This window comes from Equus asinus, chromosome 29 (genome assembly GCF_041296235.1).
Source record: "Equus asinus isolate D_3611 breed Donkey chromosome 29, EquAss-T2T_v2, whole genome shotgun sequence".
NCBI classification, from domain to species: Eukaryota; Metazoa; Chordata; class Mammalia; order Perissodactyla; family Equidae; genus Equus; species Equus asinus.
In genome coordinates this window covers 37120057-37192145 of record NC_091818.1, presented here as the reverse complement: position 1 = coordinate 37192145, position 72089 = coordinate 37120057, and positions in this window count along the sequence as shown.

Sequence of the window (72089 nt, the reverse complement as noted above, 5' to 3'; positions counted from 1 at the left end):
TCAATGATCCCTCCTTAATTTCTTTTCAATATCAAATAGCATTTTCAGATTGCTTTAACATAATTTTTTTTGGTCTACATTTTTTCAAGACTTTTCTTGTAATTAAAAAGAAATTAACTATGGTCTCTGATGATTGTAATTTAACAATGTTTTCCAAATAAATTATTTTTGTCCTTTATCTATTTAATTAAATCCATAGTTTCTCTTTCATATTTTATTTTTTATTCATTTCCTTTTTGAAATATTTTCATTGAAATAAGTTTTAGTAAGATGCCACAATATGGCATAAAGAAAAAAGTAGAGAGAATTTTTTTTCTGTTCATTGGGTTACGTTTTTTTTCTAGGCAGAGTCCTTTGTCTGTTACATATTTCCTCCCTTTCTTACTCTCTCTCCTTTTCCTCCTTCTTTCTTTACCCTCTTTCTTCCTTTCTCCTTTCCTTCTTTCCTTTCTGAATTCCTTCCTATACATTATTTACATAGGAACCATGCCATTTCTTTTCATCTTCCAATGCTTGGGGATTTCTTTCTAAAACTTCTATTTGCTCTGATACAATATTGTAGTGTTTTAAATGTTTAATATTTACAACTGTATCTGAGGCTTGTTTGTTTTCTCTCCTGAGCTACAGCTTAAAGGTAATTGTTTCTGTGCTGTCTACTCAACTGTTCTGTATTCCTGAAGGTCCGTATAAGAACTGAAGTGATATGATTGTTTTGTAGTTGTGAATATCTGGCTTCTGCTGTTACTTGTGAGAAAGTTAAATACATTCTGTAACAAGATTCACTTTACATTGTTGGAGAGCATGTATCATTCTATGGAGGGATATCTTCAAGTTTCAGATTCACTTAACAGTTAACTGGACAGCCCTAAAATCATTATTTGCATGACACAATGACTACTTTAGTTTTCTTTCTTTCATTTCTCCTCACCTCATTCCCATTATCCATATCCTTACTCCCCACTGAGAGAAGGGTAAGAGGAGGCCCAGACAGTTTAAGTCTTTCCACATTTGGGGATTTGTTAATTCATGAGCATGACTCTCAGGAAACATGAAAATTGTTAAGGATCACTTCTTTCCAGAATATCCCCTTTCTTTTCCTTGTTTCCTTTGTTCCTTAATTTGATTAGTTGGCTCGGTTTGACTTATGTTTTCTTGATGCCGTTGGGATCTGCCCTGTTTTTTATTGGCTACTAAGGAAGAGAGATTCTATGATATGGCTTCAATCAGCCATCTTTACCTGGATGTCTCCATTTATCTGCCTTTAAAATGAAACTTAAAAAAGAAAACCTTATGTTAAATAAAGCAAATGAAGCATCTCAGCTTACTCTTCAAGGTAACTTGATCTTTTCAATAAAATGTTTTAACTAGGATCATAGCCTAGATTTATATTCTTTATAAGAATAAATAATAAAAATAATATTTTCCATTATTTTTCTCTTGTGGTAATATTGATGTCTTATTTCACTGCATTGTAGTTGCCCTAGCAAGGGAGTTTTTATTTGCATTTTATTTAAAGAAAAATTATTATTTAATTCTGTAATCTCTACATGAGATTGTGTTCCAGGATTTTTTACAGCCTAATTTTTTGTTTTATATTATTTTCATTCAAATATAAGAAATGGGAATTAAAACTCACGCTGAGATATGAAGACTTCTAGATTTCTTGTGTACAAATCAATCAGAGAAAGTAAAACATAATTTTCCTTATTTTTCAGGAGGATTTTAAAAAGTGGCACCAGTGCACATTATTCTCCCTTTGTTTTACTGCTTGAATTTATTAAAACTGTTTTGAATAGAGCCCTTGCAATCTTACTGCAGGACACATTCGCACCTTAATCCTAGGGGAACAGACAGGAGGCTCTCACAGCCCTCTCCTACCTCACCCCAGTCGCAGCCCAGTAGGATATCCTGTTATTTTTCTTTCTGTGGTTGCAAATGTTAAAGAGATCGGTGGCAATTTTAGAAAAGCTAACAGCATCTGGAGGTGTCAGTGTTCTTGGTAGCAATTTGGATTGAAAGGGAGTTTGAACCTATTCAAACTTCAGGAAATGCAAGGTTAGAATTAAGCACAGTTCTGTTCTGTGGGAAGGTCTGGGTAATGAGAGAACAGCAATTTACTTTTCCAATTCAATAAGTCTTCAAAAAACTTTAAAGGCAGGGTCAGGTAAGCTTTTAAACCTCAAAGAGTTAATCCAAAGTAACTCTTGAACTCTTTAGTTTAGCTAGACTGGAAAAACTGGGCCAGGTTGTTAAATATAGAAATACTAGACCATGAAAGATAAAGAAAAAAGTGTGTTGGTCCCAAGGAATAGACAACTGATTGCAAAGTAAAAAAAAAAGTTCACTGAATGAGATGTGAAAGTGCTGCCTATATGAGACATACTTATAGCTTTGTAGAATTAACAGGTTTTCAAAACAATATTTGAAGTAATTTGAATAGTACATATCAACTTTATTTCTGATTCCAAGGAAAGGTTCTGAAAAAAATATTGAAAACTCACAAACTGAAAATTCCCTGCCACAGAGTCTGTGTATCAGTGAATAGGTCAGTTAACTGGCCACGTGATTCTGAATTCCCGGATAGACCTATAGCAGAGTGGCGGTGTTTTGCTGTCCTTATGCATTATGGACCAAATGCTTGTATTCCCCCAAAATTCATATGTTAAAACCCTAACCCCAAAGTGGTGGTATTAAGGGGTGAGACCTTTGGAGGATAATAAAGTTTAGATGATGTCACGAGGATGGAGCACCGTCTTGGGAGTAGTGTCTCTTCTATAAAAAGAGACCAGAGAGCTTGCTATCTCTCTCTGTCTCCACCATGTGAGGACACAAGAAGACGGTGCCCATGTACAAACCAGGAAGAGAGTTCTCACAGGAACTAAATCAGTGGAAACGTTGGTCTTGAACTTCTGAACCTCCAAACTGTGAGAAACAGATTGTTGTGGTTTAAGCCACCCAGTCTGTGATAATCTTTTATAGTAGCCTGAACTGATTTATACATAGCATAAATGCTTTTCTAGGTTAAATGTCAAGCAGCTATGCATTTTTGATGGCTTAAGACATTCCCGAAGTAAGATAAGCAATGCCCCAAACATAAGCTAGTTATTTCACTATTCACAATTAGCAAATAATGAACGCTCTGAGGGAAAGTTTAGAGCAAGTAGTAGTATTGATTTTGAATAGCAATTCCAAACAGTGCGGATGACATGAAAATGTGCAAAGGATATTTCATAGGGCAAATGAGGAGAGAAAGGATAAAAGTGAAAATGAGAACAGGGTGCGCTGATCCAAAAATTGCATTTGAAGTCTCTGTGATGTAAATAGCCTAGCTGCTGTCTTACATGCCCTGCAATAGAGAGCTGTAATATCTAATTCACTGTTCAACGTGTCTTCAGTTCACCCAGCAACATTATCGGTAATTACAAGGAGAAAGCATCGCTCACATTATGAAAATCCAGGCTCTGGCAAAAAGGCTTCCATCATGATCCAACCTGGTTCATCCTGATGAAGGATTCGTGCCAGAGCAGGAAGGGCTTTTGTATTGAATCAGTGCTTTCTTCTCTTGCCTGCTATGTGATAGAGAGTGTTTTGCCTAATTGCACATTTACCACTGTAGCTCAAGAACAAGAATATCAAATTTCTGTTGGATAACCTCATCCCAAGTCCATGGAAAATTAAAAAAAAAAAATCACTGCTCATAACAGATTCTTGTTGCAACTAATTTATTCATTTCTTTGCTTCAGATAATATGAGTCAAAAATCTCCCAACTCAAGCTGTTACTGAAATATAGAAAATTTGCCACTTCTAAAGAGGTCTTCTTTTTAGGGCTTGGTTATAGGCTAAAAGTAATTCATAGGAAGTATAAGTCAACAGATCTGCAGATCCCAGTGGCTTTCCTATTCTCTTTGCTTTTCCTGTGTGACACAAACCTCAGGGATTGACTGGAGGTTCTTTTTAGCGAGCTTCAGAACTGCGTAAATGCTACTTCTAGTAACATTTCCTGAACTCATTTTTGCTGCCTCTTGTCTTCCTTAGCTGGCCCTCCAACACCACACATACATCATAGCCCACGGTTCTCTTCTGTCTGCATAGTCAGCCATTGCCAGGTGTTCTAGACTGAGAAATCCCCAAGACAAGGATCTACATTATTCACTTCTGTATCCCTAACGTCTACATTAGTATCTGTGTTGTATGGCAAGAAATAAATAAGTAAAGTGATAATGTATTGAATGAATTAATGAAAACATGGAGGAGGAGGGAATGGGACCAACTCAGGAAGTCAGGAAAGGCTTTCTTGAGAAAGCGAAGCTTGAACTGAGATCTGGAAGAAAGTGGAAATTAACTAGGTGAAACAAAGAGAGAAGGGAATATACATATTTCCTGTCCATTAAGTTGAAACCAAAATACCCTATTGACAATCTCACAGGGTTTAAGAGAGTGTCATTCTTTCTAACAGGAGAACTGGGCATGATGCATTAGTGACAACCTGAGGATTTACCTGCTGATCTCCAACTCTCAACTCACTTTTATTGGGTTTTTCTTTTAATAACAGTGCTTTTTCATTCAAATTCCAACCTCAGATATGCTTCTTTCTTCTCTTCTCTTTAAGAAGCCCAGTTGTAGCACTAGACTTCTATTTGTATTCCAATTCTCAATTCCTGTCCCAGTAAAATGTCTCCAGTAATCTGAACTTGAACTCTCTTTTGGCTTGCCATTCTCCACAGCTCTGAGGTAGATTCCTGTGGATGGATTCCGTTCTCTGCATACAGAACTACAGATACAGTTGGGTACCTAATTACTCATATTTATTAGTTGTAAAACCCTAGATTCGCCATTACCTTTCTCTGTTGACTAGTTTCTTGATTAAATGCCTTCTTGTATTTCCTGTGATGATGTTTGCTTCGACAAAGGCCAGATGTTGCTTCTTTGGAGATTCTGCTTACCCATCTGATGGAACTGAAGCTGTTGGATAGGCAATGGCTCCTCCTAAACACATATTCTCTGCCCATGAGTGAGCCTAGAGGACGTAGGAGCCCATTATTGCACCTGCACTTCTGCAATGAATAAAATGCCATTGTTTTTAAACAGCTACCCTATGTGATAATTACCACTGCAAGACTATGAGATACCAGCCATCCATATCTACTTTAGAGTTCTGGGTGGCCAGGACTCCTAAAGATGGGAGTTCTGCTAAAATGGCACACTCACGTGGACATACGATCCTACAGATAAAGAATAAAGGAGATGAAAGGAAGAAGAGATTCGTATATAGCCCTGACCAAAGAAACTTAAATTCCTAACTTCAGATGGCAGTTCTAGATGTATTTCTGGTCGTCTTTACAAAGAGAGTCCTTATTCACGAAAAAAATAAAAATGGAACATTTTCTGTTCAAAAGTATCCCACATTTATATTGAAGTGTTTACTTCAATATACACATACGTATTGTGTCAACTTTGTTTTGGGTGCTGGGGATAACAAAGATGAATAAAAATAGATACATTACCTGCCTGCAGAGAATTCACAGTCCAAGTAGAGAAACAGCTATAAATGGAATAATTTTATACACATGTATGGAATTTTAAAATGTACGCATGGCTACAGATAGAGAGAGAAGTAAACGGTAATATGGAAGAGAACAGAAAATGGATCAAATGATGAAGTGAGGAAAAACTTTCTTGAGAAAGTGAAGCTTGGACTGAGATCTGAAGGAAATTAACTAGGGGAAGGAAAGAGGGAAGAATATTCAAGAGAGAGACAAGAGCATATGGAAAGGTCCTTTGACGGCATTGAAAATTATGATGGAAGGTTGAAATTCCTGGATAACAAAGTGCAAAGTAAAGCTACAGTGTATATAGAAATAGGCATGCAGGGCCTGGTCGGCCCTGTTTAGAAGCTTTATCTTATTCCAAGGATCAATGGAAAGGCATTAAAAGGATTTTAAGCATGTGATTTTCCTTTTGAAAAGATTACTTTGCTGTTCTCAGAGGAACAAATTAAGACTTCCATATATGGCAACATGGTGAACTAGATATGGTAAATATCCTCCAAAGTATGAAAGTAAAACATAGCTGAAATTACAGAGAGAAATAGAAGATTTCGATTTTAAAAAGAATGACAAGGGAATTGAAAATCAGTGTGGCAAACCTACACTGATGATGTAGTACCCTGGAGAGATCTGTTGTTCTCTGTAACTTATAGGCTGGATTTTAATGATCTGTTGGGAGAGAGAGAGAAAAGATAAAGCCTCATGTTTAGGCAAGGGGTAGATTTGACAATGATGCTTCACATAAAGAAGGGACATTGGTGAGACGACATCATGTTGAAAGAGTGGCCTACTTAAAAAAAAAATCAGCCAATTATCAAAGGAGAAGATTAGATCATTTTTCTATCCATAGTAGGCCCTAGCAGGATATAAATATTAGTGCTGTCAGAATTTATCACTGCAGGCCAGTTTCATAGTATCTGAATGGACCAGGACAATTTAACCATGGAGGTGAACTTAAACTGATCACTTATTTGTAGAACTTTATATAATTGAAAGAAACTATTCCAAATTATTTCTGTAGATCCCTACCTCATAGCAGCTTCCACAATATTTTTACAGAAAAACTCTGCCCTGCTAAGAATTAAGTACAGAATCCAGGATTAAAAAACATAAGAAAACTAACCATCTCAATTTCAAGTAAGCAGAAAAAATGGAAAGCAGAACTGGACTTCCAAAGTGTCTTGAGTGATACATACACAGAATGTAAATAATCATATTTAATTTTTCAAGAAACAAAAGAGTACTTTTAATATATGAGCAAGACACAAAGCCTGCTATCATTTAAGACATAAATTTCTTTAAAAAGTTGAAATGTAGCTATTATTACAAGAAATACTCATGAAATATTAAAATGCTAAATATTCAAAATTAAAAAGACAGGAAAAAAGCATCAGGGAAATCTTATCCAAAAGACAGCCGGTATACAAATAGAATAATTTGGATTTTTTTAAAAGAAAAGAATTATGAGAGATAACTTATATTCATCCTCATACTAAAGCTTCATAATGTATAATCACAATACAACAGAATTCAAAAAAGAAATTGATAAATCTTGATGATACATGGAGATTTTAACATAACTCTCAGAGTTATTGACACATGATGCATACAAATAATTATCCTCTTGCCAAATTATTTAAAGAACACAAATAAAAAGGATAACCTAAGGATATATTTAACCCTTGAATTCAACAATTACAGATAATACATTTTCCTAAGTGCATCTAGAATATTTGATTAAATGAACATTTTAGTAAGAAGTAAATCAACTCTCAAAAATATTCAAAGAATTAGTAGTAGTTAGGAGTTTTTTGCTGACAAAATTACTAATAACTAAACATATCCTAAAAATTGATAAGCTTGAAAATGAAAATTGATTTTCAATAACTTATGGTTCAATGAAGAAATAGCAAACAATAAAATGCTCTATATGAAATTGTTCTGAACTTAGATTTTCACCTTTCAGCTATAACAAACCTCCCACTAAAATCAAACAGTTAAGCAGTATGAAAGTATATATATATATACACACACACACACACATTTGAAAACCTTAGAAATTTACCCAGGCAACATGACTTGAGTGTTCAAGATTCTGAAGAGCTAGGAGACTCATAAAATGGGCCCAACATTCCAAGCTGCTTTTCTCCTCTAGGCGATTGCTGATTCTTAAGCAGCACATTCGGAGAAGCTAGGCAGCTGTTATGAGGTGGAATTTCTCACTCCCCGACATCAACTCCAGCTCTAAACTGCAAGAATGGATGAGAGATCATAGCCTCCCTTCTTTCACCCAGCCTCCACTCAAAATGAGCAAGCTTTACCCCAAACATGGAAGGTGGAGAATACTGGGCTCCAATTACCCTTACCTGAGCCTACTCAAAGGATGGGGGCCATAATATACAACATATGACAACCAGAGACTACTACTCTGCCCAGTACCCTGCTTGCAAAGCGGGATTGTCATTCTGAGAGACCTGAGCATGTTTCCATCCCAGCTCTGAACAAGTGGCGCAGAGACCTTACCCAGAGGGAGAGGCAGTTTGCAAGAATAGAGAGTTCTGAAGCTTTCTCCAAGGGAATTAACTTTATTTGGAACAGTCAGCATGTGAAAAAGTTTAAGCCTAAGGGCGTTGTCAAAAACAGTGGAGACTCTGATGTTAAGAAATGAAGAGCAGACTGGTAGCTCCATGAGACAAACAGGATCCAACACAGATCAGATATAAGTTTAACAGAGAGAACCAGGGAAAGAGACAGCTAAGAAGAGCTCTCTGGGGGTTAAAACAAGCCTCAAAAACTGGTCTCAAAGACTATCCCTGCAAAGCCATCTGAATTTAACTGTAGTGTGCAGCAATTTATGTTCATAACATTTTTGAAACCAATAGAACAGCAAGCTAGCAATTACTGTAGGCAAACAGCTAGGTGTGATACCAAGAAGAGCAGACAGCTTAACAGAGAGATCAGAAAAAGAGAGAGACAAAGAGAACCCTGCTAAAACCTCTGTCATGCCAGGGCGACTGTGAGAATGCCTCAGGAATCCTTTAAGGAATGATATCAGAGGCTGTAAACTGCAGGAGAGACAGACTTCACTGAAACATGCCAGCCACGTCACTAACAAAATAAACCAAAAAAATCCCAACAATAACAACAAGCCCCAGGGAAACCCTATCCAGAATTATTACAATATATGATCTTAAATATACAATTTTCAGCAAAAACTATAAGACACACAAAGAAACTGAAAAGTGTGATGCACACAGGAACCTGAAAAATGTGACCCATATGCAGGAAACAAGAACAAACACAAGGCAACAGAAACTACCTTTGATAGGGCCGAGATGTTGCTTTTAGCAGACAAAAATTTCAAAGAAGCTATTATACATTTCTTACAAGAACTAAAGGAATCATGCTTAAAGAAGTAAAAAACATATGATGACAATATCTCACAAAATAGAGAATATCAATAAAGAGAGATTATGAAAAATGAAAATCTAGAGTTGAAAAAGGGATCAGCATTGACTTGAGCTAGCAGAAGAAAGAAGCAAGCTTCAGATAGGTTGATAGAGATCATGTTATCTGAAGAACAGAGAGGTAAAATAAAGAAAAAAGATAAATTAAGCTTCAGAGAAATGTAGGGCACATTTAAGTGCATCAAAATACATGTAATGAGAGTGCCAGAAGAAGAGTGAGAGAAAAAAAGGAAAAAATATTCAAAGATATAATGGTGGAGAAATATTAATATACAAATGCAAGAAATTTAGTGAGCTCTAAGCAGGATAAATGCAAAGGGATTCATATACACACATACCGTGGTAAAAATTCTGAAAGCCAAGGACAAAAAGAAAATCTTGAAAGGAGCAAGAGAAAAACGATCCATCATGAAAAAGGGAACTCCAATAAGATTAACAGCTGACACAATATCAGAAACAACGAAGGCCAGAACACAGTGGGATAATATTTTCAAAGGGTTGGGGGGCTGTGGGAGGGAAGGGGCCTGTCAACCAAGAATCTTATATCTGACAAAATTATCTTTAAAAAGTGAAGGCAAAATAAATACATTCCCAGATTAATAAGAAAAAAAATGCCCCACAGATCTCATTGCTAACAGATTCATCTTACAAGAAATACTAAAGTAAGTTTCACCAAGCTGAAAGCAAGTGATTCTAGAAAGCAATTTGATTATATGCACATACAGAAAGAACGCTGGTAAAGTATTAATCTAAGTAATTTAAAACACAGTATAATTTCATGTTTCTTTCCCTTTCTCTTCTTTTCTGATTTAAAAAGCAATTGTGTAACATGACATATATACAATCGTATTTTTGAGACCATAACATATAGATATGTATTATATTTGCTAATAACAGCACAAAGGAGGTAGGTGGTAACAATGCTGTATTTGAGTAAGGAAACAATGAGGCATCATAACTAGAATACACAGAAACAGATGAAAAGGACAAGAAATGATAAAGAAAAACATCAACATGACAAAATGTAAATATATACTCTCCTTTCTTCCTTCAACCTTTTAAAAAGACCTATAATTATATGAAGTAAAATTATAACAAAGTATTTTGTTTGTAACATATATAGATGTAATATGTATGACAAGATAGCACAAAAAAGGGAGAAAGGAAATAAAGCTATCAAGGAATAAAACTTATTTACCTCACTGGAACTGAGTTAGCATAAATCAGAAATAGATTTTGATAAGAATCTAGAATAAGTACCTTACTAATAGGAGAAAGAGCTGTAGGGCAAGAATCAAGAAAATAACTTAAAAAATAAATCATTAAAGGGATTAATTATTATTAATATAATTAGCATGAATTATTAATTATACAAATCATCATAATAAATTATTAATTTAATTAACTAGAAAATACCCACGTAATCCAAAAGAAAGCCGTAAAGGAGGAACAGAGAAACAAAAAAGACATGAGACACTTAAAAAACAAAGAATAAAATGACAGATGTAAATCTAATTTTATCAGGAATAATATTAAATGAAATTATTTTAAGCAATTCAACCAAAGGCAGAGATTTTAAAGGCTGCATAAAAACAAGATCCAACAATATGCTGTCTGTAGGAGACACAATTTAGGTTTAAAAATACAAAAGGAGGAAAGTAAAAGGATGGAAAAAGATATATCAGTGCAAACATCAAACATAAAAGAAGCTAGAGTGGCTATGCTAACATGAGACCAAATGACTTTAAAACAAAATGAACGTTACTAGAGAGAAAGAGGAACATTTTATAATGATAAAAGGGTCAATACATCAGGAAAATATAACGATTATTAACATATATGCAACTAACAACAGATTCTCAAAATTCATGAAGGAAAAAGTCATAGACAGAATTGAAGGGAGAAATCACAATTCAACCATGATAGCTAGGGACTTCAATACTCCCTTTCAATAATGGACGGAATAAAGTGTCAGAAAATCAATAAAGAAAATAGAAGACTTTAACAATACTATAAACCAATTAGACCTGACAGATATCTATAGAACAGTCTACAAAACAAAAGCAGAATTCACATTTTTCTCAAGTGCATGTGTAAATTACCCAGGGTAGTCCATATGTTAGGTCATAGAACAAATCTAAATAAATGTTAAATGAGTGAAATCATATAAACTTTGTTTTCTTATCACAATAAAATGAAATGACCAACAGAAAGAAATTTGGGAAATTGAACAATTTGTGGAAATTAAACAACACACTACTAAATAACCAATGAGTAAAACGAAAATTAGAGAATAGTTTGATATTAAAATGAAATAAATTATAAGTAAAATAGAATGAATTAAAGTGAAAATACAACATACCAAAATTTATGGGATATAGCTAACTCAGATCTTAGAGGGGAATTTATAACTGTAAATTACTATATTAAGAAAAGAGAAAGATTTCAAATCTCTCAGTATCTTCCACTTTAAGACATTGGGGGGCAAAATAAGCAAATTAAACCTAATGCAATCAGAATGAAGAAAATAATAAAGGTTAGAGTGGAAATTAATGAAATAAAGAATAGAAAAACTAGCAAAAATCAACTAAACCAGAAGTTGATTCTTTGAAATTATGAACAAAATTCACAAAACTTTAGCTAAATTGATGAATAAAAAAGAATAGAAGACCAAAATACTAAAATCAGAAATGAAAGACGGAATATAACTACTGACCACAAAGAAATAAAAATAATCATGAGAGAATACAGTGGACATAAATGAAAGATGAAATTTATAGAAAGAAGGAAACTAGTAAAACTGACTCAGGAAGAAATAGAAAATCTGAGTAGACCTATAACACCTTACAAGATGGAACAGTAATTTTAAAAAGTTTGCACAATGGTGAGCCAAGGCCCAGATGAACAGTGAATTCTACTGAACATTTAAAGAAGAATTAATATCAATTCCTTACAAACTCTCCCAAACAGTAGAAGAAGGAACACTTCTCAATTCATTCAATGAGGCCAGTATATCCTGATAGCAAAACCAGAGGAAACATCATAAGAAAAGGAATCTACAGAAAAATATCTCATTTGAATATAGACTGAAAAACCCTCAACAAAATTCCAGCAAATTGGAACCAGAAGTACAGCAAAAAGGATTATATATATCATGACCAACTAAGATTTATTTTATAAGCACAAGGTTAGCTAAACAACCAAAATCAAAGTACTATACCACATCAATAGAATAAAAGACAAAAACCACGTGGTCATCTTAATAGATTCAGAAAAAGCAATTAATAAAACCCAATGTCCCTTATGATAAAAAATTTATAAAACCTCAACAAATTAAATATAGAAGGGAACTTCCTCAAACTAATAAATTCAATCTAGAAAAATACCCACAGGTAACATCATCCCTAGTGGTGAAAGACTGAATGCTTTCTCCCCAAGATTAGGAGCAAGACAAGAAAACCTGCTCTTGTCATTTCTTTTCAACATTTTACTGAAGGTTTTAGCCAGAACCATTAGGCAAGAGGACACTGTCCTTTATACAGAATATCCTAAGGAATCCACTCCTATATACTAATATTATGCTATTTACTATACTAATACTAGATACTACGATAATTAATAAGCAAGTTCTGCAATGTTTCAGGGAAAAAGATCAATATACAAAATAAACAATTGTGTTTCTATATACAAGTAGTGAACAGTATGAAAATGAAATTAAAAAAATAATTTAATTTAAAATAATACCAAAAAGAGTAAATAAAATATTTGGGGAAAAATGTAAAAAGATAAGTGCAAACTTGTTCTCCGAAAACTACAAAACATTGTTGAAAGAAATTAATGACATCTAGATAAATGTGAATAGAAATTCAAAGGAAAATTTGAATGTATAATATAGTGAATTGATTCAAAAAAAGAGATCTGTACTTAAAATATTTAAATCTAAATTTTTTAAGTATTTAAATTAAATCTAATTGAAAATATTTCAATAAAAAGTGGTTTAGAAGTTTTCAACAATGAGTTCAGTTAAACATTCAAACATTAAATGAAAAGGACAATTTCAAAAATATAAAAATGAGATCCCTTTGCAATTCACGTATGACAATAATATGGAGTTGGTATCAGAGTCAAATAACTATGATATAAGAAAGAAAAATTGCAGGTCAGTCTCAACTATGAGGTTTAGATATAAATATTAATATTTTAATAATACCAAAACAAAAAAATTAGCCAACCTGAAACAATCAATATATAGAAAGTTATGATTAAATATGGTCTACTCAAGTGACTCATGCATTGATTCATGTTAGAATATATACACATTGTATTCACCACACTACAAACATATAAAATGATGCTCAATCTCAAGAGTTCTTAGGGAACTTTAAGCCAAAGGTGACATTATTTCATAATCAAGTGATTCAAATACCAATTTTTATTGAGAAATTGGGGTATGGAATATTAAGAACTTATATATTGCAAGCAGAAGTATATATTAGTATAACTTCAACGTGTGTTTGGCAATATTTGGTAAAATGAAAGATATACATATTGGGGGGCCAAAGCAATTCCATTCCTAATTATATGCCACCAGAGAAAGTCTTGCATATGCACACTAGAAATATGTTTAAGAATGTTATTAGCAGCCTTATATATAATAGCAAAAAAGTGAAACAAACTGTCCACCAACAGAAGAATAAATTAATACACTGTGATCTATTCAAATAATTTAATAATGTACAGTAATCATAATAAATGCACTAGAAAGATACATGTTGTTCCAGTTACTCTCATTTCATAATACAGTACTCCAATACTTAGTGGTATGAAACAACAATTTCTTACGTTCTTGGTTTTCATAGGTCAGAATTCAGACAAAGCATAGGAAAATGGTTTATCTCTTCTCTACCTTATCTGAGGCCTCAGTTGGTAGACTGGAAGACTGGGGATTATCATCATCTAAAGGCATACTCACTCCCAAGGCCACTGAGGCTGGCTGTCAGCCAATCATCTCATTACTCTCCAGGATGCCTCTCCATGAGTCTCTCCCACTTGCACTAGTTTTGGTTTCCTCATATCATAGTAGCTCATTTCCCTTGAGCAAGCATTTTAAAATTGAGAGTGGAATGGAAGCTGTGTCCTTCTTATGATTTACTTCAGAAGCCACATAACCTCACTTCTGCTTTATTCCACTGGTCAGAGTCATCAAAAGCTCCCACTCAGATTCAAGGGGAGACACCTCTCAGGAGGACCATCAAAGTCCCATCGTAAGAAGGGCATAGAGGATGTGAAAGCTTGTCACGGTCATTTAGGAAAATAAAATCTGCCGAACATCTCAATGAGCACAAATACATTTTTGAGTGGAAAAAGCAGGCTGCAATACAGTATAATTTAATTTATTTGAATCTTTAACTGTAATATATATAGTACATATACATATGCATGCACATATTTTAAAATGTATGCATATATTTAAAGAAAAAAGAAAGGCAGTGGAAATGAACAAGAAATTCAAAAAAGATGTTATCTGCAGGAACGTTGGAGGGAGAAGTATGCAAACGTGAAGGAATATACAAGAAAAACTGCCCAATAATATGCCATGGTAATATGTTTCATTTCTTAATATGGATTGCATGGGTGTTCATTATAGCATATTATTATATGTGGAAGATAAATTCTGAAGGACTTTGAACTTAGTTAGATGTGAGATATCATGGAAAAGGAGATGCCAATGATGCATTGTAGAAACAGAGCTTATAGAGGTGATTGGGTGGTAATACCCTGACCTATAAGGTATACAGATATAATAATGGAGGGAATACACAAACATCAAGAACAGATACATGGTTACACTCAAAATATTTGAGTTAGTCTTCTCTACCTCAGTATGGTCCCACAAAGAAATCACAAACTCCTGGAAATCATTCTGAGACTTAAAAAGCTGTAGTTCAGTAATATCACATGATCCTCAAGGTGACCCAGCAAAATTTCTGCTCTACTGAACACTCAAAGAAATATAAAAGGTTGGGCGTTCCTTTAAAAGTGTTTTATTTACAACACAGCCAGTATTTATGCACATATGTCTGAATTTTAAGGTCCCTGAATAGTTTTCCCCTTCACAAAAATACCTTTCCCAGCACTAAACATGATGTTGCAAACTGCCCCTCTAGAGATCGTTTCCTTTTGGCAGAGCTCTTGAAATTTTCTTTTAAAAGAAGGTTTTCTTTTAAAATGCAGAGACCCAGGGGTGGAACAAACCTAAATGTGGTGATTATTTATCCATGCAAAGACCACCATGGAAGACACCCAAGAGTAAGATCACAGAGGAATGATCCTCAGTGGGCAAGGGCTGAGAATGCAGAGGCCAGAGAAAAAGAAAGGGCACAGATTTAGAACAGAAGGACAGATAAAGAACACCGTCTTTTTTTTTTTTTTTTTAAACAACTTTTCTAAAGGGAGAACACGCTTGGCAACTTCACTATGGAATCAACATATGTGGCTAGAGATATTTAACATTGCCAGCTCAGATATACAAATTGACCCCAGCAGTAGGGGAGATGCTATTTCTTAAAAGTATTTAGCAGTGTAAAAATATTGGTTAAGAGTTTTTTGGAATTCTGTTTCAAGTGATATATACACATTGAGACAATTACCCATGGAATTGATAAAAAGATTTATGAACAACCGTGTTGCTTTAAAAACAAAAGGAAGAAGAAAAATAAAATAAGGAGTTCAGAATCTATTATGTAGGTCAGATACCTAGTATTAATTGGTTTCAGAGGGGTTTATGCTTAAAAATAGAATCCATCCTACACAGAGAAGACAGATATTTGTTCTGTTTACATGCAAACTGGGACAGTTTCCTTTATCATAGATATGAAAACTGGGATAAGTAAGTAAGGCTACTCAAGAGAAGAGATTCCCAAGCTTCTTTTTCTTTTTCTTTATTTTTTATTTCTTTTCACCTGACAAAGAGAAAAAGAGAAGAAAACTTTCATAGCCGCAGGTGAGCAATAGAACAGCCATAAAGGCAGACGTCTGGATAGAGATAGTCCCTCAATAACAATTTTTGTCTTTTGAAATGTATCTCGGTAAAAATCTTTAGTCACTGAAGTTTATTTCTCTTGAGAATAAACTTGAGGAAGTTCAGGTTTTTTCACTCCCACATAAAGACAACTCCATGTTGGTTGGTCAAACAAGCCTTAAGTACGTATACATAATCGTAACACTTTCATTGCAAGACACTGAATCTTTCTGTCAAAAGTTGTGGCGTGTTGCTGACTATGATTTAATTAGACCTTAGTTTTGCAGTGTTTCCAATTTCAAAAAAGGTTAGATGCAAAAAAGTTTATATAAATACATACATACATCATACTTATGTATGATGTATGTATAACTCTTCCCATTTACCCAGGATTTTCTACGGAAAATATTGGCTGGAAATCCTTTCGACAATGATTCTATGGCAGATTAAACTCTCCTTTTAAGTCCCAATAATAATATTAATGCATGATCCTTGAGAACAGGTCATTTGGATGGAGAATGGGTATGCATCAATGGAAGGAAACTGGACTTAAATTAAAAATTCTTACTTGAGGCCAAGAGGCAAACTCATAAAGCAGGCAGCCCCTTGCACAAGCAGACCTAAGTACAGACGTACACATGGGGACAAACAAACATAAAAGCCATTAGTCTTGACCCTACTCCAGTCTTATTCTGGTGGTCTGTTGTCAATGCAATATCACCACCACTTCTTTATAAGGACCCCTCTGCATGGCAGAGGAAAAGCCAGGAGCTACATTTTCCAGAATCCTTTTTCTGGGATAGAGTTTACCAATGAGAAAAAATTGCGTGACATGTGGAAGATGGAAAAGAAGTGGAAGCCATAATTCTCAGGAGGCTGTTACAGCCAGATCTGGGCAAAGTCAGATTCCTGACAGCTTGACCATAAGTGCTCGGAAACCCCCTCAGTCTTGCAGACTGAGACAGCTATTGAGAGCTTCTCAGTAGTTTTTTGGGGTTTTTTTTTGAGAACTGTAACAACTTCATGGCATGTTTTTGAGAGCTATCTGCTTAGCACTTTCCATTGAAATCTTGCTTGCTGGATTTCCTGCCCATCAGCACAAGCTTCCATAACCTTTGGAGTCACCTTCCTGGACTTCTCCTTCAACTGTTCCAAAATCATTTAACCCTAATCCTGCGTTAAACCCTTTACACTAAGAATGTGTTGACTGCTTTCTCTCTTCCTGATACAATTTCTTCTACAAGCCCTAAAAAGGATGTATAAAATCTGTCAAGGGTCTTACTCAATTCATGTTAAGATGCAACAAATTGTCACATTGAGTCACCTCAGCTATCAGTCAGGACCTTCTATGAGAGAGTGTCAAATGTCTCTCAGCTCCAAATACACCCATCCATATTCCCCTGGGTACCACTAGGATTAAATCCTGTAAACTACTTGTCTCTGATTTTCAATGGGATGCAATAATGTGAGATTGGGAGATAAAAGGGAGGGGAAGGCCATTTTCCTCCTGATGGTACTTTCCATAAGCGCCAGCAGTGACCATTAACTGAGAGTGCGTCTAAGTGGCTAAGTGTCCCAGCAGAGTTGTAGGAGTTACAGCAGAACCAGTGGGAACACAAGGTCTCGTTTCTGAGTACGAGGTCTGCATCCAGCATGGTTCAAACAGCAGGACTTTAACTTGGGTAGTGGCAGTGCTATAGCAGGTTCATGGGCTCCAGGGACACTGGAGTACTGTTACTGGGGTATTGCTCCTATCTGAGATGTTAAAACACTGAACAAGAGACAGGGAATTGACCTATAAAATTCAGGTGTTATAGTTTTGTATTCATGTTATATGGGGGGGAATTTTAACCATTTAGTTAGATAAATAACTCTCATTGTTCTGGTTCATTTCCAACAACTATATGTTTTTTCTTCATTTTTCCATGCATGTCAGTCTATACCAAGGGAATAGCTGGTCATGAAAACAAGCATGCTATTGTTCATATTTCCTACTATAAACTGATAAAATATCACCTTAATATTATTCATTAATGCAGTGATTCTGGCTAATATGAGCCAGTTCTAAGACATGGATGTCCTCTCCATGGCCTATCAACATCAGAATTATGATGCTCAAGTACTCAAGTCCAGATCCTAGGCCTAGATGACTTCATGTTTGGAGGGGTGACTTGGGGGTGAGCCAGCAATCTCTCTCTCGGTAACACTGACCTCATCATAATTCCTTCAAAAGTTAATACAGAGCAATTGAAATAGCAGATTAAATGTTCCTCTTAATATAAATACATTGTAAAAAAAGTTAGTGGATGAAGAAATGCATGGAGTAATAAATACAGCTATTTACTGTAGAGCTGCTACTGGTCCATGCTGGCATTTTTCCACACAGTACTAATTATACTTGCTATGCCAATTAGTCTTCTGCCCAGCCATTGCTATTATTCTTCTTGTTATTTTTAACAGTTGGTGCCAAGGTAATGCATTATGGAAATTTATTTTAACACAAAACATAGAAGGACACTTCTGATAGCATTTTTTCTAAATCTTGGGGCATAGTCTATTATATTGATAATGTGTCAAATCTGGATTCGCCTAAGCCATGGAGTTTGAAGTTGAACATCAGCACAACTTTAAAACATTTTCCCCATCTACATCGTTTAAAACCTGTTAGTGGTTTATTTAGCAGGCATCCTGGGCTCCTTCCCCCTGCCTACACTAGAGAAAAATTACTTTGCTCACAGAGGTCAGGGTGACCTGGCAAATGTTACCTGCCAATTGCTGGGTATTTTAGAAAGAAGAACAAGAAAGTCGTAGGAAATGACCCAGGCATAGACCCTGTGCCTGTCGAACAAGGAGAGACAAGGATTAAAAATAAAACATACATCATGTAAGGTTAGGAACTCCTGTTGTGCTAAGAGCTTTTGAAGTCTAGAAATATCAGAGGCTTAAGTATATCCAGGATGAAAATGAAAGTTCTGACCCAAGATCATTAGTGCAACACTCAACCTGCGACCGGAGCTCCCAGAGGTTATTGCATTCAGTTTAACTGAGGTTAGAAGGACAAGGCAAGGCCAGAGAAAATGACACGTTCAACTTAAACATAATTTAATTCTCTGAACACTGTTTTAATAGGTTCTTGGAACCAACATCTTAGAGCACTCTGACTGAATGCTGCTATTTTGGGAAAATGAAATTGCTGCTGTTGCTATTTACTGCATGCATTCAAGGATCTAAGAAACCAAGTGAGGTGCCTTTTGGCCTTTCCACCTTGCAGTCTAAAATCAAAGCATGGATGCATTGGGTGAAATGGATCGAATATATTTTGTGTTAATGAATTTTAAGATATGCTACCAACATCCACTTTATATTATAACAATCTAGCAATGGTATGTCTATTTCTGATCTAAATTTGGACTAATTTTAGTCTGACCTCTAACAACCATCTCCATTATCACTACTTCAGGCTCTTCATCTTATTCAGAGCATGGTGGAAAGCTACACAAAGAACATGGGCACCTAAGATCTCATAGTGAGTGTAAAGTATATCCTGAATGAGCAACATATTCTGGTGAATCCAAATCCATCCTTAATTCTTCACAAAATGTCAACATCATGGTCTGTCTTTGTAAAGTAGTATGAGCTGAGATAAATTAATCACAGGCACAAAGCAGGGAGTGTTCAGCCAGCTGTCACTTAGAACAGAGAAATGCTGAGAATCTTGAACTTTGTGAAGGTTTATTTTACTTGGAATGGGGAGAGAATGTCTAATAAAGAAAAGTTTGATAAACTATAATTGAATAAATAAAGAGGAAGCCCTATAATACCGCAAGTCAAAGGATAAAACAAGAACCATCCCCAAACTCGGGCTTAGCAGTGGCAAAATATGAGATATGCTCTTCACCTCACTTTTAATAGAGACCCCAGACATTTTCGTACTTATTTACATTGAGATAAAAGTCATAAGTCTTAAATGTACAATTCAATGAGTTTTAGAAAATGTGTACATCCATTAACTAACACCCCAATCAAGATACAAAATCTGTCCATCATCACAAAAAGTTTTCCTCATGCAGTGTTCCAGTCAAAGCCCACGGCCACCATCCTGGGTGACAAAAGTTCTGATTTCTATCACCATAGATAGTTTTACCAGTTGTATAATTTATACAAATTTATGTACTGTATACTTACTTTTGTGCCTGGCTTTTTTTGCACAATACAGTTTTTCGAGAGCCATCCCTGCTGTTTAATGTACAGGCATACCTCAGAGATATTATGGGTTGGGTTCCAGAACACTGCAATAAAGCAAATATTGCAATAAAGTGAGTCACACAATTTGTTTGGTTTCCCAGTGCATATAAAAGTTATGTTTACACCATACTGTAGTCAATTAAGTGTGCAATAGCATTGTGTCTAAAAAGATTTACATGCTTTAATTAAAAAATACTTTATTGCTAAAATCTGCTAACCATCGTCTAAGCCTTCAGCGAGTCATAATCTCTTTTGCTGGTGGAGGGTCTTGCCTTGATGTTGATGGCTGCTGACTGATCAAGGTGGTGGTTGCTGAAGGCTGGGGTGGCTGTGGCAATTTCTTAAAATGAGACAACAATGAAGTTTGCCCCACTGATTGATTCTTCCTTTCACAAACGATTTCTCTGTAGCATGTGATGCTGTATGATGGCATTTTACCCACAGTAGAATTTTAAAAATTATATTCAATCCCCTCAAACTCTGTTCCTGCTTTATCAACTAAGTTTATGTAATATTCTAAATCTTTTGTTGTCATTTCAACTATCTTCACAGTATCTTCACCAGGAGTAGATTCCATCTCAAGAAAACACTTTCTTTGCTCATCCATAATAAACAACTCTTCATCCATTAAAGTTTGATCATGAGATTGTAGCAATTCAGTCAAATCTTCAGTTTCCACTTTTAATTCTAATTCTATTGCAAATTCTCCCATGTCTGCAGTTACTTCCTCCACTGAAGTCTTAAACTCCTCAAAGTAATCCATGGAGGCTGGAATCATCTTCTTCCAAATTCCTTTTCTTGTTGATATTTTGACCTCTTGCCATGGATAACGAATATCCTTTATGGCATCTAGAACGGTGAATCCTTTGCAGAGATTTTTTTAATTGAGTTTCCCAGATCCATCAGAGGAATCACTATCCGTGACAGCTACAGCCTTATAAAATGTACTTCCTAAATAATCAGACTTGAAAGTTGAAATTACTCCTTAATCCATTGGCTGAAGCATGGATGTTGTGTTAGCAGACATGAAAACAACATTAATCTCATTGTACATCTCCAGAGCTCTTGGGTTTCCAGGTGCTTGTCAATGAGCAGTAACATTTTGAAAGGAATATTTTTTTTCTGAGCAGTCAATCTCAACAGTGGGCATAATTCTTAAAGGCTCTAGGCTTTCCTGAATGGTAAGTGAACATTGGCTTCAACTTAAAATCACCAGCTGCATTAGCCCCTAACAAGAAAGTCAGCCTGTTCTTTGAAGCTGTGAAGCCAGGCATTGACTTCTCCTCTCTAGCTATGAAAGTCCTAGATGGCATCTTCTTCCAATAGAAGGCTGTCTCATCTACACTGAAAATCTGTTGGTTTGTGTAGTCATCTTCATGAATTTTCTTAGCTAGATCTTCTGGATAACTTGCTGTAGCTTCTACATGAGCACTTGCAGCTTAATCTTGTACTTTCATGTTTTGGGGATGGCTGCTTTCCTTAAACCTCATGAAGCAAGCTCTGCTAGCTTCAAACTTAAGTTCCCCATCTTATATGAGCACAGTTCATTATGCCCTCAAACAATTACAACAGTAACATCAAAGATCACCACAACAAACACAATAATAATGAAAAAGATTGGAAATATTGCGAGAATTACCAAAATGTAACACAGAAACAGAAAGTGAAGAAATGCTGTTGGAAAAATGGTACCGATAGACTTGCTTGACACAGAGTTGCCACAAACCTTCAATTTGCAAAAAATGCAGTATCTGTGAACTGCAACAAAGCAAAACACAATAAAATGAGCTATGTCTGTATATCCCTCACAACATAGCATGAAACTTTGTGACACAAAACTGATAGAAACTGCAAGGGGAAACAGATGAATCCACTATCACAGTTGAAGACTTCAACACCCTCTATCAGGAAGACCAGATACAGCAGGCAGAAAATCAGTATAGGCATAGTTGAATTCAACAACACCATCAATCAACTGGATATAATTGACATCTATAGACTACTTCATCCAACGGCAGCAGAATACACATTCTTCTCAAGCTCACATGGAACATTCACCAAGATGGACCACATTTTGGGTAATGAAACACAACTTAACAAATCTAAAAGAATAGAAATCATACAATGTCTGGTCTCAGACCACAGTGAAATTCAAACTAGAAATCAATAACAGAAAGATAACTGAAAAATACCCAAATACATGGAGATTAAACATCACACTTTTAAATAACACATAGATCAAAGAAGAACTCTCAAGAGAGATTTAAAAATATTTTGAACTAAGTGAAAATGAAAATACAACTTCTAAAATGTGTGAGAGTCAGTGAAAGCAGGTTAGAGGGAAATTTATAGCATTGAACGCATATATTTTGTTGTTAGTGCCATCAAGCTGATTCTGACTCCTAGCGACCCTGTGTACAGCAGAGCAGAACCCTGCCCTGTCTTTTTGCACCATCCTCTCACCTTCTGGTGCTATATCAGACAATGCTCTGCTGGTATTCACAGAGTTTTCATTGCCGTCTTTTTCAGAACTGGAAGGCCAGTTTCTCCTTCCTAGTGTGTCTTAATCTGGAAACCACTTAAACCTGTCCACCACGGGTGACACTGCTGGTATTGAAATACAAGGGGCACATCTTTCAGCATCACAGCAACACACAGCTACCACAGTATGACAACCAGTAGATGAGTGGTGTGGTTCTCTGACTGGAAATGAACACAGGCCATGCCAGTGAGAGTGTCAAATCAAACTAGACCATCAGGGCTGGCTAATTCATATATTAGAAAAAAAAGCAAGATGTAAAACCAATAATCTAAGTTTCCACCTTAGGTAACTAGAAAAAAAAGAGCAAATTAAATCAAAAGTAAGCAGAAGAAAAGAAATAATAAGAATTAGAACAGAAATCAATGAAATTGAAAACAGGTATCAATAGAGATATTTATCAAAAGCTAAGTCTGTTTCTTCAAAAAAACAACAATAAACTTGATAAACCTCTATCCAGGCTAACCAAAAAAAAGAGAGAGAGATGACACAAATTACTATATTTGAAATGAAAGAAGGGGGTCGGCCAGCTGGCATAGTGGCTAAGTTCACATGCTCAGTTTTGGTGGTTTGGGGTTCCCCAGTTCGGATCCCAGGTGCAGACATGGCATTGCTTGGCACGCCATGCTGTGGCAGGTGTCCCACATATAAAGTAGAGGAAGATGGGCACTGATGTTAGCTCAGGGCCATTCTTCCTTAGCAAAAAAAAAAAAAAAAAAAGGAGAAGGATTGGTAGCAGAGGATGTTAGCTCAGGGCTAATCTTCCTTCAAAAAAAAATGAAATGAAAGAAGGGACATCACTACACATTTTCTGGACTTTAAAAGGACAACAAAGGAATACTAAAAACAATCTTTACCCACAAATTTTATATCCTAAATAAAATACATCAATTCCTTGAAAGACACAATCCACCAAAGTCAGACAAAAATAAACTGACAATCTGAATAAGCCTATATCTATTAAAGACATTGAATCAATAATTAATAACCTCCCAGAGATCACTTGGCCCAGATGGGTACACTGATGAATTCTAGCAAATATGTAAGGAAGAAATTATACCAATTCTCTACAGTCTCTTTCAGAAGAGAGAAGCAGAGGAAATATGTACCAACTCATTCTATGAGGCCAACATTAGTCTAATACAAAAATCAGGCAAAAACACTACAAGAAAACTACAGACCAATATCTCTCATGAACGTAGATGTAAAAATCCTCAACAAAATATTAACAAATTGAATCGAATAAAGTACAAAAATAATTATACATCATGACTAGATGATATTTGTCCCAGGTATGCAAGGCTGGGTCAACATTTGAAAATCAGTTAGTGTAATTCATCATATCAACAGGTAAAAGAAGAAACATCACATCATTATACTAATTGACACAGAAAAAGCATTGGACAAAATCCAACACCCATTCATGATAAAACTTCTTGGTATACTAGGAATCAGGGGTAGTTTTGCAACTTGATAAAGAAACCAACAGCTAACATCATCCTTAATGGTTAGAAAATCTAATCGTCCCCAGTAATGGTTAGAAAATTTAATCTTGCCCCAAGGCAAGAATGCTCACCGTCACCACTCCTTTTCAACATTGTACTGGAAATCCTTGCTAATGCAATAAGACAAGAAAAAGATACAAAATGTATGCAGATTGGGAAGGAAAAAATAAAAATATCTTTGTTAATGACATGATTGTCTATTTAGAAAATCTGAAAAGGTCAACAAAAAACTCCTGAAACTATTATGCTATTATAACAAGATAGCAGGATATGCTATTAATATACATGTCAACATTTTCCATTATACTAGCAATAAACAAGTGGAATTTGAAACTAAAACACAACACTATTTACATTAGCACTAAAAAAAATGAAATAGGTATAAATCTAACAAAATAATTACAAGATATGAGGAAACTATAAAATTGTGATGAACAAAATAGAAGGAGATCTCAATAAATGAAGAGATACTACATGTTCCTGTATAGGAAGACTCAATATTGTCAAGATATCAGTTCTTCCAAACTAGACCTATACATTCAATGGAATCCCAATAAAAATGCAAGCAAACTATTTTGTGGGTATCAATAAAATCATTCTAAAATTTATACGAAAAGGCCAAGGGCCTAAAATAGCCAAAGGAATGTTAAAGGAAAGGAAAAATGGGGAGGACTGACATTATCAAGCTTCAAGGCTTACTACACAGCTACAGTAATCAAGACAGTGTGGTACTGGTGAGAGAATAGACAAATAGATCAATGGAACACAGTAGAGTCCAGAAATAGACCCACATGAATACAGTCAACTGATCTTTGACAAGGAGCAAAGGCAATACAATGGTGCAAGGAGAGTCTTTTCAACAAATAGGGCTTGAACAACTGGACATCCACATGCAAAAAAAGGAATCCAGATACAGACCTTACATCCTTCACAAAAATTAAGTCAAATGGATCATATACCTAAACGTAAAATATAAAATCATAAAACTCTTGGAAGACAACATGAGAGACAACCTAGATGACTTTAGGGATGGCAATGACTTCTTAGACACAACATCAAACCCACAATCCATGAAAAAAGAACTGGCAAACGCACTGACTTTCTTAAAATTAAAAGCTTCTGCTTTGTGAAGGACAATGTCAAGAGAATGAGAAGGTAAGCTATGGACTGGGAGAAAATATTTTCAAAAGATATATTTGATAAAGGACTGCTATCCTATCTTTAAAGAACTCTTGAAACTCAACAATAAGAGTATGAACATCCTGACTAAAAAATGGGCTCAAGATCTTAAAAGACACCTCATCAAAGACTTACAGATGGCAAGTAAGCACAAGAAAAGATGTTCCACATTATAAGTCATTAGGGAAATACAAATTAAACAATGGAATACCACTCCACACCTATTAGAATAGAAGAAATCCAAAACACTGACAACAACAAACCTGGCTGAGGATGTGGAGCAACGGGAATGCTCCATTCATTGCTGGTGGGAATGCAAAATAATACAGCCACTTTGGAAAACAGTTTGGCAGTTTCTCAAAATTAAACATACTTTTACCATATGATCCAGCAATTGTGCCCCTTTGTATTTCCCCAAAAGAGTTGAAAGGTTATATCCACATAAAAATCTGCACGTGAATGTTTATAGCAGCTTTATTCATAATAGTCAAAACTTAGAAGCAACCAAGATGTCCTTCCGTAGGTGAATGGATAAATAAATTGTGTTACATCCAGACAAGGGGACATTATTCAGTGCTAAAAATAATGAGCTACCAAGTCATGAAAAGATGCAGAGGAAACTCAAATGCATTTTACTAAGAGAAAGACCATGTGGAAAGGCTATATACTGTAAAATTCCACTATATGACATTGTGGAAGAGACAAAACTGGAAAAAGTAAAAATATCAATGGTTGCTAGTGGTTGGGGGGTGCATGTGGGAGGGATGAAGAGGTGGAACACACAGGATTTTCAGGGCAATGAAAATACTCTGTGTGATACTATAATGATTGATCATGTCACTATATATTTGTTCAAAACCATAGAACGTACAACACCAAAAGGAGCCCTAAAGTGAACTATGGACTCTGGGTGATAATGAAGTGTCAGTGTAAGTTCATGGGTGTAATAAATGTACCACTGTGGTGGGGGATGTGGATAATGGGGCCGGCTATGCATGTGTAGGGATAGAGAGAATATGGGAAATCTTTGTACCTTCCTCTTTATTTTGCTAAGACACCTAAAACTGCTCTAAAAAATAGTCTTTTTAAAAAGTCACAAAAATAATTTCTCCATTTACATAAAGTTCCAAAAGTGGCCCTGTTTAATTATATTACTTAACAATATACAGAAAGGTTTAAAACCCTCCAAAAAATCAAGGAAAGGATCATAAAAACCAATGCAGTATTTATCTCTAGCAGAGAAACAAGAAATATAAAAGAGGAGGCGCACAGGAGAGGCTATCGGGGGGCTGGTATTGTTCTATTTCTTGCTCTGACTGTTGGTTACATGGCTGTTTGCTTTATAAATCTTATTTAAACTGTCCATATTTTCTTTATATATGATATATATTATAATAATAAAAGAAAACCTCAGCACAGGGTGCTGATAGCACACTGATATATCATTATATTTTATAACTGAGGTGTCGTTACATCATGCTTTACAAAGTGCCATTCTGAAAACACCCTATCAAATTTAAATTCAGAAGCGATAATGATTAAATTGAGCAATAGCTGACCTAGCTCTCGTTTTATCACTTTTTCCATAGCTTAGATATAAAGCCTGTGATTAAATGTAACAGAGCAAAATGGGGTGTGTGACACTTAAAAGGAAGAAACATCTCTACGGGCCCCAATTCATCTCCTCTTTTAGCAAAAGCCTCATCCCTTATGAACATTAAACAAATGCTGGCATGTGATAAACCATAAAGTTCCTGGTCTACCAAACCCGCATTTGCTCAGTCTCAGATTGCTTTATCAGATACATGTTTAATTCTCCCACCAGAAGAATGCGTTGCTAGAAGGCTGCGTTGCAACCCCAGAAAAACCCATCAATATTATGTAGTGACAAGTGGACCCACTAGTAAGATGGAAGACAGTTAACTATAACTAAAATCACCACAATACTCTCACATAAATCCTTAAGTTTTCATATTTTACTCTTATAAACACTCACAGTTCAAGAGTGATATTCTTAATTGATTAAAGGTATACCTCTTATTTCATCTATCACTTCCTATTTCATCCCTCGTCACTGAATTTGATGACAAGTTGATCCATCTGCTTTCTATTTATATTCTTAATCCCTAGAACCTACATAAAACTTACATTGGGGCCAGCCCGGTGGTACAGCAGTTAAGTTCGCATGTTCCGCTTCTCAGTGACCCAGGGTTCGCCGGTTCGGATCCCCGGTGCGGACATGGCACCACATGGCAAGCCATGCTGTGGTAGGCATGCCACACATAAAGTGGAGGAAGATGGGCATGGATGTTAGCTCAGGGCCAGCCTTCCTCAGCAAAAAGAGGAGGATTGGCAGTAGTTAGCTCAGGGCTAATCTTCCTAAAAAAAAAAAAACCTTACATTATGTTTTCTAATTAGCACCTCTTTTCTTCTTACGGTGGTGTATTTTGTGCATTATGTATTTCATACTTATGCATAATACAATACATATTATGATACATAGTACATTACATACCCATCTGTTTAAAGACAACAGTTTAGGTACTAAGGATAAATGATGAATATACATGGGTTTATTTTTCCTAGGATGATGCAAAAAATAGGCAGTGAATTTTTAAAAATATAACAAATAATAATGATTGAATCAAGAACATGAAACACAGAAATATGATGAAGAGGTCTGTGGCGTTACTTCAGTTTTGAGGTTTTAATATTTAAACTAATAATTATAGTTAATATTTAAAGCTGCAATTATGCATAAATCTGAGGGGATAGCTACTATGAAAGCTCTAAAGCGAGGAATGATTTTGGCATGTTCTAGATACCAAAGACCAGAGTGGCTGGAGTTAGTTGATAATGGAGAGAACAATAGGAATTGAGAACACAGGAAGAGGCAAGACTTGCAGTTGGAACCACATGAGGGAGTTGTTAAGCCTGGCTAATTGGGACCGACCTTTGAATTGAATGGAATCTTAAAGAAACTCCAAACGCTGTTCTCCTGCTGATGATTTGCTTTAGTCCCTAGTCTGTGAGGATGATCCGTGCTGCTTCCCTTACTTCTCTGGCTCAGACCACCTCACCTGGTTTGGTATATTTACAGTGGAAGTGCATGTTACCTGCAGTAGGTTCTAGAGACTCATGTATAGTAATGATTACCCTTGAAAACCTCTTAAATCTCTCATCAAGGACAGTATATTTGGTTGTTCTATTCATAAACCTGTACATTAATCCCTATGTATCAAAAGCTTGAGAACCACTCTGATAGTTAATCTAAAGGAAGGACCAGTGGAAAGTCAGTATGCAGATGTCTGGACATTCAAATTGTTCAGTCTTTGATAGAACTGCCAAATTCCTGAACTGAAGGGTAGATATTTCTCATCGTGCCTTCAGGATTTATAATATTCAGATGTGTTTGCTCTATGAATGAAAGAAAATAGAGTCACAGCTCATACTAACTTTACGTTCTACAGTCAGAGTGAAATGCAAATACATAGAAGAGACTTCATTGTTCTTGCTCCTGGTGCTGAGGCTCCTTGGTTCCAACTACAGTATGGGAAACCGGCTCCAACGCCGGACTTTCTTGATAGTTTTATTTCCAACACTACACCAATCTTTGTGGCTTCAACCAGATCTGTTACTTCATCATTGACTTTCTCTTTCACTATATCTTTAATCTTTTATCTTTTCATGATTACTTTGCCTTGGCTTTCAAATAAATCTTTAAATGCAGTCTCTCTGAAGTTACTGCAAGTTATCTTGCCTTCTCTTTGACATCAAATTCAGTAGAAGAGTGATCGCTGTTCGCTCTTCTCTACGCTCACTTTTTCAGCTTCACCTAATACAAACTGACTTCCGCTACACTGCTATACTGAAACTTGAATTTCCGTCTTATAAGTGATTTCCTAAATTTCCATTCCGAAGATCTAGTTTGAAGCCCTGTCCAGTATGACCTCTCAGAAAAGTCCTATGCTCTTTTCCTGTGCTTCCATCTTAAAACTTTCCTGATTCACTTTCAGGACACTATTTGGCTTCACTTCCCATCAGACTGATCATTTTTTCACTGCTTGTCCCTTTCACATGCCCCGTCCCTGCAATGCGGGATTCTCCAGGGCTCCAGAGTCAGCCCATGTATCCCATAATTCTTCATATTCTTACTTTATGATCCCATCCACTGAGATCTCCAACAAAATTTTATTCAAATGACACCCAAATCTGTATCTTCAATTTATAGAACTTCTAGAATCAAATAAAATGCACATTGGCTAGCTCTTTCTAAATATTAAACATCCTATAATTCTATAATATTTAATACAAATAACAGCCAATACTGTAAATGACTTAGAGGAATAAGTCTAAAAGTAAATTTGATATCTTTCTCTCAAAACCCATCCTCCTTCCATATTCTATATATAGTGTAATGTCACCATTCAGCCAAGCAAAAATCTCAAGATCAACTTTTATCACCCCTTCTCTTTCACCCCTCATTCAACAGAATAGCAATCTCTAATGTGTCCATCTCCATAATGGCTTTCAAATCCTAATAGTCTATTTCTCTTTCTCCCACTCCTACTTGTGATAATTTATATGTAATTCCTGGATTATTGGTATATGTTCTTGAATAGTTTTTTCTTCTTTCCTTTTTTATGCTCAGTTTCTGTTCAAAGTCGTCTTTCTAAAACTAATATATATTTGGAAATTCTACTACCTGCTTAAAAATAATGATATTCTCCATTATTCTCAGAATAAAGTGCCCCATATTTCAGTCGTTTTGCAGTTGGAGCTCAGTTTTTATTCCAACCTCTTTTCCTGTAATTTCTGTGTCAAATCCTAGTCTTTAGCCACTCAAGCACGCGTACTGTTCCCCTAGCATGCCAAGAACATTCAAGTATGAAATGTATATAGATTATCTCTTACTTTTAGAATTCTGATGATCTGTGGGGTTCATGATTTAGAATTTATTTTTCAATTGTTTTGAAGTCTTATTCTCTTGGATTTCAGACTATATTTCAGTGATTTTTCCCTTAGACGTTGCTTAAATAGTTGTTCTTGAAAATAATGAAAGGGGTTAGGGAAACTTTATCTCCTACTCTCTAATGGGGGGAGGATAGTGGAGCATTTAAAAGAGCAAATGGAACAATTGCTATAAAGTCAACCTATGTAAAAGAAGAATTCTTTTATCAAATGAGAAATCTCTTCAGGAAACATAATCACATTTATTTCTAACACTGTGATTCTACCCTTCAGCATTTCTTTAATATTCACATTTCTTCTCAGTCATCATCACTACAAGATCATGTTTTCCAACACTTCTGAAATTTTCAAATATTCTCATGCAAAGTTATCAGATCTTCCAAAGAAAGCAATACATCTATACTGTTGAGTTCTCAATTTAAACTTCAATGATGATGACAACGGTACTTTTATAAAACTCTGAGGTATTGAGCTCTGCTTCTGATATTGCTGCTCTTAAATTTTATGAAGCCAGTTACTTCTGGAGTCTAAGGAGAGAGCTAGGTACTTTTAGATGCTGCATTAACACTTTGAGGCCATCTTACTTGATAGCACCATAATGAACTATAAGCATTTATTGAGCTGGTAGACTACTTAGCCCATTCCCTCAGTACGGTTTCCTTCCTATGAAAGCCTGCTGCGGCTGGTTTTGTAGCCAACAATGCCATCTAACTCATTCCAATTCGTGTAAGTAAACTGCAAAATAGACTACGATATACATAATACATTTCCCTTACCACCAATAAGCATTAAAAATAATAGACTCACAACTCTTGTTCATTTAGATACATGCTACATATACTTTTATTCCATTATTCCAGCCCATTTTGATCATTTCAAAACTTCTCTCTTTGAGATGAGTTGGAAACATCTGCAGTTGTTAGAGTAGGTGAAAAGGAATGGCTGCCGTTACCTTTTATTTCGCCAAGCCTAGATTTCTTCACAATTAAATATAGCTTTATGGTGCAGAATAATCGTCTCATTTGATGTTCAACATTAACTGTGACAATCTAAACTATGTCTTAGGTGATCCCATAGTGTTACCGAATTTATGAAATTTTATCGGGGGGCTGTTTAGTTCTTCACTTACCATAACCTGAGGTGTTCTTCCCACTGCTTTCCCCAGCTTGCCTCAGAGGGAAAAGCAGATGCTGTAACTAGAAATTTGGGATAGAAATTGAAAACCAGTCTGCTTTTTACCTGTGTGCCTAGGAAAAATAAGAGCAAATGGAGTTTTTTTCCATTCTAATATGTTGATAAATCACCCCCAAAATGGCTAGGGTAGGTCAAGATAAGCATGTGCCAGGCAAATGGCACTATGAACTGAATTCCTTCTATATACTGCACTGTATGCAACTGCGTAATATCATCTTTTTTCTTTTTTTTCTGCTTTTTCTTCCCAAATCCCCCCAATATACAGTTATATATTTTAGTTGTGGTCCTTCTAGTTGTGGCACATGGGACGCCGCCTCAACATGGCCTGATGAGCGGTGCTATGTCCGCGCCCAGGATCCGAACCCTGGGTGACCGAAGTGGAGTGCAAGAACTTAACCACTCAGCCATGGGGCTGGCCCCGCGTAATATCATCTTTAGTTGAGATGTAACTTAAATTGAATAGTGTGCATATATACATGTGCGTTTCTCACTTAAGAATACCTTACAAAGAGATCATTTGCTACTCTACAATGTTTTGTCCTAACTTTTAATGAAATATCACAGAAGAAAATAAATACCTGATCATTCCTTCTTAGTTTTTATGCTATGAGTACTATGTTGAATTTAATAATGTTACCAACCCACTCCTTTTAATTTAATCAAATATTTATTATGAGTTCACGATCCTCCTATAATTTCAAAATTAATGTTTTTTTCCAGTCAATTCATACAATACAGAAAAACTCCAAGAGGAAGTAAAAAGTACCCAAGATACCATAACCTAGCAACGATACTAGTAATATCATCTTTTGTCGAGATGTAACTTAAATTGAATAGTATATATATATACATATATATATATGCTTTTCTCACTTAAGAATATATTACGAAAATGCATACCATGTAAATATATTTACACAATACTACTATTTTAACTTGAGATTAACTTAAAAATGTAAGAAAATAAATATATATAAAGTGGAGATGAGTTCTGATTTGAATAGTAATACCAGGACTCCAAGATGAGTAAAATAGGGTTGTTACTATGCATTTTTTCTTTTTTTTTTCTTTTTGCTAAAGTATACAGTTCAATGAGTTTTGACTGATGTATACCCCTGTGTAATTACAGTCCTATTTAAAATATGGGAATTTTCCATCAACACAAAAGATCTTTCATGGCCCTTCCTAGACAATCCTCTTGCAACCAAAGCAACCACTGATCTGATTTCTATCACATAGCTTAGTTTTGCCTGTTTTAGAAGGTCTATATGGTGAACCATACAGTAAATACTCTTCTATTTTTGGCTTCTTTTGCTCAACATAATGTTTTTAAAATTTACCCATGCAGTAGTCCCTTACTTTTTCCGTTGCTAAATGGTATTCTATCATATGAATACACCACAATTTGGATATCCATTCTCATATGGATGGTCAGTTGTTTGGCAGTTTTTAATAAAGTTAAATGGATGTGTACTCAGTGATTATGGAACTACATTTCTATACATTTAGTTAAGAGAAATTAAAGCATATGTTCATAAAATAATTACACATAAATGTTCATATCAGCTTTATTCATAACTATATCATAATAAATTACTGATTCTCAGGTGAGAACCAGCTCTTGAGAAAACAAAATGAAAGCAATGCACTATAAAATAAAAATTTGGTAGACTTTATTTGAGAGAATTTTAAATCTTCTGAAATTTGATTTAAGATTTCCTGAAGCAATATTAACCAACATTTTCTATCGTGGTGTAACACTTTCATTTTTTTAACATTAGCACATACAATCTATCATACAATCATGTTCTATTCACCAAACAAATTGATGGACATATACTCCTATTTATTGCCCTCTTAAATAAAACTACACTGTGGTTTCTTGTTCATAAACACACTTCTATATCGCTGAATGATTTTTAAGATAAATCCTTAAAAGTAGAATTTTCAGGGAAAGGTAAAAGCATATTTTATTGAAAACAAGTTAATAACGCATATCAAATTATTCTTGGAAAGCCTTCACCAAATTATCCTTCAGCCAGTAGACCATGAACATTATATCTCTTCCACCCTGATGATATTCTGTATATCGAATAGACTCGTCAAGTACTTCCTATTTTCATCAATGAAGATAATACGTGGTTCAAATTTAAAATTCATTTCTATTAATACTGGAATTTAATATTTTATGTAAATATTAAATATCTGCTCATGCATGCTCTGTTCATGCCTTTGTATAGCTTTGCTTGGTTTTAAAATTTTCAAATGGAATAACATTGATATATAGATATGGCATTTCTTTGAACTCCTAATTTTATATAGCATTATATTTTAAGACATTCCTGTTGATTTAGTTGGGTATACTTCATTTTTAATGCTAAATTTTATTCCATTATATGGATATGCCAATATTGATGTTTTATTCTATTATCAATGATGTCTGGACGGATTCCAATTTCTCTTTTAAAAAATGTTGCTATGAACTTTCTTCTTCAGAATTTTCCTCATTATTCTTGGCTTTTTGTTATTTATCTATAAGAACTTTAAAATTAGTAAGTTGATATTTTGAAAAATATTTTGATTTTAGTAACAATTTGGTGCTGAGCAATTCTTTGCTTTATGTCTATGTGCATGATAATTGAGTTTATCATTCTTTGCTTAGTTAAGAGAGATTGGGAATATCATGTTATCCTAAGGCCCTTCATCATAAATGAGAGAAAAAAGTTCCTTATGATTCTGATATTATCACTATACATTTGGGTCAGTTTGAATCAAACTACTTAAATAAAAATTCTGGTACATACTTGTCTTTGAAATTTGGGGACAGATTCTTTCAGATTTGTGTGGATTATCTGTCTTCAATAACTCAAATCACTTTGCCATTGAGACAAGCCAGTGTTTAACTAAATAATTGAGTCTACAGAGTTGTGCAAAATCTAGTTGAGAATTCTATTTTATTTCCTTTTGAGGAAGATTAGCCCTGAACTAACATCTGCTGTCAATCCTCCTCTTTTTGCTGAGGAAGACTGGCCCTGAGCTAACATCTGTGCCCACCTTCCTCTGCTTTATATGTGGGATGCCTACCACAGCATGGCTTGCCAAGGGGTGCCATGTCTGCACCCGAGATCTGAACCAACAAACCCTGGGCACCAAAGCCCAACATGTGAACTTAATCACTGCACCACCGGGCTGGCCGCTCTATATAGTTTTTGAATAATGATTACCCCACATTATTCTTTCAGGAGATATTTTTGAAATATTTCTCATTTGAGATCCTTTCACAAAAAAATCATGTGAGATTTTTTCACAAAAAGTTCATGAATAAGTTTTTATTTTCACTGTTGCATTTTTAAATGTTATTTATTTTTTTGCTGAGGAAGAGTCACCCTAAGCTAACAGCTGTTGCCAATCTTCCTCTTTTGCTGAGGAAGATTCACCCTGAGTTAACATCTATTGTCAATCTTCCTCTTTTTTTGTATGTGAGCCACCATCACAGCATGGCCACTGACAGACAAGTGGTGTAGGTCTGCGCCCGGGAACTGGGCCTGGGCAGCCAAAATGGAGCTTGCCAAACTTGATCACTAGGCCACTGGGGCTAGTCCTTCACTGTAACATTTTAATCTCACACTATTCTGGAGAATATCAAATGAATGATTTTATTCACTAAAAAAGTACCTAGATTGGACAGGTGTTTTGGTTCATTAACTTCATGATAAGTTTTTGTTATCTTAGTAAGTATTCTCTCTGTAAGTTTGAATTTCAGAGTTGCTCTTTCATATCAAGGGAACAAATTCCTTTGGTCTAAAGGATAACATTTTTTTAACTTTAATAGCTTTAGAATAGTAAAAATGATAAAGCGATTGTGTTTTCCCCTTTTATGCTCTTCTTAAGCCTTACGTAATTATCATCAAAGCTTAGGTGGACAATTTCAGGAGCATACATTGGGTTTTTATTTGTCTAATTGATAACAACAAGATTAAAGAAAACACTCTGATTACAATGACCAGATTTTAATGAGTAATTGTCTATTAAGGGTTCCCCTACATTGTTTAAATATAGACAAAAACTCTACATAGTAACGTGCACTGAATATTTAAAGAAATACAATGGGAAACAGTTAAATCAAATTCTGTCATAGTAAATTTACATTAATTGTATACTGTCACTAGAGCATTCATACACAGGTTTTTGTGTGGATATAACTTTTCAACCCTTTGGGTAAATAGCAAGGCACATGATTGCCAGACCATATGGTAAGACTATACTTATTTTTGTAAGAAACTGCCAGGCAGTCTTCCAAAGGGGTTGTACCATTCTGCATCCCCACCAGCAAAGAATGAGAGTTCCTGTTGCTCCACATCCTTGTCAGCATTTGTTGCTGTCAGTGTTTCGGATTGTGTCCATTCTAACACGTGCATAGTGACATCCCGTTATTACTTTAATTTGCATTTTGCTGATGACAAATGATGTGGAGTATATTTTCATATGCTTATTTGCCATCTGCAGCTTCTCTTCTCATTCTCTTGACATTGTCCTTCACTGAGCAGTAGTTTTTAATTTTAATGAAGTCCATCTTATCAATTAATTTCTTCAAGGATTGTACCTTTGGCGTTGTATCTAAAAAGTCATCCTATACCCAAGGTCATCTAGGTTTTCTCCTCTATTATCTTCTAGGAGTTTTTATAGTTTTGTGTTTTACATTTAGGTCTATGAACCATTTTGAGTTAATTTTTGTGAAGGATATAAGATTCATTTACTTTTGCATGTGGATGCCCAATTGTTTCAGCACCATTTGTTGAAAAGACTAAATTTGCTCCATTGCAGCTTCATTCTTTTTAAATTCTTGGAGAAAGAAGATTTCTTTTGTAAAGGCTTCAAATATTACCACTGTCTGCTATTATTCTTAATCTTCTGTTTCCAAAATAATTTTATGAGAGCTTTGATCAGACTCAAGCAGTTACCAAGCACCTGCTATACAGTCGACCACTGTGTCAAGTAGACTCTGGGTGGATTAGAAAAGACAGATTTCTTCACAATAGCCCTCATTTTCAAGTTGATAAAATAAAAGCACTATAAACAATGAAAAAATAAGGAAATGTTTCTGTGTAATTGAATATAAATACAATAGGCACTCATATAAGGCAAGAGTGATATGGTTTAGTTTATGGAGCAAGTTATCAAGGTATTGAAGCTGCAGGGGCTGAAATGGGCACATGGAATACATATAGGAAGACAGTACCTGCTGGAAGAGGAATTCTTACAGTAGAGACTTGTGGGAAAAAGAGAGATTCGTGGGCGAATAGGATATGAAGCACCCTAAAATTTAGGTTGGAAGTGCGTATTTGATGTCGCAGACAAAAGACGTAGTAGTCATATTTTCTACACCAAAAGTTCAAATGCATCTTTTGACAAAGGGTTTTTCTGTACTTCTCTTGCATTTTCAAATAATTATAGATTCGAAGGAATTTGTGGAAAATATTACATAGAAGCCTCCTGTAGCCTTCACCCAGTGCCCCCTAATGGTAACATTTTACATAAATATAGTACAATATCAAAATCAGAAGATTGACACTGGTACAATCCATAGACTTTACTCGTATTTCACCAGGATTACATACACTTGTGATTGTGTTTGTGTGCGCTTCTATGTAATTTTGTCACCTGTGTAGATTTGTGTAACTACTTCCACAATCAAGATACAGAACTGTCCATCACCACAAAGATCCTTTGTCATAGCCCTTTTGTTTCTATTATTCTTTGGCGGGGATATAGTTTGGAAAATGTAACCTTGGCATAAAAATACTTGGTTTAGATAATGCTTATGAGGACTTCTGAAGAAACTGCAATGGATTATTTGATATTAGGACCATCCTTGACACTCTGGATCATATACTGGCCAAGGAACTCTATTTATACATGGGGACTTGTGTGATAGAAGTGGAGCTTTACAAAGATTAATGGTCATCAGAAAAGTCGATTTCTAGGTCAGGGTATGTAGTGTCCTGGATCAACAGAATACAGCCGTAACTGACAATAGCCAGATAGTGGAAAGTTGAATTAAGGAAAAACCTGCAAGCAAGACATTCCAAGAAGCTGAGGCAAAGCCAGTGCCCTGGAAAACAGTCAAGATCACAGGTTTTAGGTTGAAAGACCAATAGGGGAAATAAAAGACAAGATTTTGACACTGTTGCCAGGCTGGCAGCATCAACTTTTCTTCTTTAAAGAATGCAGGGACTGAACCCAAAGCAAATAATTAAATAGTTTCCTGATCTCTGAGAAGTTAATATTAGGGTTGCTGATATACACAATGGTCTTGGCGACCCGGCAGATCTGACTCATTGAACACAAAGCTATGCATGGGGGTGACATGAGTCTTTAAAACAGTAAACAAAACATATTTGGCATGTCAACCTTGAAGTTTTGGAAAGATAGAATATTTATGTGAATGGCAAACAAATTAATATCTTTGTTAATCATCTTTCCTTTTCCATAATTTAAAAAAAACAACACTTCAAAATGCATGTTAACTGATATTTCTTAAGCTATTACTAAGAGATTTTATTGGTGGACCATTTGTTTCATGGACCAAATTTAATGAAGTCATCTTTATTCCTGGGAAACCATGAATGTTGAGACAGAGAGTTATACTGGGGCTGGCCCAGTGGCAAAGTGGTTAAGTTCACATGCTCCACTTCAGCAGCCCGAGATTCACGGGTTCGGATCCCGGGCACAGACCTACATCCCACTCATCAAGCCATGCTGTGGCAGTGACCCACATACAAAATAGAGAAAGATTGACAACAGATGTTAGCTCAGGGCCAATCTTCTCAAAAAAACAAATAAATAAGTAAATAAAGTTGTCCTAAAAAAAGAGAGGTATAACATAGAGCAGGGAATATGTGTAACTGACAACAAAATCTAGTAAAACAGAACAATTGTAGATATCAGTGACTAGAACACCAAAATCACATACACTCTATACAAAAGTATCTAAAATATTTCTAACTTTAGTAAACGTTTCTGGTACAATAAAAAATATTTACTCCACATTCTCATATATCATTTAAAACATAAATATACTGCCAGTTGAAATGTGTTAAATGAGCCAGAGCAAGAAGCAAAACAGATTCCAAAGTAATTCCAGATTTCTCCAAAAATATAGAAAATAAAAGAGAGTTAGTGTGTTTTATTCCATCCTGGAAGAGGACTCGACCTGGAGAATAAAGACTTTTTTTTAACTAGTGTAGGTGCCCTCTGCCTTCCTATCTGATTCCTGCTCACATTTTATGAAGAAAATCTATATTCTACACATTTTCCCTCTTTCGTGAAGCCTGAAATTGGCCCTAACAGATTTTTTTTTTTAAGATTTTATTTTTTTCCTTTTTCTCCCCAAAGCCCCCCAGTACATAGTTGTGTAGTCTTCGTTGTGGATCCTTCTAGTTGTGGCATGTGGGACGCTGCCTCAGTGTGGTTTGATGAGCAGTGCCATGTCCGCGCCCAGGATTCGAACCAACGAAACACTGGGCCGCCTGCAGCGGAGCGCGCGAACTTAACCACTCGGCCACGGGGCCAGCCCCGGCCCTAACAGATTTTAAAAGCAAGGTCCACTGCTGAAGCAGCCCTAGACAACAGCTGATTTGACCTGCACTTTTCTATTCATGTATATATGTAAAGAATTACGAGAAAATTGAGGAAAACCAATCACATTAAAGTAAAAGACAAATACAAACAAATGAGTGAAGCTGAGAAAATACACAGAACGCAAAAATAATTGAATGTTTACAGTTTAGTTTTTCTCTGTAGAAAGATTCAAAGGGATGTTTCTTCTAAAAACAAATAAGTGCGTAACAAAGTTAAAATAAAGATTTCTTAAAGGTTTTTAAGAGAAATTCCAGAAGGAGAGAACAGAAAATATTGAAGAGAGCAAATAATCAAGTCTAAAATACATGAAAATTTCCACAGTTGAAGAAATTTCAGTCTTCAGGATGAGAGGACATGTTAACAGATGAGTAGGATAAATGTAGGAAAAAGAAGTCAAAGACACATGCCTTGCTGTTCTCTGAAAAGATGGAGAGAGAGAGAATTTCAAATGCTCAGGTATAAAAATAAAGTCTACAATAAAGGAAATGAGAATCAGATTTCTTACTTCATAATGCAGGGTAATTTTTTTGTGGCAAGTTATTCTGTACCAATAATTTATCTGCCCCTCGAAATTATCATTTAAATGTGAAGGAAATAAAGAATTGTTCAGATATTAAAGGATTCAGGGAGGACTCAAGAAGTTTCCCCTTCATGTGTCTTTTCTCAAGAAATTTAGCTAATGTTGTAATGCTGAAAGCACATAGTAAAAAAGAATCCAAAGGAACAATAATAAGAAAGATAAATATTTTTAAAAAGATAAATTATATTGATAGGTCACAACAGAGCTTACAACTTCTACTCATAAAGTTAAAATAACATTTGAGAAATAATTTATTTAAAATGTATAGCATAATGTGAAAAATATTAACCTAAAATAACTTTTTACATAACTCCCATAAAACTCAAAATGTAGAAAAAATTATAGAAATATGCTAGGGTCCTCACATTACAATGGCTATGGATATAAGTTATTTTTCTGTCATACAAATATAGTGTACTTTATTTAGCCTATCCCAAAATTAACATTTGTTAGTTATTATAAGTGCTACAATCACTACACATCAATCTTTGTGACTCTCTATTAAGGACACATTCTAAGATGTAGAAATCTTGAATCCAAAGTTATAAAAATTATTAAGCCTTTTCAAACATACTATTAAATTGCTTTTCAAAATGTTTGAACGAATTTACACATTTTTCAGTGTATTTATGAGCTACTATTTCCCATGCCATCTCCAACACACCACAGGAGTAAAACAGTAGCCTGTCGTCTTACTTGCTTTTCTCTTATTACTAGTAAGTTTGTCATAAATGCATTTTTTGGGTTTCCTAAATGGAACAAAAAGAGATAGACACATTTCTCCCTATTCTTCCCATTAAATACAGATAGAAACTCTGAACACAATACATAAAGTCACAGGGAGAATCTGAAAGCTGGAGAAAAGAAGGCAGACTGGTTATAGACCTTGGACTGGAAGAACAAGATGACAGTGGGTTCCCTGAGTTTTCCTTTTATTTTTCATTCTATCTTCTATCCTTGGACACTGGAGGGGCCCTCAATGTGGAGTCACTAATGACATGCAAAGCAGCAGCCTATAAAGGTCTCATGACTCCCAAGCACAATGCCCAATATCCCAACCATTCTTCACTTACGTTGGGCATTGTCATGAAAGATGAGGCTGTTTGTGGGAACATCCTCAGTTCAGAAAATACATTGGATCTGGGGACACATATATGTTTTTAATGTAGTCACAAAGCCTTCAAGTGTAGGTGACTAGCTAGTCATATAGACCCCTCAAGGATCGGGTCACCATTTCACCTTCTCCAGTTCAGCTGCAACTAATTAATACAGTCACTCCTAATTCCATAAACAATTCAAATACAGCACTTAGCATGATACGTATTCCTTGGTCAGAGTCTCATTTTTCTCATATTTGGTTTAAGTAAAATCTGAACGATTCTTTGAGTTAGTGCTGCAAATGGAATTGATCTTTGGCATTTTTGAGGCTAGAAGAAAGGCTAAATTACTAGCTGTTTACCTTGTCCCATTGATACCTATTAAACATTGATCTGGAGATTCTGAATAAGCAACTGGAAACAGGCTCCAGGAGTCTGGAATGATGAGCAATGGTTTTCACCGAGATAATGAATATACAAACAGCAATGGTGGGACCATTTATAACAATAGAACCCCAACCCACAATCTACAGTAACCAGACCAGGAAGCCAAACTACTATCTATAAGTCATACTTGTAGGAAATCAGGCAACTATCTCTAACAACCAGTCCAGGAAACCAAACAATAACCCCTGTAACAATTAGCCCCAAATGGCTAGGACTTGACAAAAACTGCCAGCTTTCCTAATTTTTGCCCCTACTTGTAATTTTGGAACAACTGGAGAAAGATAAATATATACCCCTAACTAATCTCTGCTTCTAGTTTCTCCACCAACAGCTTCCCGGCACCAACAGCCTCCAATCGGGGCACCCTGAAGCTTTCTCTTTCTCTCTAAAGCTTTCCCACTCCTCCGCCTGCCTCTGAGTCTCTGCCAAAAGCAAATGATGGTGGCTGACTCCCTTGCTATGCCAAGCTCTGAATAAATAGTCTTTGCTTGCTCTCATTTGTGTGGTTTTCATTTATTTCCACATCACTATGGTTATAAATCTGAGAGTCCTCATAAAATAGACGATATTTAAAGACATGAAAATGAGCTCACTTATTGCATAATATTTATTCACTTATTATGAATAAAATAATGCTTAAATAAATTAAAAATATACCTGGAAATATTATGCAGCCAATGAAAAGTAGTAGTATATGTATGATATATGCCAGTAGTTCTTTGATTTAAGGGCACTCAGCAAATTGAGCTGGTTTTAATTACTTCTACTCACAAATAACTTTAGACATAAAAGTAGACTCAGGTAATTATTTGCTTAAGAATAGAGTTTTCCAGAGGAAAAATAAGTAGTTTAAAAACATCTGCAAAATATTAAAATGTAATTAGTGATTATAGAAATGATATTTTTTAATGGAAAAGACAATGGAAAATGTCATATTGAGAGTGATGAAAACAGTAGCAAAATAATGCATTCCAGACTACAACACTCATTTTCACTGGTCTGTAGTACTTAATTAAGTGTTGCTGTTCTGTTTATGAAGATTTAAATTCACTAACTGTTTAAAGGTTCTTCAGAAGAATGTTTTTAAAGTCCTTCACAGCAGACTTGACAGGAGGACGTTGGCATTGTTAAATCCTGGAGGGTGGCAATGTGTTCTCATTTTAGGGGGGCTTAGAACTCTGCCGCCATGTGTGTAAGGCTTTATTGCACACATGTCTCCATCTTTCACAAATCTTTTGCCTCAGCTCTGCCTCTGTGTGAAGAAGCTCCTCAGTTCAGCAGAAAGCCATCCACTCATTTTGCTTTGGAGAATACGTTTGAGATGTAACTTTACAAATGAAACTGGATTTAAAATTTTTTTTTTCTTTTTGAGGAAGATTAGCCCTGAGCTAACTGCTGCCAATCCTCCTCTTTTTGCTGAGGAAGCCTGGCCCCGAGCTAACATTGTGCCCATCTTCCTCTACTTTATATGTGGGACGCCTACCACAGCATAGTTTTTGCCAAGCGGTGCCAGGTCCGCACCCGGGATCCCAACTGGTGAACCCCAGGCCGCAGAGAAGCAGAACGTGTGAACTTAACCGCTGCGCCACCAGGCCAGGCCCTGGATTTAAATGTTTTGACTGAAACGATAGAGCATCAATTAAAAACACAGGAGAGTTAGCCCAGAGAAATTTAGGAAATGACTAAGAGAAAAATATTTTTAAAAGTTCTATGCACATATGAAAAACATAATTTTACTCAACAGTTGAGATTTTCTAGTAGTTGAATTGATTATTACAGTGAAGTAGATAAGACACAGTTGTTCTTTTTCCCAGAAAACTGTGCAGCCTCTCAAGAAAAAAATAATACGATTTGGCAATTTTTTGGTTCTTAATATTTACAAGTCTAGTTACGTTAGATTTGCAGATGGTACCAAAAAGGCCAAAGTCATATGTCAGATACCTCTGTGGGCCTATTAGTTACCCTAAAGATGAATATTATTTTTCTGTCCCAATATTTAAACGTAACTAAGGAATTCAGTTTTAATGAGCTGTGGATGAGAAAAAAAGAATGCGAAGAAAACTGATCACTTGATTCAAAGAAAGTAGCCAAAGGTGAAAAGTCTACCGACATTAGTAACTCATGACTAACTGTTAACATTAGTAACTGGTCAGTAACTATTAACATTTGTAGCTAGACAGTAACTAGTCAGTAGAACAAACTATTATATATAATCTTATTTAAATTTCAAATGACTTCTATATGTAACAATATTATTGTGTATATGGTATTCTTTAAAGAGGAATACTTCTCAAGTATTTCAAAGTGAGTTGTCTCAACAATCCTTATGACTACTTTATCTGTTATTAAAAAAACTTGCAGAAATTATAATTATTAAAATTTCAGATTCAGAATATTCCAGTATTCTGGAAAATTCTGGTACATGTTTGTATACACAGAACAGAGGTGAACAGACCCAAAGACATGATTAGGACTATTTTTCATTGCTGGCTTGCAACAACAATTTGAATTTCTAGAGTTCTTTGCCCAAGTCTAACATGAGGCAAGGTAAGCGATGCTTAATAAACAAGTGATAAATCTTGATTTCTCAAGAAATTCAAATGATTGACCTCAGGTCACATAGCTAGTAACTGACAAAACAAGGACAAAGATCCAGGGAAAATATTGAGATTTTTTTTCTAGATTGTTTTCTGATTATTACGGATTTTGGTAATCAAAACATATTTAATCTTGTCGTGTATCTTCAAGATGAGGCGGTTAAACATGTATTCCTCAAAAAGAACAGATATGTGCTCCAACAATGTTTCCTGAATACTCTATTGTTAATTTTATAATGATTAAATAGTTTACCAATATACAAGTAACATCCATTGACTGTCTACTATGTATCAGAAACCAGGCTAATTGTTTTATGCACATCATTGCACTTAATCCTACAACAACACTGTGAAATATACATTATTATGACAACCACTTACTCACGAGGAGACTGAGCTCAGAATAGTTAGGTAACTTGCTGAGGTCACACAGCTATCAAGTAAATGGGTTGGAAGCTAAAGCCAAGTCTGTCAGACCCCATGATACGATGCTGGAAAAACACAGACGTCATGTACATTTCTGAATATAATAAACATCTCATTTCCTGCTGATGAGCTAGCCCTCTGACTCTCTGATTATTATTACAATCTTCCAATGGCTTTGTTGTAAATATCTGCCTTTCAATTTAAAGAGAGTTTTGCTTAAAAAGAGGCAGATGGTTACCCTGCCACTGTTCTCCATCTGAAGGGGAAAAGGGCCATAAACTATTATGTATTACTCATCCTGGGTGTTCACCATCCTTCCTCCTCTCCCCGACATGTATACGCTAGTTTCCTGACTGTAAGCAGTTGGCATTAGGTAACAGAATGTTGCATTTTAAAAGGAGCTACAGAACTGGAACTAATTCAGCCGCTCTTAACCTTTCCTGTCTCATCACATAAGAATTCTCTTTAATGACTCATTCTTAGCGGCAGAAATGTTGAGATTTCAAGTCAGCAATACCTTATTCTACTCATATTTCTTTTCTATGTAACTATTTGATCCATTCTCTATTGGCGAAAAGCAAAGGGAGACAGCAGAATATTTCAGGTTGTCACATCAATCTTGCCCAGTCACTGCACGATCTGATGGCAATTTCTGAAACTGTGAAAGTTAGATTTGCTGCTGTAACTTTAGCAGTTGTGGGCTCATCTTTTGGGAGAGAATGATTGTCCAGTGAGGCATTTCATGCATGCGTCTTCCTAGGTCCTGTCTACTCCACTTTTGAACTTCTCAGATTCACCTAAAATAGTACATTCCAAGACTTCTGCTAGGAGGATGCTGTCAGTGTTGGTGACCCTGCTTGCTGTCCACTGACCTACATCTACATGACCTAAGAGGTCAGAGAGTCAACTAGATAAGTGACTTTTATAGTGAAACTCAAATCCCTAACAGAGAAAAAGCCTAAGAAAGCAGCAACGCACTCTCCCTGTGCACAGAAGACCTTTGTGATCCCGCTTAGGATCTGACAATGCAGTGAGGACTCCGCATGCCCAGGCATAAAATATGAAAACACTAATTTCATCTCCCACCTCCATGATGAAAGCATCTGCTCCTCTCTCTTTCCATCTATTAGTAATGATGGGAAATCCCAGGAATTCACAACACCCAGTTTGCACACAAAGCTACAAAATATCAAAAACAAAAACAGTGCTGGGTAGGATGCCTTTGGTTGCTTTCCTCTTAGTAATGTAACACTCAATGGGAAACCTTAACAAACTCTCACTCCTCTCAGGATATACCTAGGGACACAGTTTCTCGCAGCTGGTCTAGCATCCTGACCACTTATGGTCGTTGATGAGTAACCATTCACAGGAAAGGTAATTAAATCCCCAAGCCATCCATTCTTGCTGTGGCATCTTTTCAATTAATTTTGTTTAAGCATTTGAAGTAACCCAATTTTATAAAGAATGTTGCTTCCTGTTTGTTTGTCTCAACTTTATTTAACATTTCACCCTGTTTATTGTCATTATTGTGCTCTAGGCCAGGGTACATTCTAGCATTCTCATCCTATAGGAGGAAACATAGGGAAAAAAATAAAGTGGGTGAGATTTGAAAAGAAACTAATGAAGGAAGGAAAAATAAAATTCAGATTTCTTGATATTCATTCATACTGCGAATAATATATTTTTGATAAAATGAATGCTTTAAGTCTAATAGTACTTGAATTTCTCACATACATTAAACTAAGGTAAATAATTGGGCAATAAGAAGAAGGTATGCAAGAAGGTACTAGGTACTTAGTTGGGCAATAATAAGATACTCTCCGTATAAGAATTGCTTTTTCACAATCTTAAGTAGACTTCTCCTTACACTTCTTACGAACCATACGCTCCCATCACATGAGGTTTTCCATTGCTCCATGCTGTGAGTGTTGCAGGTTAAAATAGAAAAAAAAAAAGGTGTTAGTAGCTTCAGTGTCATCACTTGTGTTGACTCAGAGAAGCTGGTGATATTTTATTAGCAAGAGTCTGGCTGAAAAAAACAGATGTCTTCATTAACATCGGCTGAGAATATATCTAGTTATATCGTTTCTTTGCTATCAAATGGATCATTTTGATTTGCATTTTCTACTTTATTTTTTCCCCCCGCAGTTCTCTTAAATATGATTAATTTCCATAATAGGCCATATTTGACCTTTCTAAAAGAAAAATCGGGAGAGTTTCACAAACCCCAAATTCCTAGGTTATAACCTTCCTAGGTTATAATTTCTATTATAAAATCTAACAACATATTTCTTTAAAGCAGCCACTTTGTAGGGCCTGGGCCTTGCTTGCTCAGCAGAAACCCCCAAGCCCACTGCAATCATGTGTCCTTCTGGTTCCCTTCCAGGCAGGGAGCCCAGCTACCGGGATTTGTAACAATCTGGGCCTGGCCAGCCTGGATCCTCCCTTATCCCGCGAGAAGAACATCATGTTTTACAGGGACATAGAGCCCCTCCATGTGAGCTACTGTTCCTGGGAACGCTGGTCGTACCAGGGACAGCCCTTTGGTAAGCATGCAGCCTTTGTTTCTCTGCCTACTTAAGCAAGCTTCTCTTAGGGGGCGGTTGCGGGTGCACACTTTGTCCAGACGACCGCCACTGGACACTCTCCCTGTAAGTCAGTCCCAATAAACGTGTATGTCTTGTTTGCAGTCTCTGGGTCATTTCTTCATTCTCTTGGCAAGATATCCTGCCACCCTAGCCCACCTGGGCTTATGAGGAAGCACACTTCCTGTCCATTGGTGAGTGAGCAAATAGCTGAGTAATTCTGAAATGTTGACGTAGGATCACTTGCTCCCTAAGTGACTTGTTCCCCAACTCAATATTCATCGTGTATTCTATTCACATTTGTGTTTCTCCAAAATTACAAATTATAGTATGATGGACTTTCCATGGATCACTGATGAATATTTGAAAGCTGTAGTTTAAATTTATTAACATCAAAGGCCTAGCGTGTAACAAATGTAGCTACTACCATAGATCACCATCTCATAAGAGAAATTTATTTAATGTTATTGCAATAAAGACTGTAGTTCTGATTGTAAGAAGGGATTTATCAGAACAATTATTACATTAAATTCATTTATTTCAAAGTCTTTTGTTGTCAAATAATAAAGCAACTAGCATACTATATGATTTTTTATTAGTTTGAGATTAAATAGGTTGTTTATGAATATAATAGTTTATCATGGCTAGAAACAATAGCTCAATTAGAGGAGATCCATAGTTTCCCCTGTTTCATATACCTACATATACTTTTTCAATCAGAACTTTATTTGCACTCCAATCAAGCATCAAGCTTGGTGATTAATGCCAGTTTGTGGAACAGAGAACAGTCCCTGCTTTCAAGCAGCTTATAATTCTGAATACTGCGATTGAGTCTCTCGGTCTCACTTAAAGCCACGTTTCTTCCCTTGGCTAGCACAGGTAATAAACATACTTAATCCTAGTCATTTAAAATCAGTTGATTCTAAGTGTATGTTTTCCCTAGAGGTTAAACCATAGTATCTGATGGATAAGTTTATGTGCAACATTTGTGAAGTGTATGTTAGATGATTATGTAAAACAAACAAAATAATAGCAAAATGAAAAATACGTATTAGTGTTACCGAAAGTTCAGTCTCTGAACTCGGTGCCAATCTAAATAATGAGAACAGTGTTTTAGGCGTAAAGGAAAAAAATCAGCTTTTATTTTCTTTGCCAGGCAAGGGGACCATGCAGCAGCCTAGCACGTTAAGAACTGCTGGCTCCCTGTTAAGAAGTGGGTAAAGGGTTTTGAAGTTTTGCTGCTTGTGGGGAGGGGAGCCTGTGACCTTCCATTTATGCTTTCCCACCAGCCTGCATTTGACCTTGTGAGGCTGCTTGCAGGGAGGGGGGATGGTGAGATAAGGGAATCTGCAAGTGGATGTTCTTGGTTGGCTGCCTCCATGGTGGATAGTGGATTCTGGTGCCAGGAAGCCCAGGAGTTGGGGTCTGAGACGCTTCAGCTTCTTGATATTCTCTGGACATCAGTGTCCCTGTAATAAACTTCAAGGACCTATGATTAGCCACAACTTTAGTGTGAGGCCACGTGGGCTTTAACTAACTTCTATTTGGCTGTAAGGCTCAGGGATTCAAAGGTTAAAGAAACAGACATTTACACATGAATGTAACTAAGGAAGCAGGGAACCTGGATGGGTACTTTGGGTTTTAAACTGATACATGCTAGCTTAATGTAGGGGAACCAATATCAGGGCTTGTGTCAATTAAAAGCCTGTAACATTAAGGATTATTTAGTTCTTTAACGCCTAAAATTCGGAAAAAATTTAAAATGTAAAATGATGCAACTGTGCTGGACAACGTTGCTAAAGATTTAGGTGATCTTCACAGTTCTTAATGCTAGACGTTCTTCAATAATATTAATGATAATAATTTACCACACTATACAAAACACTTTCTTACTTATCATTCTCACTTAGGAAGTTTAGGATCAGAACAGATAGTCAGTGTGTTACCAGAACCTAGAGGAGTGCTTAAAATGTTTCAGATACTAATATATTTTTTTTGTAGAGAGAATGAAACAAAGATCCCTATGCCATTTGACCTCTTTTGAACTTCCATGGCTGACTACTTTTTATTTCTTGAAAACTTCTATTTCCTTGACCACGACACCAGGCTTTCTTCATTTCTGTCCTTCTCAGTTGCCTTTCTTGACACTTCTTTCTTATCTAACTTTTGAACATGATTTCCTTAAGGCTTCTTCCTGGCACTGTTCTTATTTCATATTCTCTCCCTGGGAAATCTCATCCACTCTTATAGCTTCAATGTTTTACTATTTTACTTAATAATCCCCAATTCAGAACTCTCTACATATCTAAACATTTTAATAAATCACTTCATTTGATATAATACAAGCAATTCAAAAAATATCCAAAACAATATACTTTCTCCACCTAAATAACTATGCCTCCAGGGTTCTCTAAGTACCACTAACCATATGTATAAGCCATCCATTTATGTTGTCCTAAAACATTCCTATATTACCTACATTTCACATCTACTTGATATTTAGTCTGTCATCAAGTTCTGTTTATTCTCCCTCTTAAATTGTGCTGGAATCTATTCAACTCTTATGCATCTATGAAAAATATCCTAACCCAAACTTCATAACCTCTCCTGTGGACCACTGCAATTGGCCTTTAATAGAGCTACAGAAATAGAACATTCGTCTTGCAGGGAGAACATGGATAATACGCGAAATGATAAAGAACCAGTATGGCATAGATATGCCATAGATCTGAACCAATCAGAAATGAGGCCAGCCACAAACTACCAGTACAACTGTACTGAAATATACCAACATCAACTGTGAACATATCACTCAACTCTATACATAATCTTGTATTTATGGAGTAAGTCCATATTATAGAAATTTTGCAATGAAAGCATTTTCCCAGAATTATCATTCTGATAGGCAAAACGCATGGGACCAGAAGAAAAATGTCAGTTGAAATGTATCATATGTATCTGTTTACACATGGAGAGTCTGTCTTCCCTCATTAAATTCTTGACTCTCTGATGGCAGAGACTCTCAGTCTTGTTGACCACTGTCACTTCATTTCCTGAAGCGGGACCTGACACTGAGTAAGACCACAGTAAATATTGAATTACTAAATCAATGGCTGACTGAATGAATAAATAAGTGATTACGTGGAAGAAGGTTAAAGTTCAATATAATTAAAATTGGCAGTAGCAACAAATCCATGGCCTGGCTCTTATCTCTCTTTTTATTCTCATCTCCCACCACTTTTCCCATATGTCAGTATCTTAAACTTGTTAAGTTTCTACCAAACTCAATAGTTTTATACACATTGGTATTTTCTATACAAATTATAACCTTCCCTCTGTTTGAATGACTAACTTCTAATCAGGATTCTCATCTCAGCTTACATGGCACTTTCCTTTCTTGCTCTACTTTAGTTCTTTTATTTCCCTGTATCTTACCTTTGTTAGATCTATCACAACTATATTCAAATCCTCCTTTGCACAATTATTTTTAACAGCTATTATCTTTCAGACAGTAAGCCTTAAGAAGCACAGTGTTTATCTTATGTCAGCTGTATCCTCGGTTTGCAGATAGTAGCTTACAATAAGAGGTTCTGAAAAAGTATTTGTTGGAAAATACATTAATTTAAGTATCTGTTATTTTCAAAAATAAATGAACACCTCATCTATCCTGACAATGCCCTTAAAATGATGAAAATGAAACCATATTTTATAGATGTATATTTTGAAGAACTCCCATTTTTGGCAAAAGTAGGGGAGGGTAATTATTGTGGAAATTTTTCTAGTACAGAGCACAGACATTTGTATGTGTGCATCAGTCTGGTAAGAAATTGAAGGAAACCTTGGCATTTAGAAATTATGAAAATGCATATATTTATGGAAGAACACAAGCACTGAAGCTGGCTTTTTTTAAAGAGGCAAATAATCTATGGATGCACACAAGAAATGAGAAAAACCCTGGAACTCCATGCAAGATGAGAGGCAAATTAAAGTATCACATATAGAACCAAAATAATAGACAAACAAAAATTTAATGAGTGAACTAGGGAAAAAACCTGTCCTCTGGATACAGATATTTCAGGAATACTTAACTCATTTTGATTTTTATTTGGATGAAGAAAATAATATCTGGATTCACATAAGGGCTGTGGCTAAAATTTACACTACTGTTTGTTCTAAAAATCCACATGAAAAATATTTTATTTTACTTTGTCTGGATTGGTAGTGACCCATGGACTTGACAAATATATGGACCATAGGCTTGGCAAAAATAAATAATTTCTGGGGAATGCATAATTTGAACCTAGAGCCCAAACATATAATTCCAAAGAATGTAAGTTCGGCATTAACAAAATATACCTATAGCAAATGAGGAAACAATGCACTATGAACGGGAATGAACTGAAACAATAACATAGAACCTGATGCGCTACAAGCAGTTATTAGAAGTAACACACACAATAAATAAAATTAGCATATGTAATATACTTTGAAAAGTAAAAATAAAGGTATGAATGTATTACAAAAGACAAAGAAAATATAAAATTAAGAATTATATTTGAAAAACTACAATTTAAACTTTTAGAAATGAAAAATACCATTATTGAAATAAAAAATTCAAAAGATTGATTAACCAGCTGAATCCACAGTGGAAGAGGTAATAGGTAGATTAGAAGACATGAAATTACAGAGAAGGCAACAGAAAGAGAGAGAGAGCAAGGGAGAGAGAGAGTCAGAAAGAAATGGAAAACATGAGGCTACAAAAATTGGAAGATTAGTTGTGGTTTCAGAAATGACAGAGACCTTGTATCAAACAAGACATCCTGTACACAACAATGGTAAAATATTGTAGAAATACAAAAATACAAAAAAAAATTGGAATAAAATTAAAAGTGAACAAAAACATGCAGAAACAGAAGAACTGGCCTTCTAGAAAGAGAATGACAGTATTATTTTTGCTTTTCCACAAAACCAGTCTCTGGTCTGTACTTTTCAAGGTGGTTACCTTCAACAAAGAGTGGAGTCTTTTTACGAGCTGAGGTATCAAAGAACAAAGGTCAGAACTACTACACTATAGCATTTGGAAAATCAGAGAGAAAAGCTTCAAAAGGAAAAAGCCCCATAGAGAAAGCTCTAAAATTGGCATATGAACACCCCTCAAATCCTTGGTTACCTCCTGAACTTTACATGTGTTGAGAGATAATCCAAGCAGTCCCATGGAAAGCAATAACCAGAAGACTGATAAAGCTGAGAAGCTACTAAAACAGATGCCTACTATGACAGATAGAAATGTAAGTTATTTAGAGGCACTCAATAAACACCTTGGGCTTTCAATTAAAATGCAAAAAGGGCTATGTCATAGGAGTAGGAAGTATATCTCTGGAAGAAGGCAAAACTAATTCTGACACAACAGGGTGTAAATCCAAACTTTCACAAATCATCAATCAGTAATTTAACTGTCTGTTAGAAGAAAAATAATACTCTTCAGAGGATGAAAATGGAATCCATATGACATGATCTAGTATATCAATGAGAAATAGCTAAAGACACAAAAAGGAAAATGTGACTCAAGATTAAGGGGGAAAAAACTCTATAGAAACAGATCCCAAGATGACAGTGATGTTGGAAATAAGCGTTAAAAGTGAAAGAAACTACTATAAAAATGAGAAGATAGTCAAAATGTTTGAACATATTTCTCAACAAAGAGATGCAAATATTTAAAAAAATGAGAATTATAGATGTGAAAAATACAGTCTGATATCTGATTTGTAAACACAGATATAAGAAGTGATGCTATTAATAGCAGACTGGAGAAGAAAAAAAGATTAGTAAACTTTAAGATAAATCAACATATATTTTCCAATCTGAATGATAGGGAAGTAAAACTGATGGTATCGCAGGACCTTTAATACAATAATACAATATCAAGGGGTCTGATGTAATTTTAATTTGAATCCCAGAAGAAGGGTAGAGAGACAATGGGGGCATAAAAATTATTTGAAGAAATAATGGCTGACTATATTCCTGAAAGATCAATTCACAGAGCTCAGCAAACCAACAAAAAATAAATATCACTAAAGTAACATCAATGGGGCTGGCCCGGTGGCATAGCTGTTAAGTTTGCATGCTCCACTCCTGTGGCCTGGGGTTCGCTGGTTTGGATCCTGGGTGCAGACATATGCACCACTTATCAAGCCACGCTGGGGCAAGTATCCACATATAAGGTAGACGAAGATGGGCATGGATGTTAGCTCAGGGCCAATCTTCTTCTTCAAAAAAAAATCATATCTAATGACATTATTCTCAAATCACTGAAAACAAAGACAAAGAAAGACCTTTAAAACAGCTAGGGGGTTAAGGTAGGGGAAAGACATATTATATATAGGGAAATCATGATATAAATTAAGACTGCCTTCTTCTCAGAAACACTAGATGTCAGAAGACAATAAATGACACCTCACAGTACTGCAGAAAAAAATATTCTCAAACAAGAAATCTATCTAGGAAAAGATAATGCAAATGAAATTTAAAATCTTTTAAAAAATAGACTTCATTTTTTAGAATAGTTTTGGATTTACAGAAAAAATAAGATAATATGGAGAGATTCCATACTGTTTCACCCGGTTGCCTATATTACTAACATCTTACATTAGTATGGTACATTTAATACAATTAATAGTGCAATATTGGCATACTATTATTAATTAAAATCCAAATATTATTCAGATTTCCATAGTTTTTTACCTAATGTTCTTTTTCTGTTCCAAGAGCCCACACAGGATACCAGATTACATTTAGTTGCTATGTCCCCCTAACCACCGTTTTCTTGGCTATGACAGTTTTTCCGAATTTCTTTGTTTTTGACGGCCTCAACAATTTGGAAGAATGCTGATCAGGTATTTTCTAGGATGTCCTTTTATTAGAATTTGTCTGATGTGTTTTTCTCATGATTAGACTGTGTTTCTGAGTATTGTGGAGAAAGAACACAAAGGTAACAGGCCATTTTTATCACATGATATCAAAGATGTAATCTCTAAACATGAATTATTACTGTTGAAATTGACTGTGATCACCTGGCTGAGACAGTGTTTATCAGGTTTCTCTTTCCTTCTTTCATACTGTCCTTTTTGGAAGGAAATCTCTATGCACAGCTGACACTAAAGAAGTGGGGAGTCATGCTCCTCCTCTTTGAAGGCAGTGTCTGCATAAATTACTTGGAATTTTGATGCCTAAGAGATTTCTGTTTTCTCTCCCATTTATTCATGTATTTATATTAGTATGGACTCACAGATGTTTATTTTATACTTTGGGTTATAATCCAGCACTTCTTTACTTATTTTGTTGCTCAGATTGTTTCAGCTTCGGCCATGGGGAGCTTTTCAGTTGCTTCCCATGTCTCTTTGACCTAGCCCCATCAATATGGGGTTTGTTTGTTTACTTGTTTGTTATGAACACTTTATTTTCTGGCACTTCAAGATGCTCCAGGCTCATCTTGTGTATTTCCTACCCTAGTCTTAGAATCAGCCATTTCTCCAGGGAGCCCTTATTCCTTTTATTGAGGAATGGTGTTAGAAAACAAGATATGTGAACTTGGTATGCTTGTGGCTACTGGGATCTTATTGCTTTTAGGCGCTCTCAGTTGACAGAGAAAGGAAATATATTTGTGCATACTAACCAGTGTATATGTGACACCTATAAATATCTCCATGTGTAACATCTTTGTCTCTACTAAGCTAAACAAGAGTTCATAGAGGTGTCTCCAACTCATATGGGTCATTCTAAGCTTATCCCTTTACTTTTCTGGAACTTTCCACTCCAACTGTGAAAATCATGGCTCCCATCACTTGCCATCTATACTTACTTAATAATTGTTCAATTCTAGCATACACATATAGCAGTATTAGAATTATTAACACATATTCTCATGTGAAACTTTATCAAATGGAGCACCATGCTCATATACAATTCCTTTCACCATGACTTTTGCGAGTCAACTCATTTCTTGGTTACTTAGGCCAGCACCTTTTCCGCCATCCCTTCAGTGAGGTGGTTTCATACATTTCCAATAAAGTTAGATTCTCTTATCAGTTTCTGTGCTCCTTTCTGGGTTGCCTGACATGATAAATTCTATTTTTTAAAAATTTACATACATTAAGGTTCATTTTTTGTGCTAGAATATTCTATGGGTTGTGACAATTGCAGTGTCATTTATCTACCGTTATCATATCATAGAAAATAGTTTCACTTCTCTAAAAACTCTTTTAATTCCCTATTCAACTTTCACTCTATCTCCATGAACCCCTCAAAGCTGCTAAACTTTTTACTAGACTGGATAGTTGCCTATTTCAGAATGTCATACAAATGAAACCATACATTTGTAAATTCTTCACACTGACTTCTTCACTGAAAAATTTGCATTTACCCGTATATTTTCACCCATATATTTTCCTGACTTGAAAGCTCATGCTTTTGAAGTCAATGAACCATATCCCATTATATGGATGTACCACAGTTTGTTTACCTGTTCACCTTTTGAAGGAAATCTGGGCTGCTTCCAGGTTTGGTTATTATGAATAAAGCTGCTATAAGCAATCATGTGCAGATTCTTGGGGGATATAGTTATCAATTAATTTGAGAAAATACCTAGGAAAGCAATTGCTGGATCATACAGGAAGACAATGTTCAGCTTTGTAAAAAACTGCCAAATACTTTCAAAGTGGCTGTGTCATTTTGCATTCCCACCAGCAATGAATAATATTTCCTGTTTCTCTTCATTGCTCAGCACTTGGTCTTGTCAGTGTTTGAGATTTTAGCCATTCTAATAAGTGTGTACTGATATATCTCATTGTTGCTTTAATTTTCAATTCAGTGATGACATGATATTGAACATCCTGTCATACGATTACTCGCTATCTATATGTCTTCTTTGTTGGGATATCTGATCAGACCTTTGGCCCACTTTTGAATTCCATTGTTCATTTTCTTATTGTTGCATTCTAAGTGTTTTTTGTATATTTTGGATGCAAGTCCTTTGTCAGTTATGTGTCTTGCAAACATTTTCTTCCAGTCTGTGACTTGTCTTCTCATTCTCTTAACACTGTCTTTCATGGAGCAGAATTTAATTAATTTTGATGAAGTCTTACTTATCATTTTTTCCTTTCTTAATAACACACTACCATTTAATGTTCTTAATTCTGTGATATTTCATTGAAGGCCTATCAAACATAAACTGGAACATTTTCATGGAAACTCTTCTTGTGATAAAACTTATTTGCTCTCTAGAAATTAATGTTTGACTTTTTACTATTTATCCAAAAAGATGTGCTATTACTCTTCTCTAAAATCTCAAAATCTCAAAATATTTCAAAATAAATAAAAGTAATAGCTTACATTTCCAGTCATTATATAATAAGAAGGACTAAGCTTTTGATTTCACTCATATATGCTAGAATTTTATAAATAAGTAGTCCACCATATTATGGATTTAAAGTAGGACATTCTTGGAAAAGTTTACATCCTATTTTGAAATAAACCAGTACCTCTAGGCTAGAATTCTTGTGTTCATAAAATAAAAGTCTAAAAACTGTGGGAGTTTCATTTATGGAAAAAGTAGAAAACGTCAGGTAGAAATACATTTGTAAATATATGCATGTTTATAAATATATATTTATATGTAAATAAAAATATTATAAATAATTAAAATTCCCAAGAACTGTTAAATGATGTCTTGATAAAATTTTCACAGATAAAGGGACATTTGAGACATGCATAGAGCTCCTTTGAGGAAAAAATTGAAGAATTTCTTAAATCAGAGAAATAAATTTAAGATGTGACTATTGATTTATTAACTAAATGAACCTGTGCTGGTTAACCTGCAGAGTTAATGGTAGCTGAATATACAGTAGATTTTAATCTATAGATAGATCACGGAAGGCAAAACTTGAATCAATGTTAACAAAGATGATGTGGACCTAAATAGCAAAACAGATCACAAATCATGCCTAAGGATGTGTACGTAAACTTTGGAAGGGATAGTAATGATTTGGAGGGCTTTTCCTTAGAGATTGAGAATATAATGGTTCACAAACATATAAATCAAAATGAAATTCAAATTGTTAAACAATGAAAACAGATTTTCACATTTTATTTTTCATAGCTGAACTGCATAGTAGGTATCATTTATTTCTTTCATACTTATGTTTGAACTTCTAAGCTACTCTTGTAATTTAAAATTTTAACTACTACCATCATACTACGTGAGAGACACAGAATTGTTTAAAGACTTCAGCAATCAATATAGCAGGTCATTGAACCAAATAGCTAATTTCAATAAATTATCCTTCTATTAAATCTGTGACTTTGTAACATGGAAGATGCGTATGAAAATGGTAGATGAAGGCTGAACTCCTGAAGATACATGAGCTTGCCATTACTTTTCCCCAGAGACACCTTTTTGCAACTGATTTCCATTTGGAGTTGTTTTAAGGGCTAAAAGAGACTAGAGTCATGAAATTGCTACATGTTCCATTTTAGACAACTTCCCATGTAACATATTTTTGATGTTGTTAGGACAATTTTCAGCTGTGTTAATAGCTGTGTGAAAAGTGATTGCACACACTGAATCTTGACATTTATCACCTGCTAAAATATTCCCATATACCAAGTGATAGTGCTGCAGGATAGTTTAATTTAATTTTCATTTCTATAGGCATAACCAGAGGGTAAAGTGGGTTTTTTCCCCTCAGTTTATATTCTTTTCTATGCTCATTAAAAGAGCAAAAATATAAATAAAAAAGACATGTTTGGTCAATAAAAACAATGTCACAGTTGAATTGGAGTTTTTAAAGTATCATCATTCATTTATATAACAGGATAGCGGTATTACATTTTCTAAAGCTCATCTTCAGCCTTCAAGTAAACTCTACTCCTAAGGATCAAACGGTATAGTAGACCAGATGTTCTTTTATTTCCCATAAATAAAACATTCCAGTTAGAGAAATAAATTACAGGATTGATAGGCTACAATAATCTCTCTATTTCTTTGATAGGAAAGAAAGGAAGAATAGAACAATAGTTATAGAAAAGTATTCTTATGAAAAAAGATATTATTTTTTCTTCCTTTTACAAGCAAAGGAATTTCACTAACAAGGAAATTTAGATGTCAAAAAAGGAATGAGGATATTTCTACCAGGTGGATCCTGACATTACTCTTTTGCTTCCTTCCTGAATCAATGAATTAATATTGGCAATAACTCTAAGTTGTGAGATCCCTGAGGGGAATTAGATTGACTGCTGATGAAGCTACAAAGATAGCACAGTCTATAAAAGACAATTTGAAACACACAGGCCTATTAGAGGAGTTCTCAGGGAATAATTCCACATTTCTCTAAACAAACAACAGATTTAGTGACTATAAGGTAATTTTGTTGTTGCTGTTGTTGTTGAGGAAGATTGGCCCTGAGATAACATCTGTTGCAAAACTTTCTCCTTTTGCTGGAGGAAGCTTGTCCCTGAGCTAACATCTGTGCCAATCTTCCTCTCCTTTATATGTGGGATGCCACCACACCATGACTTGATGAGCAGTGTGTAGGTCCACGCCCATGATCTGAACCCATGAACCCCAGGCCACCAAAGCAGAGTGTGCAAATTTAACCACTATGCCACTTGACTGGTCCCTATAAGGTAATTTTTTTAACTGAAATTTAATTGATAAGGGATCAAAAGAATCAAGATAAAATTTTGTATTATGTATGATATTTATTACAGAAACATTCCTTAACCGATATATATTCCAAAAGGTGCAAGTTTTACTTAGTTAAGTTAGTTTAAGTCAGGGATACCACGAAAATACTGGATAAAAGAGGTAATTAATAAAACAAAAAGTAGAAAGCTCTAAGACAAGTAGGTTCAAAAATGAAAAGATCTCTAAAAACTCAATATAAAAACATCGTATTTTATACTAATTGAAGATAATTTTGTACCAAGAGTTCCAAGGTTCCTGAGCTTGACTTATAAATATTAATGAAACCAGGAGCTCTGTACTTTGTTCCTCTACATAAAATACACCTCTAGATAGATGATCATTCATCCTCTTTGACCTGTATAGTCTCAGTCTTTGCACATTGTTCTGGCTTAATTATTACAACTGCTGTATTTTACTCTCAAAGCTGTTTCAGTTTAATGGGCAGGAAATACCCACAGCTTAGCCAGACCAAGATTGTGGTCTTGCAACAGGATGGTCAGTAGACTAACAATAAATTTAATGGGGAAATCCTAAAAGGGCTGAATTATGCACATGCAAGGGAGATACAAGAAGGAACACTTGAGAGCTGGCATCAACCTCAAATTTATTACTCAATTTCCACATAGTTTGCTTGGCAGAGGTTTAAAGTCTTAAAGTCTTGAGGTATCCGAGCACAATTTCTGCACATATTATTGGGTACCCCCTAAAATTCAGATGCAGGTGAGATATCTAGGCATACAGACTAAAACATAAAAATCCAAATGAACTCACCAGAAACATCAGCGATTGCACATCATGAAGGAGACAGAATATATTGTTTAGGCCCATGTTACTAAAACAAAACAAAACAAAAACCAACAACTTCAGAGGAAAAAAAGAAAAAAAAAAAAAACAGAATTCAGAGCTGCTGCAAAATATGATCTAAAATGTTCAGTTTTCAACCAGAAATGAGTAACCACCCAAACAAATGAAAATATGAATCATACTCTGCTAAAAATCAGTCAATATAAATTGACTTTGAATGACTCCACACTTGGAGTTTAGCAAATGACAATTTAAAAGCAGCTCATATAACAACGTTAAAGAAGTAAAGGAAATATGTTCAAAGAATAAAATAAAAATAGTCTAACAATGATTTAGGAAATTGGAAATTCCAGCGTTACAATGGTAACTACAAAACATTTGAAATATTACAGGTGAATCATTAAGTAACTGAAATGAAAAATTTCTGCAGATGTTTAATAAGAGATTTCAGATGGCAGAAGAAAGAATAACTGAACTTGAAGATTAATCAGCAGAACTATCCAAGCCAAAGAACAGAAGAAAACAATACTGAAGAAAAATGAACAGAATCTCGAAGATGTGACAATGTCAAGTTTTCCAAAATATGTGTAATGGGAATTCCAGAATGAAAGGGAAAACTAAAAGGAAAGAAAAAATATTTGAAGGAAGAAGAAATAAAATAATTCTCAAATTTTATGGGTAACATTAATTGACAGGTTCAAAATGTTCACAGAACTTAAGATGGATAAATATAAAGACAATCACACCTAGAGACGTTGTAGTCAAACTGATAAAAGACAAAGAGAAAGCCATAAGAGAGGCAACATTTTCTCATCAGAAATCATGGCGGACAAAGGGAAATAAATAAAATATTTGAAGGGTTTAAAGAAAAAATAACCTGGCAATCAAGAATCCTATATCCAGTGAAATTACCCTTTAAAATTCAAAGTAAGTAAAGACATGCCCAGATACACAAAAACAGAGAATTCATTTCTAGCAGAGCTGCATTACAATAAATGCTAAAGGAAGTCCTTCAGCCTGAAAGGAAATAGTTCCAGTTGGTAACACAGATCCACAGAAAAGAATGAAGGGCACAAAAAATGGCAAATATATAGTTAAACAAGAATTACTGTGTGTGTGTGTGTGTGTGTGTACATTTTGTCTTAATTTTTCTAAAAATCATATGATAGCTTAAAGCAAAATTACATTTCTACATTGTTGGGTTTATAAGTACCCAGATGTAGTATATATGACAATAATAGCACAAAAGCTGAGGTGCAGAGAAAATGGAGCTACATTAGTGCAAAGATGCTATATTTTAACAGAATCAAATCTTTACTAACTTGAAGCAGATCATGATGAGTTAAAGGTGCATTTTGCAGTTCCAGGAGAAATCACAAAAATAAACTGAAAAGTATATAATTAAAAATGAATAGAGGAGTTAAAATGGAATACAAAATAGTTGTTTAACACAATAGAAGACATTAAAAAAAGTAGAGGGTCAAAAGACATACAAGATACATAGAAAAAAAAACAGCAAAATGGGCTTTGCAAATTCAAACATATCAATATCACAGTAAATATGAATGGGCTAAACACTCAAAACTAAAATACAGAGGATGTCGGACTAGATTAAAAAATAAGATCCACCTTCACCTGACTATAAAGCATGAAGATTACTTTTTAAAAAAAAAGGTTGAAGTAAATGGATAGAAAAAGATACTGTGCGAATAGTAATCATTGAGAGTTGGAATGGCTATATTAATATCGGACAAAATAAACTTCAAGAAAATGAATATTACTAGAGACAGAGACATATTTCTTAGTGACAGAGGGGTAAATATATCAATAATTAAAAAAAATCTAAATAAATATTTACCTAACAATATAGCCTCAAGATACATGAAGTAAAAACTGATAGAATTAATAGAAGAAATAATAATTCAATCATTATAGCTTGATATTTCGATGCTATTTATACAGTAGTAAATATGACAAGTAGACAAAATATTAGTAAGAATATAGAAACATCTACTCAGCTATTATGCTTAGATAACTAAAAAACATTACAAACGCATGGACAAATAAAAGTGGCACCACCTGGTGATCTTATTTCTGTAATTCTTTTCCATCTAGGATTTTTTCCCCTTAGGTCCTCGCTGCCTTGTTCAACTCAAATCTTTGTCTTCATAGCCAAATAAGACTGCCAAGACAGCTTCTTAGTCTCTTAGCTACTGCCTTCAGCTCAGTTTTTCAGCCTGTCAAATCTACACTGCCTACGTACCTGCAAATGCCTCAAGGAGAAGAGCAGTACAGTGTCAGTTTACATCAAAATGCATCTATTTTCTCTGATATCTTTGCTTGTCCATAATTATTTGTCTTGGTAGCTCTCTTATTATTTCCATCAGATTAAAAAAAAATTATGTGGCTCTTTTAGGCACTATCTTCAGGAAAATGGTCTGTAATAAGAATTCAGCACAACAAAGTAAATATGTGTGGAACTTTTAGTTTTTAGCTCCTCTATAGCCCAAACAGAAAATATTAAGAAGCTTTGTCCTTGTGACTCAAATTGGGGCAAGGTTTCTGCCTCAAATAATGTATAAGAGTCACTAAAACCTAGGTATTTAATGAGGCTTTTTCCCACATGGATGAGATTTCTTTTGGGGATGCTTATGTTCATTGATATTATTTTCCTTAAGAGTTAGTACTATCCGCTTGCTGTTAGCTAAGGTCAGCATGACTTTCCTAAAATCTGAATGCCTGAGCAACATATTCATGAAGACACCAGTGCTACAGTCCTGCCTCTATAAAAAATATTAATAATCTGTAAACAAAGTTGCCTAAAGCTTCAGTGACACATCAAGACTAAATTATTGTGTGGTAAGGGAGAGGAGGGGGCTAGCCTCACACTAGGACTACAAAACTGAAAAATGGTTCAATGTGTACAAAAATATTTGTTTGAGTTTATTCGAGTTAACTGCATGCTACAAGAAATAAATCAACACCCTTCAGAGGAATGTAATGGAATCCAGAATCTTTATAACATGATATTCACAATGTCTATGATGCTGTCCAAAATATCTTGATACATGAAAATAGGATAATGACTCATTTTCAAGAAAAAATAAAATCAATAGAGAATGACATTGACATGAAACAATTGTTAGACTCAGAAGTCAAGTATTAAGAAACGTATTACAACTATTTAAAACAGAAACTATAAAAATATTAAAGTGTAAATATTAAAACTAAAAATATAATAATTGAAATAAGAAATTCTTAGATTGGCTTAAAAGAAGAATAAATATGACAGAGAAACTTTGACGTAAAGCAACAGAAATTATTCAATCTGAAAACCAGAGAGTGAAAAGATTGAGAAAAATGGGTCTCAAGGAATTGTGGGATAATATCAAAAGACTGAACATATGAAGCTCCAGAAAGAGAGGACAAAATGAGGCAGAAAGCACATTCGAAGAAATAATCATCCAAATATCCCCATCTAGGGGAAAAATGTAAGTTTTTAGATTCAAGAAATTCTGCAAATCTCAAGTAGATTAAATACAGAGCAAAGCATGCCTCAGTACATCATAATCATGAATGGAGTTCTGTGAGAAAGAAATTACTTATTCTATATAAAGCAGTTTAAAAAGTATGTGATATACTAGATGCACAATCAATGTTAGGTATTATATTAGCTAAATGTTAGTGATTATTTCTTGCCTAATTGAACATTATTGTTACATTATGACTATATTCTATCTCTTTCAATAGTGGCATACAATAGCTTGTGGTGGTCTAGGGTCTGGGACTTGAAATAGCAAATGAACTGAGGGAGACAGTAGGGCAGCAACCTAGTTGTAGTTTTTGTACGGAAGATAGAATCCGGCTATGGTTAAGAATCTCACTAGTGTTGTAAATTCTTACATAACCAGAGAAATTTTTCTAATGCCACCTTTACCCTGACTTTCCTACTTTTTATTGGGTACTGAAATGAAGACATAGGAAATTTATTCAACAGATTTTTTAAATCACAAAAAACTGGAAAAAAATGATGAGTATGTTTTGAATTCATATTAAAGAAGATGGACTTCAGTAGGAACAATAAATCCAGACAGTGCCAAATAACTTTAAGTTTTTCATCTTTTGGAAGTCTGTTTATATTGCCAATAAATGAGAAATTGTTTCTGAACAGATTATTCTATTATAAGTTAAGAGATACTGGGTATCGTCGATCACCATGTGTAAAAGAGATTGTGTGCCACTAATTTATTAGCTGTATCAGTAATTATGTCTCCAAAAATTAAGCAAGCTTGTTTCAAATAATAGTTTTGACTATAATCTATTTAGTAGTTATTTTAATATCGATAGAATAATGGAAACAAGTCTGTCTTTATTCCAGAAAATGTTTACAAGATAACTGGAATGCAACAACTCTAAAAGTAGTTACCAAAAAGAACTACTTCAAAAAATAAAGGGCCAAAACCCAGTAATCCATTAAAAAAATGTTGGCCATGATGAAAATAATTTTTTCATACAGCATCAAAGTGTTGCACAAAATATATTAATTCCAAGAAAAGTGAATACAGATATGAATTCATAGGTTCTCTATTATACTTCTGAGCAGAATATAAATTGGTAAACTTTTTAAAACTGGCACTCTCTTACGAAGTTGAACATTCACATATCCTACAACCCAAAGATTCCACACCTAGCTTTATACCCAATAGAGACTCTTACAAAAATAAACCAGGAAACCTGTACAAGAAATGCTCGTGGCAGTATTTTTCAAAATAACAACCACCTAGAAAAACCCAAATGCCTATCAACACAGAGTAGATAAATGAACTGTAGAACCTTCACCTAATGGAATATTATACAGCAGTCAATATATATGAAGTACAGTGACATGCACAATATAAATATATCTTAATATTACATTATATGATACAGTATAATTCAGACAACTGCATTTAACATAATACACTTTTTTAAACTACTCTAAGAATATATACTTTACAGGAGAGATAAAAATACATGCAAAGAAACAATAACATGAGTTTCAAGGTAGAAGAAGGGAGGGTACTTAAAGCAAAAAAAAAAAAATGTGTAAATAACGGTAAAAATCAAGAAGGGTACAGAATATTATGCCTATAAAAAAACCAGTTGATGTTGAGTCCAATGTAATCATTTATTAGATGTTCTCATTTTAAGAATGGTGTGAAATGGAGAAGGAATACTCTAGTTTTTCCTAGCTCCTCCTCCAGAGGCAGATCAGCTAGGGTCTAACTGTACCTACAGCCCTTATTATCTTTTTGTGTGAATTATTAGAAAGGAAAGGGCCTTCATTTTACTAATACAGTCTTCTCTGTAGTCTCCATTACCTTACAATATCTGTTATGCAGATTCTTTCCCATAAAACAGTTTCCTAGCTTCTTTACCTATCTGTGAGAACAAGTTGAATCCTGGCTTTCTCACCATAATATAACATCGTCCCTCTGATTTGGACTATGAAAGACACTTTTGTGCTTTACTTTTTCACTTTTGTCACATTGAAAGATAGTTATGATGATGCAGTAGAAAGAATAGAGCAGTTAGTAATTAATTCAAATTTAACTAAGGACAATGCTACTATAGAGCTATGAGACTAGGGGCAAGCAGTTTTCTGAAGTGTTCTCTCTTTTTCCCTCTTTCTGTGTGTGTATGTCTAAAATATAGACTGGAGGGTACAAACTTTAAGCTATCAGAGGAGTAAGATCTGAGGAACTAATGTAAAACATGGTGAGGATAGTTGATTAAAAAAATAAAATAGGGGCCTGCCCAGTGGCTCAGTGGTTAAGTTCATGCATTCTGCTTTGGCGGCCTGGGGTTTGCCAGTTCGGATCCCAGGTGTGGACCTATGCACGACCTGTCAAGCCATGCTGTGGCAGGCGTCCCAGGTATAAAGTAGAGGAAGATGGGCACAGATGTTAGCTTAGGGCCAGTCTTCCTTAGCACAAAGAGGAGAAGTGGCGGCAGATGTTAGCTCAGGGCTAATCTTCCCTGAAAAGTAATAATAAAATAAAATATAGACTGGGGGTAAAAATGTTGTCCTTACAGAATGGTTGTAAAAATTAAATGTGACAACACGAGAAAGCAGCTAGTGCTGTATCTGGTGTACAAGAAGTGTTCAGTGTATTTTATTGACTCTCCTTCCTTATTGTTTTTCCAGACTATAGGCAATCATTTTCTTATGTCCTATAATAAATACCTACATATCTTTTATTATATCTACTACTATTATTAATGATATGGACAAAGAAATAAGCATTTAGAATGGATCCTCTAAACATGAGAGTATTTGCTTCCATATTCAATCAAAGAATACCAAAAAGTACTCCTTTATTATATATTTTCAACAGAGAAAACCAGTACCAATTCCTCATGGAAAGTGCTGTCATCAAATTCCAGAATAGCTCTGAGGACATAGAAATGTAAAAATGAAATGTGACAAAAACTCTATAAATAGCTTCATCTTTACATTATTGATGTGATGTACTTATCAGACTAAGTCAGATCTCCAGAGATCACAGTACTGTGTTTAAGAACAATAAGAATCCATTGTGTACTTAAATGAATCTATAATTGTTTTCAAAGAGCTCTAGATTGAAATTAAGTCACATGGCCTTTTTTCCTGGTAACATGAGTAATATAAATAGATCAAAACACTCAGCGTAGAAATAAATCTAAGGGAGGCATGTGAAGCTTCTCAACTCTGGAGAGTCTCATTTTCTTCAGGAGTTTGATGAGGCATGCCCACCCTTGTGGTTAATGATAATTTATCCATGTTCATCTCTTATCACATGCTCCTAAGACCTGCAGATGGAAATTCTTTTTCTGGGTTGTCACCTATATACACAGGACCACTTCTCTTTGGCTCACCTGATTTTTGCACAAACTATGATGAAGAGTTCCATCCATGTTGCCAGCCTCCCTCTGTCTTTGTTTCTACTCAGCTGAGGAAGATTGCTCAACCATAATCAGGCATAAAATGTGGAAGGATTTAAAAGGCTGTGGGTCACATGATATATGATATGACCACTGAAGCCCATGTTCATGGGCCCACTCATGCACTTCCTTCAGTGTGAAACAGCATCTCCTGGTCCCATGCTATGTGGTGTGATATTTCATGCCTGCGGGTTCATCATTCCTTGCATCCCTGGATAGTGAAAGTGGCTGGGGCTCCGCTAGCAGGAAAGGCAAACCCATACTCAGAAGAGAAAGATGTCTGTCACTGTGAGGATGCACCAGTGACCACTCCAGGATGCAAGGGGCCCAGTAAAATCAACTTGCTTCCAAGTGGCTGGTTGGTTTCCTCAAGGAATAATGCTATGTTGAGGGCTCAACTTTGCTATCTGTCCCTGTCAGGTCAGAAGTTCAAGGGCAGCAGTAATGAGATGAGTCTTGGTGAGTGAGAATCCCTGTTGATGGACCCATGAACAGTCTCCATCTCTGCTGCTGTGGTAACTCCCTTCATGTGCCCAGTGTTCCAGTTCCAGGGTGCTAAGTGATGAAGACTGACTAATGTGACCCAGCCAAGGACTTTCTCTACTTGTTTATTCAGTGCCACTTTTACAGTGGATGCTTTTGGGTAGGCATTAACATTTGATACACTTCCAAGCTATTCCTGTATGTCTATCCACGTGCCTCTACCTAAGTCCTTCTTGACTCTGCTATTCCAGTCCTTTCCCTATAGGCTCTTGATCAGCTAGCTAAGCCACTGTCCAGTGGTCAGGAATCTGTAGATATTCTAACCTCAGTTCACTTCTTCCACACAAAGTTGATGACCTATACACTGCTAAAAGCTCCATCCATTGGTAAGTTTTTTTATGCCTTTTCCTATTTTTCAAGGTCATCCTAAATGTGGCTTCAAGGTAGCCTCTGTCCATTTGACACTGTCATTTTCATATACTGAGCCAACTCATCCATAAAATAAGCTAAACATTTTGTCTCTTCTTCAGCTAGGTATATGGAAACCCTAAGGAGCCACAGATGTAACATTGGGAAAAGGTATTGGTGCAATTATGGTGGATGCTAAGGGGGTCTGGGCTACTTGCTCATGCAGCTTACTCACGTACTGTAGTCCTGATCACACTTGATCTCAAGTGTATGTTTTCCATCTCACAATGGAGTTTGTTGGACCCAACTACTTTTATGTCTTTACATGTGCAAAAAACCCAATATAATATCCAATTACAGATGCATGATCACTTGTTGCCTCCTGGTAAAGTGTCTCTTTCAGGGCCAGTAACAAGCCAAGAGTTGTTTCTATACATCTGTATAATTCCCCACTATAATAACCCAGCATTACTCCAGAATCTTAGAGGCCACCATTATGATTCTCCCAATGCGGCTTTCCATAAATTCCACACATCATCTTTTCACATCAAGGATGCTTCCAGTACCTACAGTCTGCAGGAATGTATGCCCAAGTGGCAGAACTGGTTGCCTGACAGCCTGGATCTGCTGCAGGGTCTTTCCCTGCTACAAGCTCCACAAGGCTGACTGCTTTCATGTTAGCCATAAAGGAATGAAAACAATACTCTTAGATCTTAAGAGACCTACTTCTTTAGGTAGGCACTATGCTTCCTTTTTCTACAGTAGGGGATGAAAGATGCAACAATTTGTCTCTTACTTTGGAGAGGATACTCTGACAAACCATTGATTACTGGACTGCTAAAAACTTAACTGAAGTGGCAGGTCCATGAATCTTCATAGCATTTATTTCCCACCTACTAGAGCCCATGTGTCTCACCAAGGACTCAAAAGCACTAGAATATTTCTTTATTTTCTTTTTTGAGGAAGATTAGCCCTGAGATAACATCTGCCGCCAATCCTTCTCTTTTTGCTGAGGAAGACTGGCCCTGAGCTAACATCCGTGCCCATCTTCCTCTACCTTATATGTAAGATACCTGCCACAGCATGGTTTGACAAGCAGTGCATAGGTCTGCACCCGGGATCCAAACCAGTGAACCCTGGGCCACCAAAGCGGAGTGTGCGAACTTAACGGCTGTGCCACTGGGCTGGCCCCACTAACCATATTTTTTACACTGCCTAAAAAGCATGATGTCATTCATGATATAATAGATCAATATGTTTTGTGGAATGGCCAGGTGCTCAAGATTTATCTGTACAATATTATGATGGAGGAAAGGAGAGTCAACCTAGCTGTAGGCAAAAATAGAAATGAATATTGTTCACTCTTGCACATGAATACAAATAATTTCTGATCCTCTTTTCAAAGAGAATAGAATAAAATCCAAATAGAATTCAAATAGAATTGATTCACCAAATCAATGGCTCAAGCTATGTTTTCGAGGTCTTATTAATCTGCTCTAAACACAGCACAGCAACTGTAACCAAAACTATTACTTGATTAAACTTACAGTAGTCCACTTTCATTCTTCAGGATCTATTCAGCTTCTGTAGGGACCATTATGGAAAATATAAATGGAGCTAGGTTACAAACCACCAACACTGCATCATTTAGGTCTTTAATAGTGGCAGTAATCTTTGTCATTCCCCTGGGATGAAATATTGTTATGGATTTACCTAGGTTAGGATGCCGGGCAGGGCTATCTCAAAGGTTTTGGCTTGGCCTTCCCTACTATGATAAGACCCTATATGAGAAGTTTCCCCAACTGCCAAATATATTAGCTCCTATTAGCCCCTTGGCCAATGGGGAAATGACCAATGGATGGGATCGTGAACCCCCTGGGGGCAGGAAGCAGACATCCTACTCATGGACATCAATGAGACCAGCCTGTGACTGCCTCTCCTAAATTCAATCCTGGCCTGCAGAGGAGAGCCATTGCTCAAATTTTTAGTGATTCTGATGCCCTTTGCACAGCCCATTTTTGTTGGTCTTGCTGAATGGTGTGTCCTCTGGGCCTTCCCATAATACATAATCCTCTGGCAGATCTTCTGCTCTCACATAATACGTCCATTCCAGCATGCCTACTTTGCTGAACCTCTTTCCACTTTTCTCTGCCTTCCTTCATAGCAATTTAGGAATTGCTATTTCTCCCAGTAAGGGCCTTCATACTTTCTCCAGGCTTCAAAGAGTCACCCTAGCTAGGAGTTCACTCCACACTCTGGGTCCTTGCCAGGATGCTAAATCCTGTGTCCCAAGAATGTGCACCCAAGTCAATGAATTCTTGCTTATGAAGTCTTTATTCCAGCTACCATGATCAAGTGCTCACAAAATTCCCCAGGTCCCACCCATATGAGCTAGCAATTTCACCATCTCCTTCAGCATGTAATCTCTTTCCTCCTTTGTCACACTCAACACATCCTCAGTCACATTACACTAGGATGTAACCCTAGTTATGGGCCTAGAAGCCAGTGTAGCAGGAGAGAGTATTAGTTTGCTAGGGCCGCCCTAGCAAAATACCACAGACTGGGTGGCTTAAATAATAGAAATTTACTTCTCAAAGTTCGGTAGGCTTCAAGTCCAAGACCAAGGTGTCAGCAGGTTCTCCTTGGCTAGCAGATGGCTTGCTACCTTCTCAGTGTGTTCTCACACGGCCTTTTGTCTATGCACTTACCTTCCTGGTGTCTCTTCTGCTTCTTACAAAGACACCAGTCCTATTGGTTTAGGCCCTATCCTTATGCTCTTGCTTACCTTAATTATCTCCTTAAATGCCCTATCTCCAAATATAGTCATATTAGGAGTTAGAGCTTTAACATATGAATTTTTGGGGCGGGGACACAATTTAGTCCATAGTAAGGAGGCAGGTCAGGAGAGGTACCTGTGGCCTTATTGGGAAAGATCTCTTCTTTATCAATCCACTCCTACAGTGGAGAGATGGGTCACTTCTGCAGAATGAAACTCTCCAAGTACATCCATCCAGGGGATTCTATTCCACTTTTGGGATTCCACGTTTTCCCTACCAGGGCCTTGACTTTAGCATAATAGACATGCCTTGCTGAAGGCCTCTGGAAGTGGTCTCTCTTTTTCTCTAATACTCTGTTTCTCATCTATGTGTGCTCTTCAACTGAGGGATATAAAGGCCTCTTTCTAAACTATTAAAATCCCCCCTTGACTTTCATATTAGCCTCTAACTATTTGTTCACAGCCTTTAGTTTCTCATTATTCCTCCACAGGGCCAATACCATTTGGCGATAATCTGCCAATTTTGCTATTCTTATGGGCATTATTTCCCCCATATCTTTCAAACGTCTGAATCATCCAACCTGAATCATTCTACCTGTGAGGATATTTCCCCTGTTTTTCCAGGTTGTTGCTCATGAAATCTTTGGCAATCAGATTCTCACCTTATTTCAGGCACTTGGAATGGTGTTCTCTTTGCTACCTGAGCAGCAAGTGAACATTCTCAAGCACCATCTTACTACTTATTTGCTCAGACCACTCTTGGTATCACCTGTGTTAATTCGGGTCCTCTAAGAAGCAGACATCAAGAAGAGCAGTATCTGTAGAGGATATATTGGGAGAAACTCATGTGAAGGCAAAGGGGAGGGGCCACAAGGCATTAAGACCCTTCAGGGCATTATGCTGTGGAAGGAGAGGAAGATGGAGTGGGAAGAGTCTTACACTACAGCACACCTTGAAGCAAACTTGAGTCAGGCTGACTGGGGGTCCTGAGCCAAAGTTGCCCTCTAGAGGTGTCCTGCATCTAGTAGGAATGGGCCAGCACTAGTCCTGCCACCATGTTTAGTTATTGTCCTCAAGAAGCCTGCCCAGGGAAGAAGGCATGATCTCCACATGAATGGTGGCAGATCCATAGTGATGTCAATCAACTATGCACCCTCAGCTGATTCTCTTGGAGATAAGAGCCATGCAGTTCCATAGCTACCATGATATTGCTTACAAAAATTTCATATGATTCAAGGAAATAAAAAGAAGATTTTTAGAGTGAGGAAAATAAGACGAAGCTGGAGATAAGATTAGTAGCCAAAAATATGTCATAAAGTCTTGTGGATCACAAACTTTGCTCTCAGATTTTAATGATCAAAACAAAGAAAGAAATATCATCAACTATATAATTTAGTTTGACCAACAAATAAATACATGTAAGTTGTTCAGAGGAATTAAAACTAGTTCTAAAACTGAGATGTGAGATATAACCCAAAAATAAATGTTATGAGCTGTAAATAACATCTTCCAAAGACATGTGGAGTGCCAAGTATAACTTGCCTGATATCATAAAACCAAACTTCTGTTGAGTAAAATATACATGTACCTTATTTATAATACTCTGATTTCACCAAATGATATGATTTATAGTATCTAAAGAAATAAATTTTTGAATAGTCTTACATGAACATTATTGAAAAATATTGTACAGTAGCTGGAATATAAAAGTCTGTGCTGCCAATTAAGAGAACATATGCCTGACTTTACAAACAGCCAAATAAGGGTCAAAAACAGGCCTGAACAATTCATTTGAGCTTGGAGGAGTTGTTAGGGCAGTGTGGGCGAGCAGGGCCAAGATGTTCTTAGAAAGGAATGCAAAGTTCACACCAAGA